We start from the raw sequence: 69,723 nt of genomic DNA on the forward strand, positions 1-69,723 counted from the left end.
CATCATTGCCATGCATTCCCCCTAATTCCATCCATCTTCCACACCTTTCCAACCTAGCCACACCCTTTAATCATCTCCCCTTTAAGTTATGATTTTATTTCCTAACCCTACATGCATTATTTATTAACTCTTCATCATGCATCCACATTCATTCCAACACAAAACACACACATGCACTTATTCTTTCATCATTGCACCACCAATTCACCCACATGCATTTCCAACCATTCACACCTCTTTAATCATTCTCCTAGCTATCATTCACATGCTCTCCCATCCATTCTCTCCCTATATAAACCACACACACTTCATTCATTTGCATCATTCAATTCACTCTACATCTCATTTCACAACACAACACCCCTCAAACACTTCCATTCCTTCCCTTGCCGAGCCTTCCACCTTCTTCCAACCCTCAAACACTCATCCATTTCCATAATTCCCCAATCCATTCAACACACCAACAACATCCCTTAGACCTTGTGCTACAATAAAGAGGAAGAGAAGAGGGCCTAAACGTTCATACAATTCACGTTTGAGTTGTTGGAATGTTTACACGTTTCTTTGATTTCAATGTTTAAATTCAATTCTCTTTGTTTTGTAATATGAGGAATGGAAGAGAAGAGTGCCTAAACGTTCATACAATTCACGTTTGAGTTGTTGGAATGTTTAGGTGTTTCTTTGATTTCAAAGTTATGAGGAACTAAACCCTTTTTGGCTAGGGGTGATTTCAATACCATGATTATTTATGTAATATGAATTGATGAATTCCGGTTATGAACTCTTGATTCGTGAATGCAATTGGCTTAACTATTTGATGATTAACTTATTTGTGTTTGTTGATTGAGGGTCGACACTTAATTAGCATGCATGAATATGTGGCTAAAGTTTAAGAAGGTTTCACATAATCGTTACTAACTTATACTTGAAAGTAGTGAAGGTCGCTTGTCACGATCGCGTTAAGTTTAATTTTTAGCATGAGTAACATGATGTCATAGTTGCAAATGTTTTGTCAATGCTTATGGTTTTCATTATTCTTAATGATCTTCGATTGTATCTCTATTATGATGACATGTAGGGAACTTTTGAGAATGTTTTGGGTTGTCGAATGATGCCATCCAATCCAATAATATAAGGAAAATCTGAGGGTTAACTAGTGATGTCACGGTTAATTTGGGGCATTGTCGTTCATAATTCAATGAAGGAATAACTGGAAATTGATTCATATGCATAAATATCATGTGTGGAGAAAGAACCTCTAGCTAATTCACCAACCATCTTGTTTCACAACACTTGTTTACAATCTGTCCATTTTTGCATTTTGTTTGTTTATTTCAACTTCGACAAAACTAAAACCCTTTTTTTTTTTATTTCCTTGTTCCCAAGTGTCTTAAATCTGTTTTAATTTAGTCTTTATGTTTTTAAGTCAATTTAGAAGGTTTTAGCAAGCCCTCCTAATCCCCGGTCTAGAACGATCCCTCACTTATCCATTCTACTACAATTGTCAAACGAGGGTTTAATTTGAGTGTCAAGTAATTCTCACATCAAAGGATATCTAAAATTACCAAACACAACAGAGAGATTTTTTAGTGTGATCGATACACAGAATGGTACATCACGTCTCACTATATAAATGATGGGATATGTCTGTTAAAATGTTAATAACTTAAAAAATAAATTTTCAACCATTTACATAAAAATACATGATCTATTATCGTATGCCTATCATAATTAAAAATTTCTCTACACAACGTACCTAAAATAAAACACTAGCTCTCTCTCTCTGGCTCCATCTTTCTCTCTCTCTTTCTCGAGCCCCTACTTTCCCTCCTGCTAGGGTTCCGCCTGGCCTTTACTCTCTCTCCGTGCATACATGTTCAGCAACTCGTAAGTTGGTCAAGGTTACCTGGTTAAGGGAAATAGAGGAAATAAAAATCTCTCCTAGAAACCACAAACACCACTCTGTTCAACGGTCCTTTTTAGCAGAAAAATTAAATATTTCCTTCCCAAAACCACAAAAATAAGTATAACAACACACTCTCCTGTCTCCTCTGCTCTGCTGCCCCATCTCCTCTCTCTCTCTCTCTCTCTCTCTCTCCCTCTCTCTGTTTTCTGTGCTAGGAAATGAACTGGACTTCTGCTCTCAGAGAACTGGATTCCTAATGTTCTTACATTTCTCCTAAAGCTACAATTTTTACATAGAAATTCAGAGAAGCACATTGTCATTTTTGTCAAGAACCCACCTCCTTTTTATTTAAAAGAAGCCACATATTCCTCCAAAAAATCACCTTTCTCACTTTTACCCCAATTTTTTACTTCCAAAAGCAGAAGGGCTCAAACTTTAGCAAGAGAGAGATGGGGGGATGTGTTGCCTCCAAGCTGGAGGAAGGAGGTGGAGTTGTGGCAATTTGTAGGGAGAGAAAGCGGCAGCTGAAGCTGGCGGTGGAGAAAAGGTACGCTCTTGCGGAGGCGCATTGTAAGTACAGCCATGCTTTGTTTGCGGTGGCTGCCGCCGTGGACTTCTTTGTTGCAGGCTACTCCTCCCCTCCTAAACCTTACCTCATCACATTTTCACCCCACTCTCCTCCGGCGGCGGAGGCGGAGGTGATGGCTCCGCTTCCGATCACTGAAAATGTAATAACCAACCCAATGTTCCTTCAGCATAGGCCGTCTGAGTCGACCCATGAGTCCATTGCTTGTCACTCATGTGGTTCTTCAACGTCCTCAGACTCCTCTGAGGAGGAGAGAGAAGAAGAGGTGCAGAAAACAGAAGAGAGAGAACATGGATGTGGGTACTTTTATATGCAAATGCCACCAGCAATGCCGTCACCACAGAGAGATTTTGGGTGGGATTTCTTCAACCCGTTTGACGGCCGTGAGGCCGGAGGTTATAAGCGGGTACAGGCGGAGCTCCGACGAGGATCTGAGGGTGGTGAGGGAGGAGGAAGGGATACCCGAGCTAGAAGAGGAAGAAGAGGAGAGTCAGAGAGTTGGAGAGCAGGTAGAAAACAAATCAGTGGTGGTGGAAGATAACGGCGGCATAGAGCAGCATGACGGCGGAGCTGAGGTGGTGAAGGTGGTTGACGAGGGAGATAATGTGAGGGAGGGGGAGCAAAAGGGGCTTGCTGTGATTGATACACCAGCTGAAGGGAGGGAGCTGTTGGAAGCATTGAAGGACATTGTGGACCTTTTTTCTAGGGCTTCTGATTCTGCAAAGGACGTGTCCAGGATGCTTGATGCTAATAAATTGCAAATGCAGTCCGGTTTGGAGGAAATTAAAGGTGGGTTTTTTTTTTTTTTTTTTTTATATATTCAAAACTTGAAATTTTAATATTTATTTCCTTCTGTTGCATAATTAATTTGTTTTTTTATTTTTTATTTTTAGGTTCTTGATCCTTTTGTGATTTCTTTTGTATTCTTGTGTTTGTGTGTGTCCTGCTTCTAACCACAATCTGGTTGCTAATAAGTTAGTTTGAAATGTTGAAAAAAATGTTGTATATTATGTGAAGGGAGCTGTTATGGAGTTCCAAAATAGCCATCCGGCAGTTTTTTGGGCTCTCGTCCGGATGAGTATTGTCTTAAATGTCCAAAACCTTACTCCCAAATTGCTGCAGACTAACCAACGATTTGGGTTATGGACCTCAACATCATTTCTTTTTCTCACAAAGTTGGAATATTCTTGCATACAGGGCGGAGCCAGCATGGGGTCATTGGTTGTCATGGACCCTAATAACTTCAAAAACCCCATCTATATTTGTTTGTATATTGTATTTGACTCCTATAAATAGTTAAGCCAGACTAAATTATAACCTCCTCTTCCTCCTATTTTCTTCTATCATATTGTATTCCTTTTCTCTCTTGATGTATGAAATATTTCTTCTAACATTACTCCATAGTATCTTGTATCCATCCTCGACAAGCCTCTACAAGTAATAGTAGTTGTCGACATATGTTGTCATAAACTTTCGGCATGTGTTGACAAGAATTAGTGGGTACTTACTAAGTGCACGACGAAATGGCCCAATGAAGCTTTTTGGTTTATATTACGACCCAATTATTTTAAAATCCTGACTACGCCACTACTTGCACATGTACTTCTTTGTCATATTAGGGGAGGAAAAAACTTGGTTCTTTAACGATAAGTGTCATTAGTCCTTGTAGACAAATCATAGTTTGACATGTGTGTAAAAGCTTTTCTTTTGTGATTTTGAAGAGTTACATCACGTGCCAAACTGTGATTTACATGTATAGAAGAATGACACTTTCCACGTAAAGGAGTTAAACAATGTTCACCTAATAAACACTCGGTTTATGTGGCAATAATGACTCCATATATGATGTGTTTCCTTAGTCCTTCATGTGCTCTATCTGTTGCTATTCATGAGTCTCTTACTTCGTTTCTATATCCTATTTTAATGCAGAGAACTCAACAAAGCTAATTGAAGCTATAACATGGCATAACTCGACTTCATCGTCTAAGCTTTCGTCATGTAAGAGTCTTGTGGCATCGAGATCTAAGGGTTCGTCAACATGGACGGAATTTAAGAATGATCTTTTCGATGATTATGGTGGAATGGATTCAGGAAGTCATTCACTTACTCTAGAAAGGCTATATGCCTGGGAAAAGAAGCTCTATGAACAAGTTAAGGTAAGCTATTTTCGCACCGTCTCCACGAGTGAACTAGTTCCTTGTTTTACTAATGTGGTCTGATTACTTAACATTTGCTTGCCTCTAGTCCGGAGATATGACACGGAAACTTTATGAGAAAAAATGCTCGCGACTTAAACACCATGACATAGGAGACAACGAGACCATTGACAAAACTCGAGCTGCAGTAAAGGATTTATACGCCAGGATCTTAATAGCAATTCGGAGTGCCGAGTCAATCTCCAAGAGAATCCAGATTCTGAGAGATGAAGAACTGCAGCCTCAAATTGTTGAGTTGTTGAAAGGGTATGAAAGTTTAACAGATTGAACTTAAAGCAGTCGTCCAAATTAGTTTTCGTTGCGGGTTTCATCAGTTTACGTTTTCCTTGTATCTTGTGCAGCTTAATGCGCACCTGGAAAATTATGTTGGAATCTCATGAAACCCAACACAAGATCCTTTTCGAGGTGAAATCTTTTGCTGACTCTGTGTATGGAAAGTTCAGCAACAACTCTCACATACGTGCTACGCTTCAGCTTCTCGTCGAGCTTCAGAATTGGTATGCGTGCTTTAAGGAGTACGTCGCTGCACAAAAGGCATATGTTGAAACTCTCCATGGTTGGCTAATTAAGTTTGTGGTCCCTGAGGAGGAATTATACTCCAGTAGCAGGAGTACAGCTGCTTCGTATGGGGTTAATGGCCCCCCGTTGCTCATGATCTGCCATGATTGGTTATCTTCCATGGAAAAATTACCGGATACTTTGGTGACCATTGCCTTGAGAAGCTTTACAAAGGACGTGAGGGCTCTGTTGAATCAGCAAGGGGAAGAAGCAGAAACAAAAACGGAAAGTTGACAGCCTAGCCAAAGAGCTCGACCGAAGAATTCGTGCATTCCAGAAGACAGAGAGCAGGTTTCTCGAGCCAAAGCTCGCGGAACAGAAATGTGAGACAGATATTGAACATAAGACCGAGTCCTTGACAGAGAGAAAGGAGCAGATAGACATGTTCAGAAGAAAGGTGGACATGGAGAGGGAAAAACACCAAAACTATGTGCAGGAAACTCAAAGGGTCACATTAATCGGAATCCAGAATGGGTTTTGTTCAGTTTTCGAGTCCTTAGCGGAGTTTTCCAGGGCTTCACAAAAACTGTACAGCGATCTCGTGACCTGCAGCGAAAATGCAGATAAAGCTGGGAACCCGGCGTATATAGAAGGCTGACACCAAGGATGATGAAAATGGCAGCAGGTGACATGGGTCGTTTGAGAATTGGGGATTTGTGGAATTGTATTTGTGTACATATATTGTATCAAAGCAGCTCGCTGAGACACAATTATTGTGATGATGTTGTAGCAAGTAGTGACGAATTTCTAGTATGTTGATTCAATTATTAAGTTTATGGGGGTGGTGGTGATGTAGCAACTCTCATGGTAGACGTCTTTCCTTCCAAATGAACAGATTTTTCTCCAAATTTTCATGGTCGTCTGACTTCTCAGAACATAAAAAATGCACAGTTCCTACTCTCGGATAGTTGCAGAGTACAGAAACTTAAGTGCAATCGGATTTTGAGGATCCTACATGCATCAATGATCAGAAATCATCAAGGCGAACGACCATAACACAACTCAAACCATTAAAGATGAAAAGCTTTGTGATCTCTTCATGCTCCTCTTGCCACTCAAAAATCTTCCCGGTCCTATTCATGGATAGGATTTCCAACACATGGTTAACATTTCCACAATTATGCAAACACGAGTCATTTAGGGTGACGATTTTCACACCCATATTTAGCCATCAAATTGAATAAATCAAATGCAAACAACGAACAACATTAAACATGGTGCGTGAAAGTTTAAAAATGTGTGTTTATCATTTCCCTTCACTTATAGAATAACCCAACTCAATAAACAAACTTTCCTACCCCCTAAAAGCCAATAAATCAGAACTTGTCCCACCATCCTACTCCACCATGTTTTTGGTTCAGCCACGACTTTCTCTGCTGGCCAAAGACGTCAAGCTCAAAGATCTAACAACAATCAACACACTTGGCTTCCATCACCGTCCTTTTAATCTCTAACTCACGGCAGCGAATGAATGACTTTGGACGGAGAATTTGAAGTTATAAAGTTATAAACAAACTCCAGAATCCACAGTAGAACAAGGAAAAGACGAAGGTGAAACAGAGGAAGAGAGAGAAAGGGTGAATGAGTGAACGAGAAGTTTCACTACTTTCTATTGTTAGTTTTGTACAACATGCAGTGGTACACATCCTAAGTAGAGCTCGATATGATCTTGCCAATGAATAATTACAGATTTCACCATTCAAGTCATAGATACAATGTTCCTTTACTTTAAATATAAGGAGACCACTAATTGCAAAAAAATTATAAATTCGCTTACTACGGCAGCAGGAGAGTGGATACCAAGAAACGGAACAATGTCTACTTGCAGAAAATTCTCTACTGCTGAACCCACCACAGCACCAGCAACAAGCCCCCCTACTGTTATGATAGTCGCTTTCCCTACAAAGATGAACGGAAAATTACTCCGAAGCTTAATGCCTAATATCAGATTTAGAAAAACAAACCAAGAATCTATGGAACCTGAACTGCATTAAATAAATGCACTTGTCCACATAGCAGATGCGGAAAATTTCAGGTTAGACATACCCTTTTATTAACCAATCAATACTTGTCAACCATTTTCTTATATAGTGGTTAAGGACAAATGGATAAACTGTTATTAAAGGTGGAGGTAGATAACCAATCTAACTAGACAAATCATGACTCTCATTCATGATTGACAAAATTATGCTAAACGTTAAGACAAAAAAACGAACAGAGGATTTATGACATAGAAATTAATACCCTACGAACATCTAATAAGTGACAATAAAGAAATGTTTGTACATAAGAAAACTCCATACCTAACTTAATATTCTTTTTGGTCATGAAGTACAAGGAAGCTCCAAAGCTACCAGCCAGGATCAGTCCAGGAACATCAGCCCCTCCATACGGCCCCGAAGAATAACCGGAAGCTCCATTGACATAAGTTAAGGCCATCAAAGCTCCATAAACACCAACTTGTACGCCCAGATCACTCGTCGAGGGCGTTTCCACTGCAATGGGTGGATTCTTCACAGTAGCCTGCAGCCACTGACGTACTGATGCCAATCCCAGAAGCACTCACTGGCTTTACATCAGCATAACGAACACTGCTATTCACAACTTTCCCCGCCCGTCGCTGAGTTAAGCTTCTCATAAGCAACATGTCGTATGCCGCCTCAACCTAAACTAATAATCATTAGTGATAAGGAAATCATAATCATGATATTACAAAATTCCAAACCAAAAGTAGAAACCACCATAATAAAATTCCAAACCAAAAGTAGAAACCACCATAATAAAGTCTTGTGAATCTACAAACCTATCATACAAAATTACCCAAAAAAAAAAAAAAACACCTATCATTCGTAGCTTGCAAGAAATAAGTTGAGTCTTTTGCAAATTTGTGGTCCTAAAATCAAATAGTTCTTTGACCAATGAGTAAAACAGATGAATTTATTAACTGCACAAATCATAAACAGTCAAAATAATATATTAATTAGAAAATAATTATTTAAATAAACAAATTTACATGAACTAGAGCTAAACTATACAGATTTCAACAGACTCAACATAAAAAAAGGACCCTTAAACATTCAAATCTCTGCTATTTTTCAAAAATTAATTAGTTCAACTTCAACCCACATTTGTTCGTACAAAACCCAGAAAAAATATCAAAACGAGATTGGCATAAATTTCAGAAAGTCGAAAACTTGTACGAATTCGAATGGAAAATGAGGAGATGCAATAACCTGTGCAATCGCCTCCTGGTCATCCTTACAAGCCGCGACAATCGAGTTCTTGGCGCGAAGAATTTCATCGAACGACGCGCCGTCTGAGACGCCGAGAAGCTTGAGGGCGTTCTCGACCGACATCTCGAACGGCGCGTTGTCATCGGCCCTGGAGCCAGCCGTGGCGGCCCAGGTTAATGTGTGGCGGGAGGGGACGATGGAGCCCCTCCAAGGCACAAATTGCATGGGGGGCTTTCCGATTCCGGCCGGGCAGGGGAGGCGGACGGGCGGGCGGGGGAAGGAGGAGCCGGCGCAGAGGCGGTGGGGCCGGACGGAGAGAGTGACTGCCATGTGTTCGAAGAAATGTGAGGCTGGATTTGGTGCGAAAGAAGCGCGCGTGGCGATATGGGGGCAATGTAAAGTAAAAAATCGATTTCGTTTCAGGTTTTGGGGAGTTGTGTAGCAATGGACTGAGTCTTTGCCGTGGAGTGGGTCATCAATAATTGTGGACCGTTGATGGACAAATCATCGTATTAGCACGATCAACAATAACTAAATACTGAAAACAAGCTGAGCCAAATCGACTGTTATTATGCTCATGTTTAGTTAGTTTAATTTTTTTTTCAAGCTCAAGCTAGGCTTATCTTGCTTTTTATATGACCTGAGCTAGGGTGGAGCTTAAAATTTCGAGCTTGATTTCGAGCCCAATATTGGGCTTAAACTTTTTCGAACTATTTCTTATAATGAATTAATTTCATTGTATTTAAACAAAATACATAAAATATAAAAATGCTAGACAAAATTTTCAAACACAATGCCTTATAATAGAAAACATAATTTAGTTTTTTTATAGATGGAATTCAATGAGACTAAGAGCTAGTTTGGTATTATTTTGCTTTTTAAAAAAAAATTGTTTTGGTTGTAGTGTGAAAATTAATAGTTGTGAAATAAAACAGTTGAATGTTCAGTAATATTATTGTTAAATCTTCACACTTGTAGAGTCGTTAATTCCCTCTTGAAGATTTTAAGATACAATGGTCGTATGTGTTACCTTTTTTTGTGCCGCAACTGGAACTCCTATTTTACTATTTGTACTGAAGAAAGAAAAAAACCCTACTAAACTATCCTTTTAATATGGGTAAAAATGTATCCCATTTTGGTTGTTTTTATTTTATTTTATTTTGTTAATTGAATTAGTTGGACTTTGAGCCAGCACATACGTATCGACCAAGAGTTGAGTATATGTATTTCTTTCATACATACTATTGGGTATCGAGCTTGAATGATCGAGCCAAGCTCAAGCCTACCTCGAGTTGTTTTGCAAAAAAAAATTGAGTTGCTCACAAGCTTACAAGCTAAACATAATAGTGTTCAAGCTTAGCTTGTTTCTTAATCGAGTCGAATTAGGCTTGGCTTGGTTTTTTCACGAGCCGAACCCGGTGCAAGCTTGAACATTTTCGAGCCAATTTACAGCCCTAATTATGCTAGAGTGCTGCTAAATCCACCCATTGTCTTATTTCTCTACCCACATTATAATCCTATCTGCTATTAAAAAGTTTAAAAAAATTAAAATTCTATTTCCCCACCCACTATTATTCCTAAAATACCAAAGCACCACACCTCTATTGTCATGTTTCCACTAACAGTCCCTCGAACTTCCTTTAGTAGCAAAATATGTTAATTAGTAGCCATGGGTGCAAGTTAAGATGACAAAGTAGAGAAGAAAGAGTAGTCCGTGAAGAACACCTAACCCTCTTCCTCCTTAAAATGTGATTGTGTAAATCCTAGACTAGATTTGATACTAGTTATTCTTCCCTATTAGGACTTGTATTCCTTGGAGGAGAAGGATTATTCCCTCTCTTATTACTATAAATAAAGGCATTGTGTATGGGAATAACACACCATGTACACAACCCTACAAACACATCTCTCTCCCTACTTTTTCTGCTACCAGGCCTCCCTCTTTCCCTTGTCAGATAAAATAAACCACAACACGTTATCAGCACGCTCCTACAGTTGTGCTTAAGAATCTGATGTGGAAGTTTTCTGAATCAAACCAGTTCATTGATATCATCATGCAATTAGGTTTTTCCAAAACAACGGTTTTTATCTTGATATTTTTGCATATCTAATAGCATGAACATTCACCATAATGCATGACCCAACTTTACGGTTTTTGTATTTTAGATTCTACATAAATTGTGTATGCATTATATTCATAATTATTGAATTATGTGAATTGATATTGCCATGAATCCCATCAAATATATGTTCATGCATTGAATTATATTAAATTATAATCTGGAATTGAATTAAAAATTGAAAATAGGGTTTGGTGAAAACCCAACGTGCAGCGACTCTAAGCCACGCCGCCGAGCTATCCCCGAGCCACGAGACCACAAGTCAGAGTGACGGACTTCAGGTTTGAAACCCAAAAAATCCGACGCCTTCCATGGCATCCCCACTATCACAGGCTGGCCTGCAACCAAGCTTTGCCCATAGGTCACTGTCCTGACGATCTGCAGTTCATCCTTGACGTCGTTTGACCAATATTCGTTCGAATCTCATCAGATTTTTCGAAATTTTGATTTAATTTTTCTAGGGTTGCTAAAATGTTGAGAGATTTTCACTCTCTGTTCACCTTTATGGGTCGCCGTCGAACCCACAGCCTTTCGTCGTGATTTTTGTGCCACGACACAACATCTAGAGTAATGGCGCTAGTCTTCTTCTTCAATGAGATCACCCAACTTGGCTGGGGTGTTTGGTTAGAAACCTAAGCTCACATAGACTTGGCTTGTTCTAAGTGAGCACCAGCCCTTTAGGCTTTGGAGCTCTTATCGGCCCAACACCGGCTTTCTTAGCCACAATGTTCCCGTGTCCCGCCAGTGGAACCCAACCCGCGTGGCTGTTATAGATTCCATGAACCGCATCGCACTAGATCCCAGCCCATGTGCTGGTGCATCCGTGTCCGTGTAGCACCAAATCTGAGCATGTTTGGGATTTTTTTTTGGGCTTGCACCTGCAGCCTATTTTTCTATGATGCTCGACCTACCTACAATTAGGCCCATGCCTACCCCGCCCCAATTTTGGCCCTCGACCTCATGGCACCAGCTCACTCAACCCATTCATGGGCTTTGCCCCACTATTTGGGGCCCCGAATTATAAGCACCTATTTTTTTTAGGTACTTTGGGTTTATAATTTTTCTTCCAACCTTTAATTTTGGCTTAAAGTCCAAATAATTAATTCAATTATAATCATAGGCCACGAAGACCTATTTGCATATTTTTGCGTATATATTTGTGTTTGTCTGCAGTAACATATGAACCTGAAGTTCATAATTCTTTCGAAACCCGAAGTTTTTTGAAACATGCCTTGTTTGAAAACTTGAAGTTTTTCTTAAAACATCACTTTTGAAAACCCGAAGCTTTTTCATGTAACTTTAAACCAATAAATGTCTATTATAACCTGAATATTCTACTGCTATGTGAATGGATTGATTTGTCCCCATGACACTAACCACATTCTTGTCCATTTATTTTGTGATAGGGACATGTCGAATTTGAACATACTCGACTTCACTGCTTTAGAGGTCTCTGGAAGAAACTACCTCAAGTGGGTCCAAGATGTAAAGCTTCACCTCACCACAAAGAATTTGCACCCAGCTATTAAAGTTGCGACGGATAACCCGGTGGCGAAGCTGAGAAAGCCACTGCCATGATCTTCATCCGAAGGCATATTCATAATGCACTGCAAACCAAGTACCTTGCTGAGGAAGATCCACGAACACTTGGGTCGATTTGGCTAATTGTTTCGATCACCAAAAGGACATCTTCTTGCCTAAAGCAAGATATGACTGGCAGCATCTGCCCTTCCAAGACTTTAAGTCTGTGAATGAACATAATTCTAAAGTTTGTTGAATCCGATTACTTCTCAAGTTCTGTAACGAGGACTTGACTGAAGTGGATCCCTTTCTTCTTCTTCTTTATTCCTTGCCATGCTTCTTCGAGAAAATTCGATTCAGAACCCGACCTCAAAGCTCACTCCAATCTAAAACCGAAATCTCGGTGTCAAAAGACCAAAACTTTTTAAGACAAGGGTGACAAGCCAGGTGAGATGTTTTCGATGATGATTCCGAGAAAACCCCGGCACTTGCGGTGGTCGAAGATTATGTGCAGGAGTTACTCGATCGGACGTTTGCTTCGATAAAAGAGCATAACCCAAAAATTGCTAATGACGTTAGCATTGCATCACATGGCTTAAAGGCTGGGCAATGGTTAATTGCTTGGCTGAGGAACGGGCCTCCACCAGACCCCAATAGATTGAGAGGGCTAGAGGTGCCTTTGGGGAAGGGGAGAGTAACAAATCCACTATCCCATAGATGATTTATAGAGATGTGAAAATGCTCTTATAGAAAATTTGAAGTGCAAAATAAAAATTTTTAAATACCAATAACAATTTTCTAAAAGAAAACAATTATCAATTGCAACGTGGTTTATGAAGATATTAATTTATCCATTGTCATTCGTAATTAATTTTCGTAACTATTTCTGTGTCATTGATTATCTAATTTATTTATTTTTTTAGTCAATCAGATATTTAGATCTCACTCTTTTTTATTCGTCTTCCTCCTCTTCCTTTCTGCTCCTCTCTCTTTCTTCCGCTTGGCTCCGGGCGCAACAGATCGAAAAGTAGGTATGCTTTCAGATCCCTACGCAATTCTCAGCCGCTTGATCGCAGTTTCCTTGATTCAATTTGATTTTAACCATCTGATCGTCGACTGCAGAGGGCGCGAACTTCACGTGATTGAAGTCCGCGTCCATCGAATTGTTGTTGCAGATCCAAATTTGGTTAATTTTAACCAAGTATTGGAATCAGCAATTGGATTTGTTTTTTTTTTTTTTTTTATCTTTAGTTTTGATTTGTTTGAATCCAACTTGAGACTTGTTTCGTTGCCGAGGAAATTGAAGGCAATGAAGAAGAGCGGAATGTCAAAGATTATAGTTATCGTTGTTAACTGAACTGTGTTAAGTATTTAGACAAGTTTAATTAATGTAATTCAGTGATTTATTCTGTTTTTCTGCTTTTTTTTTTTTTTCCTATTGTTACATTTATTTTCCCAGTGGCCAAACAGAAAGTAAAAGACTTTGAAAAGTATGATTGTTGGACAATTTATGTTCTCATTAATCTGCGTGCCACTTGATGATAATTAAGCACAATTGTATTGCGATGATCTAAATCTTCACTCATTTGATTGGATTAATTGGAAATTTAGCCTCAAGAAGTGGTATTAGTTGTCATCTTACAGATTGGTTTCAGAATTCGTAGTTGATTTGGATGACTTCTACTGGTTTTTGTCTGTAATTGTGATAATTTCTTTTTTTGCATGAAGCTTGCAAATGGCTGTTTCACAAAACAATCACGACATGGACGAGGGAAACCTAGAGGTTGGAATGGGTAAGTCTTGGACTGGTTCATTTCATATTTTTGTGGTGGACGGTGAAGTAAATTGGTGAGGTAATAGCTATAGTGTGCATGCAGTTTTCTGTCATAACTCATTAGTCGTAATGGAATCAATATGAGAATCAATTAGTCAATGTCAAACTCTTCAAATATGTCCTGCTAGAAAGTGTTAGCATTGCAATGATTGTTTTATGGAGTGTTACATTAATAGTGTCAAGTGACATTTTTCCCCTTACATTGACATTGCAGAGTACAGAACTGTGTCTGGTGTGGCCGGACCTCTGGTTATCCTTGAAAAAGTTAAGGTAGGTTATCTGCTCTCTTTCTCATTTAAAATGTTGTTAAGCTTTCTCAATGAGGATTCTTATCCTCTTCAGAACCCAAAACTAATATATTCTCTTAAACTGCCCCAGGGACCTAAGTTTCAGGAGATTGTTAATATTCGTTTGGGAGATGGAACAACTAGACGCGGTCAAGTCCTGGAAGTTGATGGAGAGAAAGCTATTGTTCAGGTGACTGCTGTGTAGCATTGTTTGTTGGTTTCTTGTGGTTTTGCTGTGTTCTTGCATAGGTGCATAATTTTGAGAATTTGTAGTCTTGGGGCTCTGTGTGCATCTTCTGGGACAGCAGTTGTTATGATTGTCTTAACCTTTCTGAATAATAGCATCATTAAGTTTTCTGGAATGTGCTTATTATTTTTACCGTGTACATAATCGATTTATTTGCTGCCCAGGTTTTCGAAGGAACATCTGGAATTGACAACAAGTACACTACTGTGCAATTTACAGGAGAGGTATTAAACCTTTTAATTATATTCTTCATTCGTTGTATTCCGGAATCAAGAATAACATATATTTTCTGACGTGAACACAAAGAACCAGTTATGCTGTTTTGACTCTTCCCCTTGCATATTTGTCAGGTTTTGAAAACTCCAGTCTCACTGGACATGCTTGGGCGAATCTTTAATGGCTCTGGGAAGCCCATTGATAATGGCCCCCCTATCTTGCCTGAGGCTTACCTAGACATATCTGGTGCGTTATTTGTTTCAATGATAATAAGTTCTGCTCCATGTTTCATTGCATTAGCATGTGTGTCAATCTATTGTATGCCATTTCCAGGGAGTTCTATTAATCCTAGTGAGAGAACATATCCTGAAGAAATGATTCAGACTGGAATTTCTACAATTGATGTCATGAACTCCATTGCTAGAGGACAAAAAATCCCACTTTTCTCTGCTGCTGGTCTTCCTCATAATGAAATAGCTGCTCAGATATGTCGCCAGGCTGGTTTGGTCAAGCGGTTGGAGAAATCTGAAAGTCTTCTTGATGCTGGGGTACACTTTAGACTAAATATTTGTTAACCTGCAGAGCTCACATATATCTACTATTTTCATGTCCGACAGTCTTAAATGCTTGTGCAACATTATTTTGCAAATTGCCAAAATGTTATGGCAAAATCTCTTTGATTTCAAAATGAAATTCATTTACATTTAATCATTTGATAAGATAGTAATCTTGATGATGCTAGCACATGGGAATTCCTAGTTAAATGAGTAAGTACTAGGGAAGAGCCTGCTCAGCTTGCTCGAACTAGTTTGAATCCTTCACTGGAAGTTTTGATTTGGCCTCTTTGTGTTTTTAGGTTTCGTATTTTCATAGAAATTTGTAAAAAGTAATTGCAAACAAAACAAAGCAACAGTGAGAAAATAAGTAAGAGTAATAGGTTCCTTTTGTGTTTGAAGTTAATGGATTATTTGTACATGGATAGGTGCTTGATTTGTCGTGTATTAGTAATGCCTTCTTGATATACTTCTAGCATTCAGGTGACTAACCTATATTGTGAAATTACAGGACATAGAAGACGACAACTTTGCCATTGTGTTTGCAGCTATGGGAGTAAATATGGAGACTGCGCAGTTCTTTAAACGGGATTTTGAGGAAAATGGCTCAATGGAGAGAGTGACCCTTTTTCTGAATCTGGTATATTTTGAAGTGAACATGTGGAGCATTTCATAAATGTTTTGTGGATTTATTTCCTTTTCAAATATCTTGTGAGATTTCTATTTGCCCTAAGTGTGTTTTTTACTATTTCTTCTACAGGCAAATGACCCTACAATTGAACGTATTATTACTCCTCGTATTGCTCTTACTACTGCAGAATATTTGGCATATGAATGTGGGAAGCACGTTCTTGTCATTCTCACAGATATGAGTTCTTATGCTGATGCTCTTCGTGAGGTAATGTGAAAATGTTTCTAATTATGAATTCACAAATTACATGCCTCAATTTCATCTTCTTTCTTATTGTGATTGTTTGCAGATATCTAAGATGTGCAGAAACTTAATAGGACTTCAATGTTATATGAACTTGAAAAACATTGTTGCCTTGTTATACTACTTTTCAGCATAATTTCCATAACAAAAACTACTGTATTGCTACTGCAGGTATCCGCTGCCCGAGAGGAAGTGCCTGGAAGGCGTGGATACCCCGGGTACATGTATACTGATCTGGCACAAATCTATGAGCGTGCTGGACGAATTGAAGGGCGAAAAGGCTCTATTACACAAATTCCGATTCTAACTATGCCAAATGATGGTAATGCTTGTTGTCACACATTGATGGTCTCGCATATCGTGCATCCAAATGATATTTCTTAACACAATCTTCGATTTCTTTGTCTGGCCAGATATTACCCACCCCACTCCTGATCTTACGGGATATATTACCGAGGGACAGATATACATTGACAGGCAGCTCCACAACAGACAGGTAACTAAACTTCTATCATGTGTCATTGGATTATTCAGTGTCATGATCTTAGGATGGGTCTGTTACGGTATTAACTTAATAAACAAGAAGGTCTGAGTATCTGCTTATGGCCATGGTAACATAGACACTACCATGTCCATGCATTCAGCATGCAAAACACAATACAACATGCGGCATGGTTTAATTTAAGGGAAGTTACCATGGTTTTAATTGTTTGTCTTTGTCTCTCCATGGCCTTTGGACTTCTTTCATCAATGTTTAATTTGATGAAATTCTTGGTTGTGGTTGCTGTATCAATCCATTAATAAAAAAACTCCGATTTAACTTGATGCTAAATCAAGGTAGTTAATAATGCGTTTAGAAAGTTGGATCTCTATGTTTGGACAACGTGCAAAGAAGTGGTAACGATCAGATATGTGGAGTTTATAAATGAATTGAAAATAACCATCAAGTTCTTTAACCTGTGCAGATATACCCACCAATCAATGTCCTCCCATCATTGTCTCGTCTGATGAAGGTAACATGATACTTTCAACTCTAAAGATTGAGAGGGGGTTTTCATCCTACTAGAGTGATGGGGGTTTAAGTAAAATTGCTGGCTATAATTGCAGAGTGCTATTGGTGAAGGGATGACTCGCCGGGATCATTCTGATGTATCAAATCAGGTTTGTTTGGGATTCCATTGTAGTATCTTTTGAATCTGTCTTCACGTAACATCATCCAATGTTTCCCACTTGTGCATTGTTTAACTTTCAGTTATATGCAAATTATGCTATTGGGAAAGATGTCCAGGCAATGAAAGCTGTGGTTGGAGAAGAAGCACTTTCTTCAGAGGACCTGGTCTCTTACCTTTCCTTTTTCTTATTAAGAGTGCTTCTGTTTATTAACAAGCAGCCTAATGGAAGAAATTGATGTGATTTTTTCGCTTGATTGAAACACAGCTATACCTGGAGTTTTTGGACAAATTTGAGAAGAAGTTTGTGTCCCAAGGAGCTTATGACACCCGTAACATCTTCCAGTCCCTTGATTTGGCATGGACATTGCTGCGGATCTTCCCTCGTGAGCTTCTCCACCGTATACCTGCAAAGACCCTTGACCTGTTCTACAGCAGAGACGCAGCTAATTGATGGAGTTCATATATCCTCGTTTGTCGAAGTTCTTCAGCCTATTTAGCCATCAATGAGCTCTGCAATTCGTTTATTGATTCTCTGCCTGCCTAGGTTGCATCTCTTCTTTACCGGCATGCGTAATAAAGGTTGCGGTCTGTTCGAGTCCCTAAAAGTTCTCGACTAGTCCATAATTCTTTAAATGAGGACGTTTGGAGATCATGTAGCGCTTTGTATTTTCGCGTCTCATTTGTTAGCTTGTCACCCAGTTGTGGTTTGATTATGCTTCTTCTCTCCCGAAGCGAAAGTTTCAGGGACAGTCTGGGCCATCTAGGATCTAAAGACCCTTACACTTGCAGTAGTATATATTTGCGTTGTTTCGGGACCGTTATTTATTTTGTAATCTGTCATTTTTGGCTTTCTATTTAATATTTTCTTCGGACTTTTATGTCTGTCTTGTGTATTTTGACATGCGAACATGCTCAGGTTTGGTTCAATTATATCTGAAATAAAATGAGAGTTTTTGTATTCATTGCACCTTTGTTAAGATCTCACCAAATCAATACAAGGTTGTTGGTCTTCTTCCCCATTAGAACAAAGTTTCGTCGCATATGTTAGGCTAGTTGGCAGGCGTGTGTATGCCTCCTTAGACCCTAGTTCAAAACCCCGTAAATTAGAGAGTTACGATGTTATTGCCTTACTTAGAGAAAAAGAAAATTCTAGCAAAAGTGCTTGTAAGCAGAAGCCGTTACGCAGAGCAATTATAACAGTACTACAAAAGACGAGAACCTGGGTAGTATGGGAGTTACATTTTCTCCACTGGTGCAAGACTAATGCCTTCCAAGACAAGAAAACAAAGGGAACAAGGCAAAAATTGGTAGATGCTCAGATACGAACTCACTTCAGATACACCATAACGAATCAATCTTGCATTTTTTTTTTAATTTCTCATACAAAATAAAACAATATAAATATACTCCTAATCTGTTTTCTCCTTCCGTTTCTACCATCGGAACTTAAACCAATGGTATCGAATGAGTACACATTGTACTTCCAGTATGAGTCTTAGTGGTACCGAAAAGGTTGCTGCACATTTCCTTGTTAATCATCTCTATACGTTCCAGAAATTTAGAAGACCGACACCGCTATTCTTCTTCCACTTCCTCTGCTTGCTATATACTGTTCGTGTCTCTTCTAGGATGACAGAAAAAATAGAACCAGGAAGAGCTCCTAAAAATAAGTGCACAAGACAAAATGGATCCAATTGACCCCTCAGCCAGCTTTTGATGTTCTTGCTACCGGGGGTAGGACCACTGAATCAAGATTTGCAGGGTAAGGAGTCCACAAGCCTAAGCCTCCCCTACTCTCTACCAAACCATTTTTCGCACTGGCTTGGTCCCAATCTTTACCCTTATTTGAAATAGATCCATTCCCCTTGAGCTGATTCCAACTTGTTACCCACTCTATACGAGAAGAATGCTCCCTTATGTGTGGATGCAACACAAACAGGGAATTGTACTCACAATTCGGAAACATAAAGAACTTAAACAACCCCCCTAACCGGTACACAACATAACCAAAACTCAGTTGGTCTCTTGGTGTGAAGAGGTGGACTTCATTGAACCACAAGCAGCTAAATAAATTACTCATCGCAGTATGTTCCCGTACGATAATGGCACCCTCTGGTACATCTGCATACAATAGTTTCCATCAATATTTTTAACAAATAGTGTTGTACCAATATATATGTCGATAATATTAGGCATTAACTTTGTTGGCATGTGCCTGTAACTTGAAGCAGAGGAGAAACAAATAAACAGAACTAACAAATTACAGAACTCAAAAAATCTATGGTGTTCCTTCTTACCACTAACGGTTTTCTTGGTTGGATCCCATGACTCCAAACCCTCATAACGATAAATTTTCATGTGTAGATCAATAAGAGGTCGAGCATATCGCTTCCTCCGCTTGTTTGCATCAGCCTCCTCGTATATACTGTGGTGGTGCTTGTGCTGAGAAATGGCAAATGTATGCTTCCCACGCCATAAATATCTGCACATCAAATTTAGTTTCCTTGATTATAGCTATATGTGCACAAACAAACGTGTAGAATGAGAAAGATAAAAGTCGATTTATTACCTTTCTAAAATTTGCAATGGATCAACCATGAGCTCCATTTTACCATCGATCCAAATGCTGTACTGGGCATTAGGGAACAAGCGGTGGGTTAATATCTTGGGGACCTTCCCGTTCCTTCTTGGCTCATCGTAAGGCGGATGCTTCAACAAAACAAGACGCCAGATACCAACCCATTTTCCCCCATCATTATCCTCTCTGACTGTCACATTTCCCTTGATAAATTCAAGAGATGTTTCATCAACCACCATGAGAAAGCAGAAGAGCTTCTTAGAACGAGGACTTAAATTTGAAGGTTGATGGGGTACATCATAACCATCAAAAATGCCTGATGCAACCACAAACCTACATTTTTTGGCATATTTGATGTCTGCAGGAGCCATTTCAGCACCACTGTTTCGAATAAAACCACAGTGCAACTGCAGGATATAAACATTAACCAACTCACAATGGAGAATGGAAAAAGTAACACCCCTTAAACAGACAGAATAAGAACAGTTCTATACATAGGAAAGGGAAACACAACATTAAGCGGACAATGTTCTCCATATCCACCACCATTATTTTCAATTATTTTAACATACTCTAAACATGTTGTAAACCATAGTTTATTTATAAGAAGGTGCTAAGGAAGTCGGGCCCCATTACTCCTTTACTTCTGATACGAAAACAAATAATTAAAGAACATGCTTTGACTGAAGATAACAGAGTATTGATGTTTGCCCTTACCTTCATGTCAGATTTTAGTCTAAAACTCTCATCTCTCTGTGCCCAATTTTGATGTCCTCCGAATAGTGGGGACGACTGAGTTCCGTCAGGCAAAATCTCATCATCTAAAACGTAGGTTAAGTTTTTGACAATTTCATTGGGAGTTCTTCCTTTTGGAATTTTTATCTTATCAGGATCACTGACAACAGGAATCGGACAGCCTATTTGAGATGAAAACAAAACAACATTATTAAATAAAACTAAATAAGTTATCGATAATTCAATGAAAATATATTTTAGTGTTCTTACGGTGTTGCAATTGTCCTTTTGGTACAAACCCAAGGGAGTCTAACATGGAGAAGACCTTGCTCTCTTTGTTACACATAGCTGCAATTCAAGTGGATCAAACTACTAAGAACATGTATCTGTTTACCTCAAATTAAATAACAGACACCTTATTTACCAAGCATGCGCTAACAATATTATAAAATTGTATTTAGTACCTATTGCAAGTTGTACTAATAAATATTGACAAGAATTCCATACTACATCAGGAACTATTTGATACTCACAAGTTGACAACTACGACCCCTCATACTGCAGGAAAGTTTAAACCAACAATAACGATACTTTCAGCATTTGTTCGTGTATTTCAAGCCAGACCTTTACAGGCTTACTAAAATATGTTATCCCTGACTCACAAAATTAAGTTTTAATTAAAAAAATCATACTAAAAATGTTTTATCACCTATGGTAGGCAAAGAATACCTAAAATCCACTGTTCGGTATCGATAAGATGTATATGAATACCAAAAACAGTAAATTTAAACACAGGACTTTTCATTTTTTGGAACAAGATGCACCAATCAACTAGCCTACTTCAAAAATGGGGCATCAGGGCTGAGCCAAACAGCAACAAAAAACATGTAAGGCTCTGTAGTTATAAAGCATGAACTCAAACAAAGAACCCAAGGAACTTCATGCATAGTTCCATAACAAAAATTACGATACCTGAGAAGAAAGAGATAGAAGACTGGCAGGACCAAACATGAAATAATGACGCGAGGAGAATTAGTAGCATCCACAAAATGCCACCTACAAGAACCAATCGAATAAAGCCCTTCTTCCAAACAATCTTCATGGGATAATCCTGCGTCACCCTTCCCAGAGGGAATCCCTCTTCAACATCTGCACCACCAAACAACTTATTCACATTTTTCGTGCCAAACAAAATATCTATTTCATCGATACGAAAATCAATGCTACACCAAAAACCCACATCAATATCTTTAGCCTCAATATTTAACATGATACAATTCACAATGAGGCGACAATAGGCTTGGATTACCTTTACTATGCTGGTTTAAATTACTCCTTTCGCCTCTACGATGTGTGCGAAAAGAAACAGACCGCGGACTCTCTTTATCCATAATCAACCACTACAACTTCTCATAACTGCAGCACAATGCATACATTACTACGTTTTATATCCAAAGTAACAACCACAATCAAACACTATCTTCCCAGAAACCCTCAAAACACGAATTAAGATTAACAAACATATTGCAAATAAATTGGTGAACACAAATCGAATCCAAGCGAATTCCAGATCTGGGGTACTCACGAAATTGATCAAGTTTATCGGCTGCAATTCAAGTTTGGTTTGTGAAAAACTGAAAAACGAAATATTGGGTTGTGAAAACTGACTTACAAATTGAGGATGGTGTGGTTGGAGCCTCTCTGCAGTAAAAGAAGCTTCAGGATTTGTAAAAATAAGAAAGAACCGCAATTTGGGTGGTAAATATAAACTTACTCAAACTTTACAGAATCTAAAGGTTAACAAATTACAAGGGATTGGAGCCAAAAGCTTGAAACTTCACAACCCAGATCAAATCTCAGCCGCAGATGCCACCTGAGCGTGAAAGCAAGCTCCTTTTTCTGGTTTTACCGTAAAGAAAGCTCCTTTTTTTCTTCTGGGTATCCTAATCAGGAAAGAGCCGAAATTTAAAAACTCACTTGGATTGAATTCATCCAGAAAAGTGACACTGTTTCGGACCAGGAAATTTATGTTTATTAAGGAATTTACAGAAATAGAAAAAACTCTTTTTTTCTTTCTTTTTCTTTTTTTATAATTTGTGAATTTTCTTATTTGGTTAATCTAAAATAGTATATGCTCACATATAAAGTGTGAAATTTTTCCTTTGGTTGTTAAAATTGAAGGAGAGAGGAAGAGAGTGAGAGAGAACTAGGAACTGAAGAGAGAGGGAGAGAGGTTTTTTTTTTTTTTTTTTAATTAGAGATGATAAACTTACATGTATGTGAGCTTTAAAAAAAAAGCAAAATTTTGTTTATTGAAATTATGTTACTATCCTTACCTTTTTTTATTTTGTGGTAGAAGACAAAAATATCTTTTCATTCTCTTTTAGTTGACAAATAAGGTTTCATTAATGTAATTTTAAATAATAATGAACTTTGAAAACGAAATTTCTTATTTTTAAACTTTGACTAATAAAAATTTAGAAATGATACATATTTACATAGAATATAAATTGGACGTCCCAAATTTCAAGTTTTTTTTTCTATACAAAAATTCTAAACTTCTAGATTTATGAATCCAAACAAGAAAATTGGTCCAGTCAATTTATAAATTTTGATTTTTGTCAAATTTCTTGTTTATTTTTTTCATCCAAACATGGTGTGAGTAGGAGAGGAGAGTAAAATTTTAACTGCACCTAGCAAAATGGCTCAGTACACCAAAAAAAAAAATTTAACCAATTGTATTATAACATTTTATGTATCGACTTGTGTTCCAACACAATGAAAATTTTCTCCTTTACTTGAAGGTGGTTTTTTGAGTAATTAGTTGATTTGGCCTTTTATGAAACTTAGGATTCCATGCACATCTAAGATTAAAAGCAAGAATATAAACCAAAACAACCTCAAACTACGTCGATGACACTCTTTAAGAGCACTTTAACCATTTTTGTTATTATTCACACTGAAAAAGTTTTGGTCTTTGTGCAACTCCACCCATTTTACCATAGGCAATAGCGAAAATTGTAGCAATGACCTCTTAATTTCAACCCAATTGAAGCAATGGTCTCTCAACTAAAAATTCATGACTACTGATCCCTTCACTCATCAAAATGTGCAACTATGGTCTTTTTCATCAACTCCGTCAAAATGAGTGATGGTGAAATGACCATTTCTACAACTGGGTTAAAATTGAGGGATTATTGCTACAATTTTTGTCATTTGATTTTTCATATTTGCCCCTTGATTCAGTCTCACATGCGTAACACATGACTCATTTTGATGAAAGTTCTAACGGAGTTGAAACAAATGACCATAACTGCACGTCTTGATGAGTTAAGAGACCAATTGTCATGGATTTTTAGTTGATGAATCATTGCTCCAATTGAGTTAAAGTTGAGGAACCATATATTTTTTAATTTTTTAATGCCTTGTTGGTCTTATTCTCCACGCACCTAAGATTTTCAAAGAGATCTTAACTACTCTTGGCCTGTCATGTGTCATTGTCCAATAAAATCTCTACTCAAATTCTCGATAAAATTTTCAAACATTCACGTCAGGCCATATGTTCTTATTTGATTTTTTAATTTCATTAGATGTTTCCACAAAAACCCTCTAACCCACCCCATCTACTCACACCAGTCACCTATATCCTCTTTTTTCATCTCAATCCACAGATTTTAAAAAAGAGAGATCAATCACCAATTTTATAACATGATGAGGTTGCTAGAGATCCAAGAGTGACAAAATGAAGAACGAAGAAGAAAACGTGCTCAACGTGGAAGGCATATTAGGCCTAGAATTACAAGGTTGCTTTTCATTTAGAAGAGGAACACATACCCTTTTGAAACGCTTGTGCCTCCTTTTCCATTCTAAACAGTAGTTAGAGGCATTTCTTGGTCCAAACAAACTCTTAATGAAAGCACCAATTTGTTTGTGCAAATTTTCGTAGAGATTGAATTGACAAGAAACCTGCAAGACAAAATCAAAGAGACAAATGAAGTTATGACTAACACCGATATAGTGTTTGCCAAAGCACCACTGATACCTAAGTTAGGAGAGAATTCTAAGTTTGTATAACTGTGGCTAGAAAGAAATTCACTGAAACAAGAATGAGGCTTGGCTATTTATAGGCTCACAAGGAGTAGACCCTGGCATTTAGGTTTGTTGAACCTTGGAGTAGAGTGATATCTTTTCTGCAACATCGATGTGGGAGCATTTTGCAAGGTCGTTGCAAATGATGCTCCCCAACACAAACGTCTCAAGTATAGTTTAGTGGTTTTCGTTAAGCGCAAAAACTAATAGGCAGACTGATTGTATATCAAGGACTACCGTGTTAAGGCCATTTGGCGGCAAGATGGGCTTCAAGGCCTGATGATTGTGGAATTCTTGGGTGCTCTGCGAAATAGAGGTTTGTAAGCCCATTAAGGTATAACTAACACTTGTCTGGTCCGTTGAGGGCATAACGTGTTTAGGGTTGAATCCCCGACAAACCCCTAATGAGAAGATTAGTTCCGCACCAATGAAAATCAATGCTAATCGAGTCTTAAATTTGTTTATTTTTCTTTTACTTCTTTTTATAAACTTAGAACTTTAAATCATTTGAGAGAAATAATTTTTAAGATTCCATTTGCCATCGTATTATTGGACTTGTAAACCCCATATGTGTACCATGTCAGTATACCTAATGGAATCTTAACATAACAACAAATTAATTTCCGAGGAACAATTTCAAGGACGTCAATGATGGATCTTGAAATTGAGAAACCAAAATGAGAATTTAGGTCAATTTCAAAAATCATTGATGATAAAAATTGTTTTTATTTTGTGAGAATTCCATACTAATGACACTTGGATGCTCTACACAATTTCACCCCAAGGTAAAAAACCAAACTTAATAAAATAGTCATTCTCGGTTAAATTTAGTTTAGTCCTATCATTTTTATTTGGTTTGAGTATGTCTCATCATCACTTCAATTCAAGCCTCAAACTCGACCATTGTATGCAAATCCATCAATAAACTCAAAGAGAAAACGATAATTAAAAGTGTTGGTGAAGGGTGTGAGACTATAAAGTTCGTAAGAAAGATTGAGAGTTGAGACGTGTTAGATACGAGAAAAGAAAATAGTTTTATATTTGAAAAGTATATTAGAAGATGCAAAATGTCTTAAAATCACTTTTTTTTTTGGGCGAAAAAGCTCTACAATCACAAATATAAATTATTCATATCCACCGAAAGATAGAAAATTATATACTGCATCTCTCTAATAAAGACGTCGTATAACCCGTCAATTTTCAACTTTCTAGTGGCAAAGCCAAGAACCGGACGAATCAAAATCCCAAATCGATCCGGTTCATTACATAATTCATGGCTCAAATTCATTCCGTCACGCCTTACACAGATACACTCTTGATGGGCGGCTCAGATTAAAAGCAAGAACTTCACACGTTCATTACGCACTCACGAGTCACGACACGCGCAATTGAACTGAGAGGGAAAAGGCAAATTAGGGTTTGGATTTTCTAGCTGAAAGTAAAATTGGGGATTTCAACAATTGAAGGCAAGAGGTTGGAGGAGAGCGATCCGATTTCCAATTCGAAACTGCGTTCGGTAAAGGTAAAGTTCTGAACTAAGTGTTTGAAAGAAATTGCTGCTTCTGAAATTTTCTGTACATTTTCTGTGGTTTTTCATGCCGTCGCTTTTACTTGTTTGACCTCGATTTTTGATCCAATTGCCTTGTGCTGGAAACTGTTCTTCTAGTTCCTTATATATAATATATTAGGGTTTAGTGCAAAAACCCCAATTCCGTCGGTGTAAATTTTTCTAATTTATTTTTTATTTTTATGAATTATAATGACAAATTTACTGATTGCTGTCTTTTCTTACCCTAACAGAATACTGTGATTTTAGGGTTTAGATATGGATGTCGACGTTGATCACTATAAGGTTCTTGGTTTACCTTCCAGCGAGGAAGGCTCCAAGCTTACAGAGAATGATATTAAAAAGGCATATCGAGCGAAGGCTTTGGTGTTGCACCCTGACAAGAGGCCCGATGATCCTGATGCCCCGGCCAACTTCCAGAGTCTCATGTCATCCTATGAGATACTCAAGATGAGAAGGCCAGGAAACTGTTTGATGATTTACTCAGAGTTAAGAGAGACCAGCAGCGCCGCCATTTGGAACGCGATTCCAAGCGACAAAGGATGGTCTCTGATCTTGAAGCAAGAGAACGATCTGCCTTTGCTTTAGATGCGGCTGCCAGAGATAGAGCAGAAGAGGAGAGAATCTCTAGGAAGCTTAAAGAAGAGATTGAGAGAATACGTAAGGAGCATGCAAAGAAAGGGGCGGCAACTGATTCTGCTCCCAAGAAAGAGACTGTTGGAGTTGGCAACGGAAATGTGGGTGGTGCAAAGATGGGGTTGGATGAGGAGAAGATGCTTAAAGTTTCGTGGGAAAATGTTGGTGAAGGCTATACGGCAGAAGAGGTTGAGAGGTTTGTTCTCGGTGTTCGGTGAGGTTGAAGATATTGTCATCAGGGGCAAGAAGAAGAAAGGTTCGGCTCTTGTTGTGATGGACGACTAAAGATGCAGCTGTGAGTATGCTACGATTTTTTTATTTGTCCTTTTTAATTTGAATGTTTATTTTCTTAATGCGCTAGTTACTTATGATGGGTTTACTATTTGTAGGTTGCTGCAACAGGAACTCTGTTAGGTGATCTTTCTAATCCATTGCTGGTTATACCTCTTAAATCAGTTTCAGTGACTGATGCTCCACCAGTTCAGAGGCCTGAGGAACCTGATCGACTTAACCATTTGGTTGGGGCTGGATATCAATCGTTTGAAGATTCTGTTTTGCAGAAACTCAAAAAGGTTTGACTCGGGTCAACTTTTCTTTATACCTAATCTAAAGATTGCTATTATCATGATGAGACTTAATAAAATGTCACTTGCCATGTTAATGTGACATTAAGAACGTGCATCCAAAAGCTTGGATATAACCTCTTTTCTTTACTTGTCGAAAAGAAAAGTTACCTCTCTTATCTTTTGATTGTACTGTCACTGCTGTTGTATTTTTGTTATTAGATGTTTTTGTTATATAATTTTGCATCTATCAATTTGAAGCAGAATATATGTGAATTAACTGGATCATTCACGGGCTGTTATACTGCATGTAGTTGTAGTGTTAAAAGGACAATAAAGTTGCAGATGCTCACTTCTCTGACAGCGGTTTTATATTTGATTTATTATTTCTAAATCGTGACCTGCACTTTCTATTACATCAGTTCTCAGTCTTTGTGTCTTGTTTCTCTAATGTAGGCTGGGCAGAAGCAAAAATAGTATTCATAAGCATGAAAGTGTGATGATCCCAAAAGCACTACAAGGTTCATGATCTTGCAAATGGTAAGAACCACCTATAATTTCCATTAACTCATATATCTTCTAGTTTGAGCCCGGTTTCTATTTTCGTTACTTTATTCTCCGAAAATAAGTTATGCTTTCCAAATACATTTTTTAAGGTGCATGACAAGCAATTTCTAATCATATATATATAGGAGCAATATACTTTTGCCTACGGATCCACGTACCACGTGGCAAGGGAAAGCTTATCATTCCCCCTATGATTGGAGCAAAGGTTGCTCAAGGCATTTGAAACCGGTTGTTTGGGCCTGCATTTCTCTTAACCAAAATCTATTTGTGAAAACTTTCAAATAGGGAACTCTTACATGTCTACAGGCTAATATACTATAATTCTTGGATTTGCGGGGAAGTCGTGGGGAGTCCTCAAGTCTCAAGATTGTGCAAGAGAAGTGTATTAACTGGTGTGCTGCCGTTGTAATAAATCACATTAGTTACTGAGAGCTTGGGACTAGCGTTGAAGTTTGTGCTTGTATACTAACATTCTACATTCTCAAGGTTAGGACGGAATTATTTCTGTCGCCATTGTGAATTGGGTGTGGGGTTAATAATCGGAGATATGACCTTTTGACTCACTTCAACAGAGTTTGAGGTTTCATGTTGTGCCATTTCACAAATCATTGTACACTTTGTATTGTATCAATTCATGGTTCACTTTGGTTTCCATTTGTTTCACTGTTTTTCATTTATATTCAACACTATGAGATTTGCATTCAGAACCTCCTCAAATAACGTGAAGATTAAGTGTCGTTAGACCAAATGATTGGCAGTTGTACTTTTCACTGTTAATCCTCCGCCACTATATATTCCTTGTTCGTTAAGCAGAGTTGAATGCTTTATATTTTGTGGGAAAAGTCATTGCTTAATACGATTACATTTATGTCCTGATGATTGAAGGACAGGTGTCTGAGAGTTGGTGGTGCTTGGCATGTAACTATGTGGATTCTACTCTCTTTAGGTTTAACACCTCCACAAAAACATTGGAACTTCATTCATTCATAATTGTTGCAAAATCAAAAAGTCATATTAGAGAATTACGATAATTTAAAAAGCATGATTCTGAAAATTCTAACCCTTCTCAAGGAAAAAGATTTGGACCTTTCTATTTTCTTATTATGTTTATCAAAACGATAGTGATATGTGGGAGGACAAATAGAACTCAAAAACTCTGCTGTAAGGGTCAATGCTCTTAATCAGTTGAATTACGAGCTCTTTACTCGTTTTTTCATGCATCTTTAACTACGGAATCATTGATTGTGCTTATTGTCGCAAATTGTAATTTTACGGGAGGAGCACAAGTAGTATTACTACTAGGCCTAAGTGGACTGGATTTGGTACTACTATTCTGATAGAATGTTTTTCTCTTAAAAGTAAGCATTTGACATTGTGTTTCTCAAGCAAGCTAGCATATAACTCCTTTCAAGAGATTTCTTTCAAACACGTTGTCATGGAAGCGAACCATTTACCAGCTTTTCGAGCGAAGATGTTTGACGACTCACGATAATTTTTTTTTTACAAAGGATGAAATAATTTACACTAAATTTTGATAAATTATGGGAGGGAGATTCAAACACAAGACCTCGAGTGCATGAGTGGTGGTCTTAAATTACTGAGTTACTTACAAGCCACTTGTGAAGACTCAAGAATTAGATGGTATATTTTCTTCAAGAATAATTCACAAGTGAAAAAATGCATTGAGATGTGAGCAATCACAGCTTGCTATTTAATTTAAATTTTCTCGGAACAAGATGAGTAATAAAAATATAATTTTTACGCACTATTTTTAACTTTTTACATACTTATTTTTATTTATAACCATTAAATTAAACAAATTAAACGAAAACAATAAAATGTGTGCAAGTGAAAAGTTAAAAACGACGTAGAAAAGAACGTTTCTTCATAAGAAAGGAAGAAAACAGGGAACTCAAAAGAAAATGATTAAATAATTATATGATAATTTAATGTATTATTACTTGAACAGAGATCATCGTCCTTTGCCTCGCCTCCGCCCACCAAAACCCCTCCAAGCTGTCCTAAAATCCCATTTTCTTCTTCTCTCTGCTCAAACCCCCAGAGCCTGCGTGCGCTTCGAAATTCCAGGTTGCAGAAAACCAAAGCCTTCTCTCTTTATTTAAATGGCGGCGACCGCCCCGTGGCATCCCAAGGAAGAAGGATTCGCGGCGATCTGCGGGCTGCTGGAGCAGCAGATTTCGCATTCGGCTTCCTCCGCTGACAAGTCTCAGATTTGGCAGCAGCTCCAACACTACTCTCAGTTCCCCGATTTCAATAACTACCTTGCGTTCATTCTCACACGTGCGGATGTATGCTCCCCCTCCCTCCACTTCCCCGCAATTATGTATTCATTTCCAATTTGAATCAGTAGGGTTTGTGTTAGTATGTTTTCAATTTTAATTTGGTTTGATTTGATTTGGATGGATATTGTGTCTGATTGGATTGCATACTTAGAAATCGATAGTCGTTTTTCGAGATTATCGGGGAATTGCGGGTTTTGGTCAGATGGAAGTTATGGGTGCTGAACATTAGGGTTAGAATGTTTGCTTCGCAATTCGGATTGTTCTGATTGCATTTGGTTTCTGTTCTCTTGGTTTCGACAGTGGTTTTAAGCTGGCAAGACCAGAAAAGTCTTGGAAACTTCAGATGTTTGTCCACAAATCCTTGTTTATGTAGAAACTGTTTGCTGTGATCAAATAGTCAGATAGTTTACAATCCTGTTGCGTGGTAACATGTGTTGTGAAGAAAATGTGATTTCATGTTTATGGTTGTTGGTTAACATAGCAAGACAGTTTTCAGTTTCTATGTGCTGACGGAACTTTAAATTTGGTAAATTATGGACAGGGTAAATCAGTGGAGGTTAGACAGGCGGCGGGATTGCTTTTGAAGAATAATCTTAAAAATGCTTATACTTCCATGGCTCCTGCATACCAGCAATATATAAAATTGGAATTATTGCCTTGCTTAGGAGTAGCAGACCGACACATCAGGTCTACAGTTGGGACCATAATAAGCGTTGTTGTTCAGCTAGGGGGAATTTTGGGGTGGCCTGAACTATTGCAAGCTCTTGTAAGTTGTTTAGACAGTAATGACCTAAATCACATGGAAGGTGCTATGGACACATTATCCAAGGTAAACGCGATGATTACATTCATTTCCCATGCATATTTCCCCACAGTTCCTTTATTGTGGAGATACATTAGTGTTTTTTTCTCATTGTTCTGCTGTGATCAACTATACCTATGGGTTCATGATTGATCAAGAATTTTGGGTGAAGGATAAGCAAATGTTTTCCAGCTAGTTGCTTGTATGCATATCTTGATACATTTGTAGCTTTCTGTTTGAGGAAAAAAAGATTCTGCCAGGTGCAGCTTTTTGTTTGTCAATTGGCCTTTCTTGCAAGAAGTGCTATTAACTTAAACAAAGTCATGCAGTAATTTAAGTGCTGTAATGCTATTATCTTTTCCCTATAAAGAGGTTCTATTATCTTGAATCATCTCATGCTGGGAGAATAGGTTTCAATAGGACCCTGCTCTAAGTCTACAAAGGGCTAATTGTTTCTGGTATGAAAGAGTATCCTTTCTTATTGTCAGTGGTTTGAAAAGACTCTGTGCTCTAGCTTTTGTGTGCATCAAACCCTCTGTTTTTTATCTTCACCCCTTATCAGATTAAATTCAATGAAGTTCTTTATAGAGACCATTTATGTTATTTTGGTATCACCTTCTGATAGCGTCTAACAAGAACGGATATTGTAACAACTATAGTAGCTCCTAACTGCAGCTCTTAATAGTGATGGCACAATCAGAACCTATTTATGTTTATGACATCGATGTTGTGATGTATTACAGATATGTGAGGATATACCTCAAGTGCTTGATTCAGATGTACCTGGATTGCCTGAACGTCCCATCAACGTATTCCTTCCGAGATTACTTAAGGTAAAATTAAGATTGCTATATTGTGTTAGAACTTTGTGGTTTTTATTCCTTATAAATGAATTTTCTAGCATTTGACCGCATACCACTGAAAGGTTTGGTCGCAAAGGACTTTAAAGTTAATACTTTCTGCCTCCCCTCCCACTTTCTCACTGAACTTATATTATAGATGAACTTTTACTGATAATCTTTTTTTTTTCTTTTGGTCTGGTTGGCTCAACCTGCCTTCCCTTTACACAGTTTTTCCAATCACCACATGCATCGCTTAGAAAGCTTTCCTTGGGTTCTGTAAATCAATACATTATGTTGTTGCCAGCTGTAAGTATATCTCAAATCTCTTGGTACCTTTTCAACCTTTTTCTGATGATTGGGGGTGGTAGAAGCTATGTGTTCTTTTTGATTTCAGGCTTTGCATGCATCCATGGATCAGTATCTTCAAGGTTTGTTTATCCTTGCTAATGACCCGTCTTCAGAAGTGAGGAAATTGGTGAGTGCATAAGCATCGATTTATCTTATTTGGGTTAATTCTGAAGCTAAAGGTACTGCATGGAAGTTGAATTAGCAGTTCCACATTTCAGATCAAAAAATTTTCCTTCAAAGTTAACTTCCATTTACGATTTAATTTGCTTGCTATTCAGTCTTACAATCAAATAACGCTACTATAATGGCTTTACAATGTTGCTTTCATAATTTGTCTTTGTTCTCATCTGCTTTCGTTTTCTCTGTTCAACAGGTTAGTGCAGCATTTGTGCAGCTAATTGAAGTACGTCCGGCATTCTTGGAGGTGACATATTGCTCTGTCATTATAGTCTTGCCCTAGTTTGTGTTATTTCCATTATGTCTGTGCTACATGCATATGTTGTGTATAATATGGAACAAAATTGTATTAATCCGGTATGCATTCTATCAGGCATCTTACTTTATACTTCTATCTGTAATATTTTGGGTTGGTGTATATGTATATACATGTGTGTGTGCATATATATGTGTGTGTAAATATGCACACAAACACATCACAACACATACACACATATATAACCTTACTTTTGATCTTTTTCTCATATTTCTCTGATCATGGTTTTCTTATTGTCATCCATTGTCCTTATCATACTTTGAAGTGACTCTTACCTGGTACTGCAGCCACATTTGAGGAATGTAATTGAATACATGCTGCAAGTCAACAACGACACTGAGGAAGAAGTCGCTCTTGAAGCCTGTGAATTTTGGTACTCTCTCTTAATTGAATATTTTCAGCATTAGCTTATGATTCATTGGTTTTCATAAATTGAGTGAAAAAGTTGGTTTGGTTACGAGGGTCAGTTCATTAGGTTTTGTTTAGTCTTGATGTACGTTTCATAGCCTTTTCACTTCTCTTATAATTCTACTTTCTATTTAGTCTTAATGTATGTGTCAGCCTTTTGCTGTCTCTAATATTCTGCTCCCAAGAAATAAGAGTTACTTTTAGAATTGACAACATTTCGATCATTTGCATGACATTGATGTCATTACCATACCAATATACACTAGGTTTCAAGCATCAACTTAGTAATTAGTATCTATTCATTCACACACCAAGTTATATGCCTCTATACTCCCTCTATCTAAGCTTCTTCCGCATAACTTGCTAATTGTTAATATCAATACTAGGCTGAGGTAGTGGTGAGAAATAGTATGGGTGGTGGAGAATCGAATGTGGTGGGCTATTGTGGTTGGTGAGCTAAGGAGGTAGTTTTTTGACAAGGAACAAGAGTGACGTTTGATGTTTGTAAAAATACCACATTTCAGATCGGAGATGAAATTCCATGAGTGATGATGAGTGATGATGGAAGAGCATGATATGACTACCTTATATGTAAAATAGCGTTTTTTGGATTCCATAGCTTTATCTGTTTCTCGTTTTTCGTGAATCCTGGAGATACTTTTCTTGCTTATATATTGTTATTATTACTTGAAAGATCTCTTCTTGTGGTTGGCATGTACTCAACCTATGTTATTGTATATTATTTTCATTTGACATTCAGTGGTTTGACACAGGTCTGCATATTGTGAAGCTCAGTTACCGTCTGAGAACTTAAGAGAGTTTTTGCCACGCCTAATTCCGGTAGAGCTAATAGTTTGTTGAACTTTATCAAATTTTGATAAACCATACTTACTATGGAGTCTTTGGAATGATTTTTTAACACACCTGGTACAACTTCTGCAGATTTTGTTATCAAACATGGTTTATTCTGATGATGATGAGTCCCTTGCTGATGCTGAGGTTATTTCTGGGTTAATTTATGTTTTTGGGTGATTTTGGATTGGCATTTGTTGTAGTTTGATATTTATTTGGCAATACTTCATTGTTGCAGGAAGATGGATCTGTCCCAGACCGTGATCAGGTTCATACAGACGTATTTTGATTGTTTTATGATTTTTTTGTATCTTAAGTTGCACCCTTGATTTATGGAGCTGATATTTGCACTGCAGGATATCAAACCTCGGTTTCATTCGTCACGCCTTCATGGATCTGAGAACGGGGAAGATGATGTAATTTTACACACCAGTATTTGCTGTTTCTTATTAAAATTGTTTGTTAGATTACTTGGACTCCATTAAATAGTACTCAAAATTTTCTACTTGATGTTGGGTTTAAGTATGAGGGCAGCATGTAGAAAATCTTTTAAATGACATGATTTTGGATAATGACAGGATGATAATATTGTTGGTATATGGAATTTACGCAAATGCAGTGCAGCAGCTCTCGATATCCTGTCAAATGTGTTTGGCGATGAGATTCTCCCAACGCTGATGCCCTTTGTTCAGGTTAGTGATTTGTTTGGCGTTAAAGTAAAATAATTACTTGTGAAGATTTTATTCTATTTTTCCTATAAAAAGAATTTTATTTTTTCAACCTCCCATTTTTTTCTTAAAGAATTGGATGATTTAGAAAATAACTTGGATGGTTCTCTTCATTAGAGGATTACACAAATCTTTAAATTGGAAAGTTACTCAGTTCCCCTCCGAAAAATGCAGGTTCCAGTAATCTTTTGGTTTTCTTAGCTCATACATGCATGTTCATGTTTATTTTTCTCCGTAATCTCTTCGTGAAGTAATTTGAAAATTATGCTTCAAGTTTCTGTTATGTGAAATGCACTGGCAGGACTTGTGTTGTATTTGGGCAGGTGATGATTAAGTAAGTTGAAGAAGATATTCAAATAGATTGCCAACTTGCAACAAGAATGAATTGTAGTTGTACAGCTTCTCTATTGCTGTATGGGTTGGCCTTGCCTTATAATATTGGAAAATAGACATGTATAGAATAGGGCTATCTGGACCTGCTTTTCATCAAATGGAAATGAAGTAGATTTAGTTAGTTAGTAGAATCTTACGATTGGATAAAGGTCAATATAATAGTAAGATTAATTGCCTTGTAAGGTTTTGAACAAGGGGTAGCTAAAATTGTTCTCACTTTTCTAATGAATACTACTGTTTAAATACATGTTGTAACATCTCAAACATTTGCAGGCCAAGTTGGCCACCAGTGATGATGAAACCTGGAAAGGAAGGGAAGCTGCTGTTTTGGCTCTTGGCGCCATAGCTGAAGGTTGCATCAGTGGTCTTTATCCTCATTTGAATGAGGTAATATCATCTGGCCTGATTTTTTTTCCTTATTTAGAAGAGAATTAAATGTTTATTACCATAAGCTTCAATCAACACGAGAATTTCACTTATAAATACACCCAATAAAAACAAAAGTTTTATTTAAAGATTTGAAGCGGATTGTCCTATTCTTTTGTCATTGCTTTTGAGATTTTCTTCATTTGTGTGCTTGCTGTCCATTGGCTTCCTTTTACCACTTTTCCTGGAGAAGATTAGTTTCAAGTCACACCTGCTTATCTGTTTTCCATGCTTAAAGCATTTTAAAATTTCAAAAGAGTTGTCATCTTTATTTTTTATATATGTAGATGTAGATCAATGCTCTCTTTCTAGATATGCCTACTATATTGCATTCTCGGTGCCGCACTGAATTTGGACTACATTTTTAAATAATAATCTCCCCTATCAATTGTTCAGGTTGACAATTTGAAAACTGTCTAGTATGAGAAAACATTTCCACAAATATGCAAGCTGTACGTTTACCCAAATAAGAAGAAACTAAAGCTGTATGTTCTATTATATTGCTCTGTGTACACGTTCTTGATTACTGAACTGCTCAAGTGCAAATTGATTTCCATTGCAGATTGTTGCATTTTTAATCCCCCTTTTAGACGATAAGTTTCCACTTATAAGGAGTATTTCTTGTTGGACACTTTCTCGTTTCAGCAAGTTCATTGTTCAGGTATGTAAATATACCTATGCTTTAACTTTCTTGTTCTGGTATATCACTCAGTTTTGCTATTTCTAGTAATTTGAAAAAGGAAATCTGGAGAGCACATGTTTTCCTTTGCAGATTTTCATGCATTGAAATTTATTCCACTAATTCGTACTTGAATTTTTTATGTTTAAAATTCTCTCTTTTTCTGAATATATATCAGTTTTTTAAAAAAACTAGTTTTAAGACTAACCTAGGCGGTTATGGGGCGGGGCTATGAAGAAAACGACTTTGCCCAGTGGGAATGGGCTATAGACTAGCCCAAATGCATAGGCTATCGCCTTAGGTGCCTAGGTGACCTGGGCATCAAAATTTCTTTTTTTTAAAAACAGCCCAAACGCAAAACAATGCCGTTTTGGGCAGGTTTTCTATTTTTTTCATTATTTTTATTATAAAATTCATGCTAATTTTATGTTTCTAACTTAGTTTCTATTAGTTTACTATGATTTTATGACGTGAATTCAAGAAGTAGTAATAAAGGTCAAATATTTGATTGCTTGGCATTGATTGCTTGATGGTTTTACAAAGTCTATATATATATATCTATATAGACTTTGTAAAACCATCAAGCAATCAATGCCAAGCAATCAAATATTTGACCTTTACTACTACTTCTTGAATTCACATCATAAAATCATAGTAAACTAATATTTGGCTTATATATATATATAGTGTATTAAAATAATTTTAGGTACCGTGAAACTATCGCCTTGAGGCTTTCGCCTAGGTGAGGGTATCCATGAAACGCCTTGGCTTTGCCTTTGCCTTTTGAAACATTGATATTTATGAATCATATGGTTTTTGCTTAATTATAGATATTGTACTTGCAATTTGGCATTTACCCATTTTTTCCTGTCTCAGAGTGCTGGACATCAAAAAGGTTATGAGCAATTTGACAAAGTTCTTGTGGGTCTATTAAGAAGAATACTAGATAATAACAAGCGGGTGCAAGAGGCCGCATGCTCTGCTTTTGCAACTCTAGAAGAGGTTCTTATATAAATGTAGTCCAGTTCTTCCAATAATGTTGTTTAGCTATTACTTATCTGGTTTTAAGTAATGATTATTTATAACCTGCAGGAGGCAGCAGAAGAGTTGGCACCGCGTTTGGAAATGATTTTACAACACCTTATGTGTGCTTTTGGGAAATATCAGGTTTCTTCCTGACCTGTACCATAGAGTTTCTACAATTTGGATGTTTAGAGATTAAACACTGATTTTTCCCATTCTTTAGTTGATTATATATAACATTTCCATATTGTCATTCAGAGGAGGAACCTCAGAATTGTATACGATGCTATTGGAACTCTAGCAGATGCTGTTGGTGGAGAGTTGAATCAGGTATTTTTGAATGATGAGTTATTAAGTTTATCAAATGCGAATGATTGTGCCAATTGACCGTAGTATTGCTTTGCAGCCCACTTATCTTGAAATTCTGATGCCACCATTAATTGCAAAGTGGCAACAACTTTCAAATTCAGATAAGGATCTGTTTCCATTGCTAGAGTGCTTTACTTCTATATCACAGGTACATATCGTTGTTTCTCAGTTGTCTTTTGATTGTTTGCTTTTTTTATTCCGTTCTTTCTTTAGGTGTAATTTAACCCACTACATGTGTATATATGTAAGGCACAATGAAAGAAAAGTAATTTGTATTACTCTTTATTAGTGGTTACTGATTAGTAGATGGAATCACGAAGTTTGGATAGAGAATATGATTAGGGACGACTTGTTTAAAATGTCATTGCCATGAATAATAACTTTTTAGGAACATTATCTGCCTGGGAAGTAACTGAAGTGCATTTTATTGTTACTCTTGTTATTGTCTTTTGTACATGTGACATGTAAGTCCAATAGATATTAATTTTTCTCATTTTAATAATGAGTACTCTATGAGCTAACAGCCTGAAGTAACATTGATTTGAAAAATAATATTAAGTGTTATATCTAGTGGGTACAAAGCTTGATTTGTTTACTTATTTACAGGCATTGGGTGCCGGGTTCTCTCAGTTTGCTGAACCTGTATTTCAGAGATGCATAAGCATCATCCAGTCCCAACAACTTGCAAAGGTTCATTCCTGATCTTTTGATTGTACGTGAATTACGTGATAAGAATGAGCCTTTCACTAATTAAATATCTGGCTGTTTTCTTATGTAGATAACTTCTGTTTCTTTTACTAGGCTGACAATATATCTGTTTAGTTCTACCATGTGCTTTCTACAAGTGACTTCTAGGCCATCTAAGTATTGTCATCCATCTTAATGTGTTCCTTTCCTAGTTTGAAAAAGATGGCTATGTGGAATGTCTCATATATTGTAGGGTTACATATACACACCATAATACGATGTTCTATTAAAAATTTTATCTTGACTGCCTCTTAATGTTTTCAAAGGGGGGAGTAATAGCGTTCTTGCTTTCAAGTCATAGCTTAATTTGTATCTCTTGAAATTGGAGAAATCAACATTCCTAAACAGCTCGTCATGCATATGTGACATCAAAAGGCATAATATTTATCCTGTGATTCATAACTTTATTTGAGCATTCAGAGAAATCAATTTATACACGATTACCTCAATATGTCTGTCTGGAAACTGTGGAAGCCCCAAATGTTCCCAAGTCTCACTACATTCTGTATGCGCCACCTTTGGTATCTCTATTTTAAGTGGTTTTTTATTTTCTTTTCCTTTAGGTGGTGGTAGGAAACATAAACTTTTAAAAATGAGAAAGGCTCGAAGCAAAACCTTTATCAAACCCTAGTAAGTATCAGGTTATGCTAACTCAAAACACTTGCTACACTAAAGGTCCTTAGATAGATGTCTTTGATGCTTGTAAATGTCTCACTATTTTTTAAAGTTTGTATGTAGTCCCTCAGGTGCCTTTAATATATTTCTACACGAAATGCTTGATTCATGAAAAATATGTACATTGGTGGTTCAGCTTGCAAGTTCACATGAGAAAATGTTTTGGACTTCTTTTGCAGGTCAATCCTGTACCCTCCGGGGTCCTGTATGATAAAGAATTTATTGTTTGCTCTCTTGATCTGCTTTCTGGACTTGCGGAAGGTCTTGGCAGTGGGATAGAGAGTTTGGTATTCTTCTTTCTCCAAGTTTCTTTATCAAGAATAAATATGGGATAATGGTATTTTTCATTATTAAGGTTCTCTGCCTGAATTCTTTCTTTTCAGAATTTTATATATTCGGTTCCTAGAAAGGAATTTGCCGAATGTATTCCCAGGGTTTGTGCATCGACCTCTCTATAGTGTTTCAAAACTAGTGCAGCATCTCCTTTGAAAATTACATGGATCCACTCTTATTCAATAGTCCATATTGCTTCCCCTTTTAATGTTTTAGCCTGTTCCATTGTTCAATTACAATATAGCTTGCATATAGAAATGGATTTTCATGTTTTCTCATTTGCTCTGCTCCAGGTTTCACAAAGCAATTTGAGGGACCTGCTTTTGCAATGTTGCACGGATGAGGCTTCAGATGTCCGACAGAGTGGATTTGCACTACTTGGGGATCTTGCAAGAGTAAGTTGAGAATATATCTACCCAATGATTTTTAATTTCTTCAGGTTGGGTTTCTGCCGCATCGGTGTGCATAATTTGAGAACTTAGGTCTAGTAACTTCCCCAAGGAGGAAACTACTAAATAATGTAAGGCTGCAAGGCTACTGTAGTGGAAGATACGAATAGCTGTTAATTTATCTGTGAATGTATTTTTTAATGCCTAACCATGCTGTCTATGATTTGAGTAGGTATGCCCAGTTCATTTGCAACCTCGTTTGCCAGAATTTCTTGATATCGCAGCCAAGCAACTGGTATATAAAAATTATCCGATGATTATTACTATTGCTCATGGTAGTCATGACTCATGATTAATTGATATATTGTGGTACAGAATACTCCTAAGCTGCAAGAAACTGTTTCAGTTGCAAACAATGCATGTTGGGCCATTGGAGAGTTAGCAGTTAAGGTAAACATTTCCATTCATACTGGAGTATTCCCAATACCACATTAAAATCTGGTTGTATGGTCATGCCATGATGTTGGGTAGATATTAGATTTAGATTGTAAAGCTTCAGCTGAGATTTTTTGCAATTTAATGACTTGAAAATTTGTGGTTGATTGCACTCTTTTTAGATGATCATTATAAGTGCATAATGTTATCTCATCTATGGGAGGTCATGGCGTCTGCCATCATATTCCCATGCTTTGGTAAACTGGCACAGAACTTTTTCAGCTTTGTGTATATATCTACTTTAGACAAGCAGAGAGAGCTCTACGTAATAGTGCTGTATGTTAACTCACGCTGGTAGTTAATTTTTCTAGATGTAATGATAGACGGTGGGGATTTTATTAAATTCTGTATTCTTTTCTAAATATAAGCAAGCTGATTCTGTGCACAAACACCATGGTTTGAAGTTCTTAGCAAACTTTTGTTATCAACACACACACACATACACATGCATTTGTCTGTTCGTATAGTCGGGTTGGTTTCTTATGTTTCTTTGAATTTCAGGTTCGTCAAGAAATTTCTCCAATTGTTATGACAGTTATTTCTTGCTTAGTTCAAATCCTTCAGCACGCAGAGGTGATTTCTTTTCCATTATAATTGCAATATGTACCATGGAGGATGTGCCATCTTATAATTGAATCTCTTGATGCTGAGCAGGAGCTGAACAAGTCACTAATTGAAAACAGTGCTATCACCCTTGGGAGGATTGCGTGGGTCTGTCCAGAGCTTGTGGCTCCCCATATGGAGCATTTCATGCAACGATGGTGCATTGCTTTGTCAATGTAAGTTCTATATATCTACATCTGGCATATTAATCACAGCACTCAAGTAGCGCAGCACCAGTTGTAGTAATACAGTATTATAAGTAATGTGTATTGTCCAGTTTGACGATTGGGCAATGGACAATATACTTTCTCATATTGAAGTTAAGAGACAAGATGAATGCTTGAGAAACTATATTGTCCACTTTTCTTTGAAAATGTGGCAGTGACTCAAGTATTATGTCATAACAATGGTCTGCTTCTGACATGCAAAAGTGTTTGTAACAGGATACGTGATGATATAGAAAAGGAGGATGCCTTCCGAGGTCTTTGTGCTTTGGTATGCATCTGCTTTTCTCGATTTTTCTTTTCCATGTATGCGCCACATGAATTTCTATTTACACTTTAGCTTGGATTTCGTTAATTTTTCAGGTTAGAACCAATCCATCCGGAGCATTGAATTCACTCATTTATCTTTGCAATGCTATTGCAAGTTGGCATGTAAGAATCTTACTATTCTCATCTTAGATGTATAAGTGTTTGTGTTTTTGCACAAGCTCAAAGTTGTGATTTGTTATGTTGTATAGGAAATAAAGAGCGAGGAGCTTCATAATGAAGTTCACCAGGTGTTGCATGGTTATAAGCAGGTTAGTGTTGCTTTTTGAGATTATGAAATTGAATTGTTATTTACTTATTTTTTATTTTTCGTGGAAATTTAATAAACACAAACAATATGAAACCTCGCCAAAAATATTTTAGTTTCATAGTGGGAGTGAAAATTTTCATTTTGAGATAGATGATGCAGAATAAGCCCAACACATTTTGATTATTTGTTTCAAATATATAATCCATCAGATGCTTGTGAATGGCGGAGCATGGGACCAGTGTATGTCTGCCTGGAGCCACCAGTGAGGGAAAAGCTTTCAAAAATATACCAAGTGTAGTACTGTACGCATAGCTGATGTATTGTACCGCCTGGCTCTCTCCTCTTATCAGATCTCACAAGAGCTCTGTATTGCGTCCAAACTGTTGATTTTGTGCATCACCATTGCATTGTGGTCAGGATTTTTACAAGCCAGGTCCAAATTTTCAGTCCCATAATTTTTGGGAAAGTTTTGTTGTTGACTCAAATGAAAGCTTGAAGTTAGCCTGGAATTGGTCTGTACAGCGCATGGCTGGACAAATGAATCTGCATAGGCTTCGGACAATATGGTGTACAGTGCTGAAGGTGTGTTTGTTCTTGTTGTCTTGTATTTAAAGAGAGGCAAGAAGTATCTTGTTCCCGTCTTGGATCAATAGATTTTACGTGTTAGATTTAGAGTTTTGCACAATTCTGGAGGTTAGGGTTTGTGTCGGTGATTCCCGCAGATTTGGTACCGCCCGCGGGGGGTAGGCGGCTACCATTTAGCTATTAGAATTTTGCATTAAAGTTTTCCATTGTTTCGTATATTGTTCAGAAAGCTGTAAACTTTATATTTGAGGACGGAACGCAGTTTATTCTTGCTGTGTTAAGCAGCTGTGATATTTGAAACGGCCGAACGCTAAAATGTTCTGTAACAGGTTTGCCTTGCGAATTGATTTGAGTGTGTTATTTGTTTCATCTAAATTTTACGTCTTGTAATAGCAGCAAGGTTTTTGGATGGAGATTCCTCGTTTGAGTTGCAAGGTAAAATGCATCGACTGGCAAGAGTCTAGGTTATGGTTTTTATGCAAATTTTGGCGAAGCGCATACTAGAACTCGTGTGGAAATTGCTTTTATAACACTGTCTATGGTCACAATTTCAGGGTCAGGTAAAGCACTGTCTTGAGAAGCACCTTTTGGATCATGAAAGAGATCTATTTCACAACTTCAAAACATCTAGGTCAAAAACACTTTAATTTGTAATAAAAATTCAACTTGTTTCTAATGAAAGCACCTATGGCGTAAGTGCTCATGAAAGCATTGGAAGCAAGGAACAAGCAATTTAGGTTGGACCTGTTTGGAAGTGCCATATCTAAACTAAAAGCATTAAAAGTGTTTTTGACGATGTTTAGTCAAGAAATTTAAGACGAACGTGGATTACAAAAGCACTTTATCATTAAGGACTTCATAAAGTCTTTTGATTTTCATTTTTTCTTTTCTTTTTGAGGAAGACTAATCCATGGTCCATTATGCGACTAGTAGCTCCAAAAATATAGACGATGAATGCAATAACTGGAAAGTAGAGAACATGTAAATCTATCAATACTTGTCGCCCAAGTAAAAACCTAGCTAACTCTGGAGGGAGCTCCAATTCAAAACCAATAAAGAACATAAATTGTGAGGATAGATGATGATCCCTGAAACAAAAGAAGAGAAAAAAAGAGAAATAAACCACTAAACCAAATAGGTCATCGGCTGGTTGAAATTGCTCGTTCGGGTTTTCACCAACAAAATTAGCTTATAATGATTCAATTACCAGCATTTTGACCCTCATTGCCTACTAGACGCAAGCATAAATAAAACAATAGTGAAGGTCTATCTTGTTTGATAGGTATCTCTAATTGTGAAAAGAACAGGGTACACTATGATAATGTGCAGATTATGCTAAAACGGCACTCACATAATTTGGTGTGTTGTTTCGATAGCAACACACCAAAGGGGCGATGTTCCATGGAATGTGCAATGTAGCATCTCCAACAGATGAGCTCAGTCATAATTCTGGTATTGATAATTGGTCGTACTTCTGGTGATCAGGGGGTTCGCCTGAGAATTAAAGCCAACAAATAGCTGAGGGCCGAGTCTGTTGATGAAAGTGCCACGATGAGTAGCGCCACAAGAACTAGTGTAAGTGTAGCAGTCTTAAGCTGCACAAAATGAATAAAACAACCTCAGATTTGAACTACCAGGAATTGTTATCACTTTTGAATTCGATGAAAGATGGAGAAATAAGTATGCACTGGTTGACTTTAAAACATTGCAAAGTCACAACGTAGGATTCAAAATTCTACACCTTTCAAGTGTAGTTTTGTTTTGTGCATACCGTGCTACGGAAGCCTGGCCATTCGATGTACTTCAGCTGACTAGGCTGCTCAACCAGAAAGACGAATAACAATCTCAACCCCCTAAAGGAAGTAGAAAAACATCCCCAATCAATTAACGATAATTGCAATGTTTTGTTTATCACATATGATAATAGTACATATGCAAGACCACCAATTTGTGGTCCTAGTTATCAAAGGCAATTGACAAATCTATGATCTAACAGGGGAAGGAAGTACCACACTGCTTCTTTGACAAGACTTAAAAAGTAGGGCTCCTGAGGTGAATCGTCATCAATTCTCAATCGACTATGGTCCCCTCCCACAGATGCAGCGCATATGGTGCCTACACGACGTGCAGGCAAATACTGAATCCCTCTTCCTCCTCTAACAATCTGCGATAACAAAGCTCTATCCTCAATATGCAAGCATCCGCAAGATAATTGGACAGAGAGCATAAATTCCATAACAAAAAGAAGAAAAAAGTACCCTTCTGGAAGTTACTGAAACATAATTGCAGTTATTGATTTTGACCCCATTACACTGTCTGATTCCAAACGGTAGTTTAGCGTGACTGGAACGACGAACCAAACCTGTAATGTGGCAGATAAAGAACGGAAAATGTAGATTCAGTAGAATTTCCAACCATGTACCACCCAAAAGAAACAATAAGAGTCCAGGGATAGTAACCTGAACAGAAGCTTGCCACCGACTGCGAAACAGCCGCCATCCTAGGTCAAATTTGAAACAAATTATGAGAAACAAAACACAAACTCACATCCATATACCAATGGCAGCAGTGCTTGCTTACACACACAATCACGCAATTTGAGTCCTAAAATCTACCATCAACAACACATGAAAAACCCACAACCCAAAATAATTAAAAACAAAACAACCCCCAAACAAATTTTCAATTGGGATTCTTCTTTATCTATTCAAATTTAATCTTATAGCAAATTCTTAGCCACCCCATCCCCAAATACTCAATTTTCTTTCAAATGTAGAATTTTTAGGTAAAGAAAAACAGGAAGCTACTGTACCTAACAAAATCTAAAATGTCACCAAATCTTCAATCAAAAATTGGTTTCTGGCAATTAAAATTTGAATTTCACAATAAATTCGCGAAGTACACAGAAAGCCTCCTACTGAGAGAACCCTAGTAAGATAGCACCCGAAACGCACCGTTTTGCTCTACCTAAGTGAGAGAGAAGAGGTGGTGCTTACCTGCTCGACCCGGTCGCTCTGGTTCGCGCGCGCGCGCGCACACTGTCGTTAGTTGTATAGATAGAGAAGGACGATATCAGAAAATGACGGACAATCGGACTGCCACCGTTTTGTTTCTCCTTCTGCCAATGCGCGGCGTTGTAACTAGTTGATGAGTAAATAGGACATCAAATTTAGGACTCGTTAATAAGTGCTTTTAAATAATGAAAAGCATTTTTAGATAAAATATTTTTAGAACTAAACGTTAGTAAAACTGCAAGTTAATTTAAAAAAAATATTGAAGTGTTTCAAAAAAAAATACATAACTAATACTTTTAGCACGAAACACTTCAAGTACTTTTGGAACCTAAAATTATTTTCTCTAAAAACCATTTTAGTCATTTCAAATCACTTGCAAACAAACCATTAGTGAATAGTTTGGTTTGAAATTTTTGATAAATAGCATTAGTGGGTGAAATTTCGTGTACAATTTAATTTGAAATTAAGTTTGCTAAAAACTAACTTTGGGGGAATGTTGCTTTGGTAGATACGAGAATATAGATGGCGCATGCGCTGATACACAGCTACAAACACTGCTAGAAAAGCATACCGCTGAAAATAAACTTAATTACAACAATTAAATAGAGAGAACCCCAGACTTAAAACAAATATTTAGTTTTTTATGCCTACTTTTGAAATTCACATGTAATAACAATATATTTCGCGGTCAATCATACCCAAATAAATCGGAAGTCAAAGATCAACAATATGTTTGCGTACCCGTATCATAGCCAAATAAATAAATAATCGGAAGTCGAAAATTCACATGTAATTTTTCACTTTTCACCCATGGAGACCCAGTGTCACATTCTGATCTGGACGGGACCACTTTCCGGGTCTGACTTCACCGTGGCACGATATTGTCCGTTTTGAGTCCCCAGCACACCCTCACGGTTTTGTTTCTGGGAACTCATATGAGAGCATACTCGCTTAACTTCGGAGTTCCAATGGAACGCGATGTCAGTGAACTCCCAAAAGGTCTCGAGCTAGGTAGAGATGTGAATATACATATAAGGATCACACCTATGGATGATGTGGGATGTCACAATCCACCCCCTTTAGGGGCCCGACGTCCTCGTCGGCACACCACGGTCAGGGTTAGGCTCTGATACCAAATTGTCACATCTCGACCCAGGCGGGACCACTTTCCGGACCTGACTCCATCGTAGCACGATATTGTCCGTTTTGGGTCCCCAACACACTCTCACAGTTTTGTTTTTAGGAACTCACACAAGAACTTCCCAGTGGGTCACCCATCCTAGGAATGCTTTTGCGTGAGTTTCCAAAAACAAAACCGTGAGGGTGTGCTGGGGGCTCAAAGCGGACAATATCATGCTACGGTGGAGTTGAACCCGGAAAGTAGTCCCGCTCGGGCCGGGATGTGATACCCAGATCTCATAAAAATGTCCAGTTTTTTTATGCCTTCTTTATTTATATATATATATATATATATATATATATATATGTATGTGTATATATATATATATATATATATATATATATATATCTGAACTCAAAGAAAATATAGAACGAACATAAAAAAGGAAAATTATGAACGTTTAGAAGCTAATTTCATTAGCAATTAAAGCAACCAAGCTCTCTCAACATCACGATTCAAAACCCCCCAGGAACCCAGAAATTTAATGAAAATTTTTCTAATCATTCAATTGGATTAGACAAAATCATGAATTTTTCTAAAGCCCAATTATATTAAATCACAAATTTGAAGCAAATTTTGACATGTAATAAGTCAATAGGATAGGAATCGCTTTAGACTAACTTCGATGGCAAGGCCTCCGGAATCGCCCGATCTGAACCAAGCTCCTAAGTTATAGGGAGATGCCGTCGATGTGAAATTCAACACGCAAACTTTGTCGCAGCTGTGGTGCTTGGTGGTGGTGGGGGTTCCACACTGGGAGAGACTCGAGAAGAGGAATCTAGTTTTCTGGTTCAGAGAAAAGGGAATGAAGGAAAATAGTGGAGAAGAGGGAAAACGCTATTGAAATCTTGCAGGAACAATCCTAGGTAGAGCTTTCGAAACCAACCCCTTTCTCTCCCTCGAATCATACACCCCCTGTGACTTTGTCTGCCTGCAAGCCGCATGCCTTCCTCTCACCACCAAATCCCTATCTCTCTCCCGACGACATGCTCTCATTGGGTCCCACTGCAGCTCACAAAGAAAGGAAATGAAGGTCTCTAACCAACCCAACCCGTTCGAAACCCTACAGACTAAAATGACCATCGCACCCCTGCCTTTCCACGATCGTCAACACGTGGCATGATGATCAGCGGCAAAGAGAGTCAGTGGTAGCCTCATAAATAAAGTGAAATTTGTCTCCAAAGACTATTCAGTTGTACAGTGCAATTGAAAAGCCTTCTTTAGACTAGGTAATTAGGACTGTTTTAGGTTTGATTGTGAGCTAGTCTGGTATTGTTGTGATTTTCAAAAAGAAATTGTTCTTGTTGTTTTGTAAGAGTAAGCAGCTGTAAAATAAAGTAATTAAATGTTTGGCAAACTTTTTTTTTTTTTTTTTTTTTTTGTAAAAGTGCTTTTAAAAAGTGTTTGAGTGTTTGATAAACTTTTATATAAATGTTGTGATATGTTAAATGACTAAAAATGATATTGTATTTATGGAATTGTTATTGACTACTCCAAAAATCTCATTCTACACTCCAAACTTTCTATATTTGGAAAGAAAAATACACTTGTGAGGAGTGTAGAATGAGATTTTTGGAGTACCAATAACACTTCCTTGTATTTAATGTAATATAATTATTGTCAAGAAAATAATGTAGGGGTTGAGATTGTAATTTTGTAAAATATGTGGTTGTATACTTGCCATTTGAAAATTTCATTAAACAGGCACTGATCACTATGCTTTGAAAAAAAAAACACTTGTTTTAGAAGCATGGTAGATCCTGCTTTTGATTTTCTATACTTTTCTACCGTCATTGACAAGAGTTTTTTAAAAAGCAATTTTTTGTTTGTTTTACCAAACATATTTGATGTTCCAAATTTTTTAATAAGCTTTTTATTTTTTATTTTTTTAAAGCACCGCAATCCCAAATCAACTATATGTATTAGTTAAAATAGAGGGAATGCGATTTTTGTGAATATTAAGTTGATTATGTATTATTAAAATTCAAGTTGTGCATGCATTTACTTAATATATTCATCATCCAACTATCATATATAATATTATCTTATTTTAGTTGCAAATATGATCGATAGATGATGAATGTATGAAATAAATGCACATGTACCGTGATTAATCTCAAATTTTTATTTGAATATGTGATCTCAATTGAAAATTGTCAAATAATAATGATAATAATAATAATGTTTCGTTGAAAGTCCCGACTTCAATTCATCTTTTTCCTTATGTATACAATGCTTACGAATAACCAGTTATGTACTTCTTACATAAAGCACTTCAAGTGCTTTTCGAAGATTAACTTGCAATTCTACTAAGGTTTGATTTTAAAATATTTTCTCTAAAAGGACTTCCTAAACGATGAGAAAGAGCGAGCAAGAATGGAAAAATTGTTATTAATATAGGGGGTGCTATCCACATACCCCTTTTTACTTCCCTTACACTTTTTTAATTTTCGGCCATCGGATCGAATAATTGAAGAATATCAAATGACAGAAATTAATAAAAGATGTGTGAGAAGTAAAAAGGTATGTGTGGATATCACACACATTAATATAATCATGTGTAACATCCTAATGTAACCTTCACTTATTTATTCAGGAGAGATCTTCAAAACCAAAACCTAAAGAGCATGAGCAAATTTTAGGCATGTTTCAAAGGCTTAGCAAAGTGTAACATGACTATATATGCTCAGAATTAGGTCAAAATTATGAATTTTTTAGTAACTAGAGGAGAGTCGAACTTGAAACCTCTTCTATCAAAAGAAACATATATATATATATATATATATATTACTTGATTGAAAGTTTGTTGATAAGTTTAATCTCTTTTGAAGCCGCAGAGCACAAATATATAAATCCTTATAAAATTATAGACAAATAGAAGCAGAGCAGTGAGCAATGACACAAAATGCACGCTGTGGTGGAAAAATATGGGTACACATATTTTCAGACAAGCTTGTTACAATAAGACCTACAAAAACACGTATAGGTTCGGAGACAGGATCTTCCAAATATATTATAAAAAGAAAAAAAAAAAGAAGATAAAACGTGTTACGTTGTATGTTCATCTACCCAAACCTTCAAAGTCTGCCGCCCTGCCTGCGTTGTTTCCAACTTCCTTGTAATCCTCACAACAGGAAAATACATCCTTGGCCAGTCTGAGCAGTCTCCATATATTGCACTTAATTAACAAACAAAGAATTAGGTAATAACTTTAATATAATTTGACCTGTCTTCGTCTTTCAATTTCAATTTTTCACCACCTTCTCATCCACCATCTTGAAATCATGTAAAGTGACATGTTTACGCATTAATATAAGTCTTATGTGTTTTATTTTATGATACTATACTTTCAAGTTTTAATCTGTTGCCAATTCAGATTATAATACGTGAAGTGATAATATCATGCGATTGCATTGCGATACACACAGTAATTAGCTTGGTTTCATGTGGGGAATAGAATAGTTGTATCTTGTTTCTAAAGCCCTCATTAACCACAAAATATAAAGTTTCTCCACACGTCGTAATTTGATTGGTCTGCAAGGGGGAATAACTATTTACATGTAAGGAGCTGAGTTTATAATAAACCTTCTTCAATGGGTATGAAACCAAACCCAAAAAAGCCAGTAGAGACTACTTGTTGCATACACACAAGAAATGTTGTGGTTGGAGGAACTGAAGCTTGGCTGCTGCTGCCATTTCTATTCTGTCCCATTTCTCCTTCCTCTTGATTTCTGCTTGCTTGGCCTTGGATTCTCTTAGCTCAATTTCTTCAAGGCATTTGGAGTACAAAACTGGATCCATTTCTTCAAGCATCACCTTCACGTTTTCGGTCAGTTGCCGGACGCTTTTGCTCCAATGCCACTTCAAGTTCTTCTCCATGCCTTCAACCACGACCGGAAACACTTCCTCCATTGCCACATATATCATCTTCACAAAGTGCTCATTGTTCCAAACATAGAGGGCTCTCTCTGCTACCTATGAGTACAAAACAATATAGCACCTTTTTAGACCATAGTTAAAGACATGACATTTAAACTTAAAGGAATAATGTAGTTTCTATGATTGGCAGATAAAGAGGAACAACTCAACTGTAAAGAGCCAAGCGGCGTCGTTCTGCATTTAAGGAGGAATGTCTCCTTAATTTCGGAGATTATAATACTTACCAAGGGAATTCAAATAGGGCGTTCAAAGCATAGTAGAATTCCAAGATTTCTTTTCTCTAGTACATGGAGGGAATCGAGCAATTGACATAGCCTAATCATAACTCATTTGCCAACCAACGCCTTCACCACTTAGGCTAACCGCAAAGGCTTGATTTCAAGAGGGTTTTACAGGGGCACAGTTTCATACTTAAAAAGGACTCAAGAAAGTAGCATTCAGCACATGCAGTCTTTACTATTTCGATTTAAATTTCAAGCATTGGAAAGAAGAGAGTACTAATTTTTTTAGGATTTGTTAATTATTTAATGTTAGCATAGGAAAGAAGACAGATATTAGAATTTTGATATGTGATTGAAAACTTGGCAATTCCAATCCAAGATAGCTATAACGTCTTGATGTTCTTCAAGTTCCTTAAAAACTAATGGATGTAACCAAATCGTCAGCACGAAAACTAAACCTTCCTTAGTCAAGCATTTAAAAAAAAAGAGTACTAAACTATTATGACTTAGCATTGATTTTCTGTTTGTTTGCAAAGGAAAAGAACGCTGAATTTGTGAATCGTGCTATTCAAAAAACCATCAAGCCAGAAGCAAAATTAAAACTTTGTACCTGTGAGTTCCAACTGTTCAAGCATCTTGTTATCCTTAGGCATAAAGGCAGAGCCAACTTCCTATACTGATCAGGGTCAATATTCTCCACCAGCTCCTCCAGCTCCCCAACCAGCAAAACCTCCTTCTGGCAATTCGTCACGGGCCAATACCTCAAAATCCCTCTCACCACAATCCCGCCAAGCACGGGCTCCTTCTGCACAAACTGCGACACGCAATAAGCCAGCTGCCTGTGGTAGCTCTGCATCCCTTTAGCCTTGTGGAAAGGAATAAGCACTCTCATGAAAAACAGCTTGTGCTCTTCCTTCAGCGGCACAGTGAAGCCATTGATTATGCTTCCCCATATCTCAAGCAACTCTCTGATCCCACAATGCCGCTCTGTCTCAAACACATAGTGCAAGAACACATCGTTCATAGATTTCCTCATGAAGGAACGGTAGAATGTGAATCGAGAATATATTTTATGGTACACATTCTTCAAGCTGTCACGCTCCCTCGGGTCTTCTGATTGGAAGAGGACAAGGAGGTTGACAACAAACTGGTGGTCAATGTATCCTCTGAGTAACTTAGGATCGTTGTTGATCACGATGCGGATGAGGATGTCGTAGACTAACTGCAGGTGCGACCACACAGGGGAAAAGGAGGATATGGGGTCCTCATCATCGGGAAAGTCCGTAGCGATTGTGGGATTGGAAGGAGGAGGGAGAGGCCGGAAAAGGTTTAACGATATCATGGAAATGAGAGACGACATGACATGATCATGCAGAGGCTTTTTCGAGGTTTTGACAATTGAGAGGAGCTGCAAAAGCTTTTGCCCTTTGAGTTCTTGTTGCGTTGGGCATTCGCTTGGATCGGTGAAGGTGAAGATAAAATGGCAGACGGAGACTGCTGATAGGATTTCTTCATTTTCCACACTGGAAGAAGATTGACTGCCAATAGTACTATTGGAGTTGGCAATCTTTTTTCCGCAGTCAGAAGCGCTTTTGGCATCGAGATCAAATAGGTGTTGAAGGGTTGCGGATTTTCCTCTTGGGGAAGCCCTTGGCGAAGCCCTTGGTGACGCTCTTGGAGTGTTGTTTTGAACTCCCATTTTTTTTTTCTTCTCTTCCTCTAAAGCTTTTTCTCTATCCAGAAAAGTACCTCATCCCAAACTGCTTATAAAAGTGCTTCTTTGGTTAGTTTTTTTTTTTCACTAGCTGATGAAACAAGGGCCAAAACGACAGCGGTGTTATATAGACAAAAGTGTTGTAAAATCCGATGGTTAATAAAAGACCGTAATTTGTTGATAAAAAACAAAACCCAAAAGACTGCAATTTTGACATAAACCTAGTTAGCTGGTAAGGTAAGGTTATTAGGTTAAGCCAACACATGTTAAGGGATTTTTCACAATAAGCCTCGGAATACTCTCTTTAATGATTAGATTACTGAACATAAGCTCAAAAAGTTGACAGAGGATTTTACAATGTGATCGTCAAAGTGTTTCTCACTAATATTAACAGTTGTTAGGAGCTAACTAACAATTTGTTTAAGGACTAATTGAGTTTACCGATCTTTCTTCGCTCTTGAGTGTGTGCCATGTGGAATGATGTTACTGCTAAGCAACAAGACAACATGTCATAAACATTGGATGAGGATCCTCTTCGAGACTTCTTTGTGAGGATCTTAGGAAACAATTTATCTTAGTCATTTATCGTACGTGCAGCTAACTTTTGTTAGGTATTATTTATGTTCAATTTAAGTAAAAATTTCAAAATAATTTCTTGTCGCATGATAATATAATGAACGAATAGGATAAATTGATCATCTTGATAAATTGATCATCTTCACAAAGAGGATCCAAATAGGATCCTATTCCATAAATATTAGAGAAAATTAGAATCCCCTACGGTTTTTCTATATCATTTAGACTAAACATTTGTACCTTTTTAAAATTTGATTAAAGTGCTTTGACCATTAGCCACCACACGCTAATTTACATGTCATTATTATATTTTTTTTAAGTAAAATAATTTTTGAATTTATTCTTTTATCTGCATGATGCACTTTGCCTTATTTAGTGGAGATGAACATTTTATGTTATTTCTTTTTCCAAATGGTTTTTTATTTTCAAATAGTTGGTGATCAACATAAAAGCTCCGTGTAATTTTTTCAATTTTTTGTGAAATTATATTTTTTTGCTGTTTTTTTAAGTATAGTTGTTGACGAATTATTATTAGTTACAATACATTACGTATATATTATCTGCGGGTACGTTTGAATTTACAAAAGTCATTAATTGGTATGTTTATTTGCAATTTTGGTATGTTTGATTTGATACATATTGTTAATATTGGTACATTATTTTTATTTTGGTACGTTTTATTTTGTACACATTATGTATTGGTACGTTTATATTTTTCTCAATCCTATTTTCTCTTAACATACTAAAAGAAAAACTTATTTCGGTATGTTCGATTTTGTGGGATTTAAAAATATTTTAAACTATTTTGGAAAGAAAATATCTTAAATCTTAGATAATTATTGCTAAATTGTAGTATTAATGTGAAAATAAATTGAATCTAACCAACCTTTTTTTTTTTTTTTTTTTTTTTTTTTTTTTTTACAATTATCTCTAATGGAGAATAGTGTAATAAAAAAGCTAGATTATAGGAAATTTGTTACAATATAATGTGCATATAGCACCAAAATTATGATAAAAAAAAATTTAATCAAATCACTAAAAGACATAGGATATTTGATCTAAAAAATTCAAAACTAAAGCGCCCATATCCAAAGGAGTAGGATTCGCTCCCCTCCTATTCTCATCATCTTCCCTCCCTCCTCTCACACATTGTTTTTTGTTTTATTGTCTTTATAAAAAAAAAATTAATATAAGATATTGACGTAATTTAATCGTAACCGTTCAAGTAGGAGGGAGAGAATCCTCCATATCAATTCGCATGTGCCTCACTAACCTGTCTTCGACATTTTTGTGTGGGGTCCACAGTGTAGGAACAAAATACAAGCAGACTTTCCGTACAAGGGACTGTTTGGTAAGCAAAGCAGATCAGAGTGTGGTAGTTTTAGTACAAAAGTATTTTTATTGTACCACTTTTCAAGTGCTTTTTGAAAAACGCTTGGAAGTGCTTCATAAACTAACATCTATCAAGTGCTTCTTTTCAAAACACCTTCTATGAATTAAATGCTCTTCTAAACTTTTTGTCAAAGTCAGAGACAACCAATTATTTCAAACACCAAATGGTTACATTTATTGATGGAATCATGCTACAACACTATACTGATCATATGCATTGTGGATGTCTGGAAGGTCAGAATTCGTGGAGAAATTAAGCCACCTCTTTTGTTTCGTGTACTCGATGCAAGGCTGCAGAAGCAGCCCAATGATCACCGCAGCGATGCTAACAGCCATTACCTTTGGAGTAGCAAGAGCTAAAACTACAAAGATTAACACCGCCGGAGGAATGCAGATCAAAATTGCTCCCACTGTACCCACCGGTATCTTAAAAGGCCGCGATGCAGCTGGGTGTTTCATCCTCAACTTCACAAACGCGATGAATTCCATTATCATTCCAAAGCAATACAAGTAGTTCTCAGCAGCTACAATCTCTTGGAAGCTCAACCAGGAAAGCAAGATCACACCGGACGCAGAGAATAAGATTCCGGTAAGCGGTGTGCCGTAACGAGATCTTTTGGCAAAGATTGAAGGAAGCATCCCACGTTCTGCCATACCCAAAAGTTGAAACGAGTCGCTGCTCATTTCAGCCACAAACATACCCATGTTTGACAAAGCAGAAGCTGCTAGGACCCAGGTTCTTAACCATACACCTCCAAGCATTTTAGCAATATCTGCAAAATACCCATCTGACCATAGTTCGCGTTCAACTGGAACAGCTCCGGTACCAATCAGAAGAGGGAAAATGTATCCAACGACAACCAAGATAAGGGCATAAAAGAGAGATTTCGGAAGAGTTGTACCAGGGTTTTCCACCTCCCCTGCAAGAGTACTAATTGAATCCCAGTAATTAAGATTCCAAAACAGCGTGTTCAAGTACAAAGTCCAATTCACAGTCTCCAGGTTTACCACAAACCAATTTGAAGGATTTAGTTTGGGGATTGCTATAAATCCCATGAATATGAAAGGAAGAAGTGAAAACACCCCCAGTAAGATAGCTGCCCAACCCACTATTGTCAAACCCCTGTAGTTCATGTAAGTGAGCATTGCTGTCAAAACCAACACGGCAACTGTCCTTGGGAGACCGCTTTCTAAAGCCGGAATTGCTGATTTGAGATAGTCAAGAAACAGAACAGGGTATAGAGCGTTATCAATCACCCCACTAAGCCATTTTACCCATCCTTGCTGAAAGCCCCAGTACGGTCCCAAAGCCGATGAGACCCAAACGACATATCCCCCATTCTCAGGGAACATAGTACCCATTTCTGCAGTTATCAAGGCCTCTGGAACACTCCATATGATTGCAAAAACTAGAAAACCAAGAAGGGCTAAAAGGGGACCAGCTGCCTGGACACTATCTTCGACACCAAATGGACCTCCTGAGACCTCGTAGAAGATCAAGAACACAAGAGGTATGATTGAAACCTTTTGATACTTATGTAAGTCGTGAGAGGATCCTTCCCCCAAACCAGAATACTCAGCAATATTGTTGTCCAACATTTGCCTAATAGGTGAGTTTCTATGTTTCTGCGCATAATGTAGTAAACATACTCTTACGAAGTGCCATGGATTACTAGATTTCGACTGTTAAAGTGAAAAAGGAACCGAATACTGCAGAAGCTAACATTGTTCCTAGTTATTATATCTAAAGCCATCACTTGCCAAGCCATAACCTTCAAGCAAAGACAATTACTTTCACAGTTTAAAAAAAAAAAAAAAAACATAAATTTAACTGAATTCACAACAGGATTAAGAAAAACTATACAAAAAGAGTATAATTTTCTACAATTCCAGAATTCCATTAATTGGGAAGAAGATAAATTCCTTGTTAAGTCTTTGTCATGCAAGAAATACAAAATTGTTTACTCAAATCACAAACGCTCATTCCATCAAGCAATGAATTTCAGCCACAAAATACAGGCAAACCGGCAAAAGAATCACAAAATACAAACACCCACCAAAACTATCACTTCAAATTGATAAAAACTAAACAAAATAACAATGTGGGTTCTCTCAAAGCAGCCATATAAAGCAAAAATCTCACATCCCAATTGGGCAAATTCCAAATTAATACAGCATCAATGAATCAATTAAGAAAACCCAATGGGGAAATGTACCTCTCTTTCTGGCTTAACAATCCGCGACCGATTTCAAGAACAAATCAGTGAAGAAACAAAAAAGGCCAAAAGGGGGGCGGGGGCGTTGAGAAAAGAAGAAGAAGGAGGAGCTAACCATGAAAAGGAGGCAAGAGAGAGAAGTGGCCCAATCGGATTTGCGGTGCTTTATCGATGCGTCATGATGTCAGAGAAGCGAGCATCTGCGTCTCCACCACGCGTCGGTCTGAGTGGACACACACGAATCTGATTCAGCTGCGGAGTGAGAGCGCTGCATCGCCGACACAGTTGGACACGGCTGAAGGTAACACAGATTTTGAAGGAGAAATTTTATTTGAACATTTAACTTTTTTCTGAACTTAACTTACTTTTCACATTCATATTATTTTTTATTAAAGAATTAATATCTTTTTAAATTTAAATTTATTACTTAAATTACCTTCTTAAACTCAGTTCAAAATGTAAAGTTATCTTTACTATTACTACTGTTTTTTTCTGCTACAAAACCAAGATATTTGCTCTCTTTACCAAACCAAGACACATGCGCGTTGCTATCAACACCTAACCCCCATCACCTTCTCTTATCAAACCAACTTTCCTCTCCGCAAATTTTTGTTCTTTCGGAAAAAAAAAAAAAAAAAAAAACAACTCTACTGTTAATGTAAGTTATCATTGTTTGCCTGATCAATTGTTTTCTCAAAAATTTGAAGCACTCCTAGCTCTGGAACTAATTATCTGGGATTAGGCAATTCATCTTTTCCTTACTTTCTGATCAATTTGTTTCTACAATTTGTTGGATTATAATAAACGAGTTAATTGATCGTTTAAATGGATGAAGAAGTTAATTGTAAATTCTAATGAGAAGCTGCAACCATTAGAAGCTGCAAAAACCAAGTGCTTACAGATGCAAGTATAAGAAGAGCCATAAGACCACCAAACCAGCACGACAACAAATTGTCAAACAAGCACGGTAACAAATTGACAAACAAGCTTGGCAACAAATTGAGTCATACTTTAGTTGAAGAAATCAAAACTTCAAAATCACCGTCCATCGATAAAAAAACTTATTTTTCTCTATAAGAACTATTAGGATTTTAGCTAAAATGAACGTAGAATAACAAGGAGTGATGTATGGTTTAATCATAGTGGGTGGGTTTATTGATAAATTTTAATTTTATTTTTAATTCATCTTGTACTTGATGATAATTATACAATAAGGTAAAAATGATAATTAACATTTAAAATTTAAATTAAATATAGAAAAAGATTACATGAATTTAAATAAAATTTCTCATTTTTAAGCGTTGCGTTTTATTACAAGGACCGTTAGCAGATGGAATGTCAGATACGCAAAAGCATGTTTATCGTTTTTGATTGAAATGGAAAAAGGAGTTTTACTGAAGATCGGGTTACCAACGAGACGTGGTTGATTTTGGACCGTTAGTAACTACGAGTCTTATTATGATCGATGGTTGATAATCCCCCACCTGCTTAACATGCATAATAGTTTGTTAAATAATGCTCATGCTTAGACATTAGTATGATGAGTTAGTGTTTTTTAAGAAGATGTAATTTTAAATCTCGTGAATGACGGATTTAATGTTAATTTATTCTTTTTATTATTTAGCATAGAGCATCTTCAGTAAAAATATATAAAATGCCTTGAAACTAGTATTCCTTTAAATTTTTAGTTGGCTGTAAAACATTCCAATGGCGGAATGTAAAATCTATTATCGTGTCTTTGTCACTGCATTATAAGCTCACCTAATTCATGCAGGATATTCCGAAGATGGTGTTTTGGCGCCCTTTAGGATTCATTGGGTCACATAAGTACATTTCATTGAATTTTTAAGCTGGAAAATAGAAATCAATAAAATATTGAATACTGATCGCAGTTTGATCTTGAAATTGGACCTTCCAATCAAAATGGACCCTTAAATAAAATATCAATTAATTTGATTCCTGAAAATGGATCCTACATATCAATTTGGTCATTCATTCCATTAGCTTTTCATCCAATTTTATGTTAGTGTGTTAATATGGCACATAAATGAGTTCTATTTATTCACTCATATGTTCACTTTAGTAAAATCTGCTTGTTTTTATTTTTTGTTTCTTTTTATTTGTTTTATCAAAAACTTGCTTGTTTAACCACGAACTGGTGGTTCAATGGTAAACGACGGATTGCCAGGTTTTCTTCAAACTAAAAATTAGAGGTCTTGAGTTCAAAATCTAATGCTGGTGTGGAAGTCAAACTTGTGGCCAGGGGGAGGCTGAAATGCCTCTGTGAGTCTTCTTGGCCTCCGGAAGGAGTGGATAACCATAATTTGCCACTAGTTGTCTCTTTGTTAAAAAAAAAAGAAAAAGAAAAAAAAACTTGCTTGTTTGTTAGATATCTCTTTCAAGCTTTGCTCTCATTTTTAATGCCACTTAATATACCTGTTTGTTTATTAGCTCCCTTATATTTGTATTTATTGAATTAAGTAGAATGAGCAACAGACCAAATACATAAAATACATGTTTTGGTACCTGTTGACTCTAAAAACTACCAAGCCTACATGGCGCGTATGTCGAGTAATTAATAAGCTAACTGCATCCTTTGGTTGTGTCCAGGGCATGCCAACTCGATGGCCGAGCTTGGCCGGGGAGTAAAATATGCTAATGTCGCAGTTAAGCGCACTGCTGACTTCTTAATCTTGCCATTGCGGCCGAGCAAGGAACACGTCTCGACCTTCGGGTTCTAGAGCTTGAAGACAAGGCTGCTAGTTCTGCAAAGTTCACAAATCGTCAGCGTCGAGTTCGGTCACGGTGATTATATCCGTGAGAGTATAAGCACGTCGAACTAGCACCAGACTATATGGACACAAATACTCGAAAGAGATGTATGTCTTGATGGTAAATGTGGTTCGGCCGTCGGAATGCCGAACTCTAAAGTGTACTTGCAAATATCCAATCATAAAACAACTCGGCATTCAATGTGTCGAGCCTAGTAACCTGTAACACCTCACTTCACCGAGAAGACTGATAAGATGACCTCTACCAACAAGGACTTGAAAATCCTTGTCGATTGAGACTTAGATAAATAACCAGTCGGTCTCGAACCAGTGTTGTTTATCCAAATTGAAGGTGCTCCTTGATTGGTTGATTTTACGACTCCAGTATTGTTTATCCAAACTGAAGATGTTGCCAGTTGCCTTCACAGTACTATTTATCCAAACTGAAAATATGTTGATGAGAAGAAAAGGAAAGAGGATAAAATCTCAAAGATTGTTGAGAAGCTTTGCATAAGACAATTTATGTGTTGAATTGGAAGGACCTCAATATTGCCTACGACTCTGTATTTATAGCATCCATACTTTTTTCTTGGCAAGGCCTAATAATTTCGTAGAAACCAATCGAAACTCAAACTCGTAGAATTAAGGCTGATCTGTGGCATAGGTTAAAGCCTATCTTCAGATGGTTGACTTTTCAAACAAAATAAAAACCTGTCCCATCACCCATCCAAAAGCCTATCCGTGGCAGACTTATCCCATAATAACCAAAAGCTTAGCCTACCTAGGCTTCTTACCTTATCATAATTCCATCAAATCATGTCACCAATTGAATTCATAATGCACATTTCCTCTGATGAAGACCATGTACATACATGATAGATCCTTCACCTAAATTAAACTCTGAAAAGTGATTCTAATTGATGAAATATAATACCATATCTCATGATAAAGTCACGTGCTATAACCCCATTCACTCCAACACGCCCATGAATTCCAAGCCAATTTGAATTGTACCACCCACTTCAATATCAAAGATTGGACTTGGTTTTGATAATAATTAGCCACGTAGGAGATTGCATGCACCTGGGGCTTTGATATGATGAGCTTATTCGAATGTCTTCGTGCAATCCTTTGACAATGGATCAGATCATCTCTTTTCAAAAAAAAACCAGCTGGATATACCTAATATTAGGTGTAGATATCCTAATATATATTAAGAGATAATATCATAATTAAAATCACAATATTAATTGAAAATCATTTCAACCGTTTTGTCATTCAACAGTCTAAAATTCTACTCATTCAACGACATCGATTACTCAGATTGATGATGTAATTTTGAGTCCAAACAGTGACACAAACTATGAAATCTTGAGGTAAGAGACAATACTTCATAGAAAACAACCAAGGGAGCCCATATCCACACACCATTAGAATTTTAAAGCTGAAAATAACAGACAAAGCAACCATTTTGCATATTAATCAAACTGAAAAGAACAAAAAAGTAAAGACTTGCCGTATCTTGGAGATTGGACGATGCCCACCGTCTTTTACCACGATACCCATTGTTATGAGCTTCAAAGCTCAAGATACCTTCGAATTTTCTACTAATTTGTTGATTACGCCACCGATTCTTCATATTCTCTCTTAGATTCTAACCCTAGAATGCCCACCGCCAACCCCATATACGTTCTCTGTGGCGCCCATGCCTTCCTCTTCTATCTAGCAACGATTAGGTTTTGTTGTGGTATAAAATTACATTTTTGTCTTCAGATAATTGTCATATGACGTGCACGTGACTAAGATAGATGAAAAATTTTGAAACCTCATGTCAGATCGAGAAATTAACAAATTATAAAAATTTAGAGGTAATCGTTTAAAATTAAAATTTAAAGAAAGAATTGGCGAATACCAATCACGTGTTTAGAAAAGAGTTCCATTTATTACATGGTGTTAGGAATGTTCAACATTAATTTTAACAAAAATGCCACGAAAGGTGGTATTCATAGATTTTACAAAACCTATTAATTTATGTGAGAAATGTGCAGCATACTATTGAGTTTCACATGATCTTTTGCATGTCATAATTAAAGGGAAGAGATCCCTTCCAGATTTCTCTCACCAAGTTTTAGGAATTCGAAGATCCGAACTATTGAAATTTGATCAAACGGTTACAAATAGGGGGCGCCCCCTCTAAAAATTATAATAACTATAGCCGTTGAACCAAATTTCAAGGATTCGGATCTCTAGATCCTTGGGACTTTGTGGGAGAGATCTGAAGGGGATCTCCTCCCATAATTAAAATGTATAAGCCATTTGGACAATTAAGGTCAGAAAAAATTACTGATGGAGCTCAAAATGTAGCCAAATGGAGTTTTGTTATCTATATGTCCAGGGATGTCCTGCATTAATCTTAGGGCAACGAAAATAAGTTTTATGAGCAACATTTTGTGATGACGAATGAAATTATTAAACTTTCACATAGATATTTTATGAGTCGAGCAATTTCTTGTGTTTAAAAACAATTTCACGGTTGCTTATTGTTTGGGGGATGGGCAACCCAATCAACTTTTTCCTCCCCAAATCACTCTAGCTCACTCAAGCAATTGGGCTTAAGGCGAGCCATATGGAGAAGTCAGGCAATTATCGCCTGGCCTAGCACCTTGCATATGTGACGCAAGGCTCAGCCACAATTTAAATTATTAGAAAATTGTAAAAATTATAAAAAACTAATTAAAAATATAAAAGTATATATATATATATATATATATATATTTTTTTTTGGTTTATAAATTCCTCAGCCACGTCATCTCTTACTTAACGGATTTTCTAACGGATGTATGAAATTGAAATAAAATGATAAGTAAATGTATGAAATTGAAATGTTTTAAAGATGTTGTATGAGGTTGTGATCGACCCCAAACCTGATAGGTAAAATGTAATTTATCCATAAAAAAAAAAAAAAGTGGGAGAAATGTGGGCCAGTATACATGTGGCAACCAAGAAACAGTTACATCAAGATGGTGCAGTTAAAGGATTTGGATCCTCTCCTGAGCAGGGGGTTTGAATTCTCTTGACCCAATAACATGAGTTGTTGGATTTTGATCTAATGACTACAATTATTATAACTTTTAGAGGGTTTGTAACTGCTGAATCAAAATTCAACTGCTTGTGTTATTGAATCAGGAGGATTCAGACCCCTTGCTTAGAAGAGGATCCAAATCCGCGGTTAAACTGGCCGAAACACCCCACTACGTAAGCTACTTGACGGTCCTGGATAGAATTAACGGCAACAGGGTAAAAAGCTAAAGGCACCTGTTTTGACTGAAAATACGGGGCCTAAAAGCTTACTTCCGAAGCCGACAATTTAAGATGGTTTTGGTCATTTTTGGATGGTGGCCTTAAATGGCTTAAGGATAACTAAGGGCAAACTTGTCTTTTAATTTTTGGTTTAATTTTTTTTAAACAAACGATCTTATTACATTAAGAGAGGAGTGATGGACTTAGCCTCACTATGAGTTATTAATAATGTAGTTTAAATTCGTTTTTAGCTAAAATTAAACCTAAGATTTTTCACTTACAAGTAAAAAAGAATATCACTAAATTATAGTACTAAATGATAAGGGAAACTTGTCTTTGGGTAGTGAAATTTCATGTGGCATAGAGGTATCCTTGATTGTAGACCACAAATGAAGACGTTTTGGTGGGGATGATGAATGCTAGGGTGTGTCACGAAATACTTTACATAGAAGAGTAAGAGAAATAAAAAGAGACACTCAAACAATCAATCCAACAACAATTCTCAAAAACTAATGGAGACAACTTCTTCATTAAACCTTTATCAAATTAAGCTAAAGATTTTTTAGTGTGTCGAGAACACGGCTCAGTAGATCAAGTGTCAAAATACAAGTGGTTGAATGCTTAAAAAAAAATTTCAACCACTTATATTATGACACTTAGTGAATCAAGTCGTGTTTCCAGCACACTATAACATTCTCCAATCTAGCAAGCTCTCTCATCTTTTCAATGTTAAAGCCCTCATTCATTTCATCATAGTTTTTTTTTTTTTGGTCAATTATTCCTCTTTATGAATGTCCATCTTGTATTAGCTTTTGTTATATTAGTGCGACTCTCTCTGAATCAACTATTATCAATTCAATACAAGAACTAAAGCAATTTTTTTTTTTTTTTTTTTTACCTCTTTGAATCAAAACTTGAGCTCCTAGTTTTAAAGCCTTAGTTCACCATTTACATATTGTGATTTAATCATCTACAAAAGTAAAGTCCTTAATAGAAAAGATAAAGAAAGAATCTAAAGTTGAGTCACTCTTAGTAAATGGCACTATCTTTTGGTTAGAGATCAGACAAATGTAGTTTCTATCACATACACGCTATCTACTGCGACAACTAATGGTGACACACAAGAGCCATGAAAAATTAGGGGCAAACAACACTTGTTTTAGTTCCATATGTTAAGTGACGATTTTTCAAATTTAAAAAGCAAAATGAGACTCAAATTCTATCTTAAACGGCGATAAATATCTAGCGGACCATAATGTGAGTTTGTGAGAATTTGGGCTTCACTTCACTATTTTCACGGGGTCGACACCTTTGAGTTTATGCAAAAATAGGTCTGATATATTGTATTCTTTTTTAAATTTTATATTGCATTGAACAACTGTCACATCCCGGTCCGGGGCGGAACCACTTCCTGGGCCCGATTCTACCGTAGCACGATATTGTTCGTTTTGGGCCCCAGCGCACCCTCACGGTTTTGTTTCTGAGAAAACACACGAGAACTTCCCAATGGATCACCCATCCTGGGAATGCTCTTGCGCGCTATTCGCTTAACTTCGGAGTTCCCATGGAATCCGAAGCCAGTGAGCTCCCAAAAAGCCTCGTGCTAGGTAGGGATAAGAATATACATATAAGGATCACTTTCCTGAACGATGTGGGATGTCACAACAACCTTGTGTAACCTAAAGTTACACTTTATACTTTCTCATGACTTTATACAACAAAAATGCAAAAGATGATTCATTCATCTAAATCCAACCATTAAAAAAAGAGCCTATCAATTCAACGGCTAATAAAATATTTTTTTATTAAATATAAATTCATATGATAAAATTTTCGGTGAAGAAATAATTTTTCTTCTGCTTGGAAAAAAAAATCGGTGGCAACTGTCAATCATTGTATGGAGTCTGAAGTGAGAATTGTTGACCTAAAAATATAAATCTAATTCGTCTTTTTCTATTTTTTTAACAAACGTAATTATTTTCAAAAAGAAAATAAGCTTAGTCGTATAATAAACTATTAATAATATGATTTAAGTTCTTCTTTAATGAAATTAAAAAGAAGAATTTATAGTGGACTGTTCATGAATCTAATTGAATATACAACCCAAAAACAGCAAAGCAAAAAGAAATTTCATTCGCAAGTGATCCTTTACCACATGAATAAAAAGGAGTTGAGATTTTGTATGATGACGGCGTAGATTCGAATCTTGTAGATGACTAATCTAACAAAATCAAAAAATTTCATTGACTCAATCCGATAATAACTAGACACGTGCGGTCCCCACATGGATCCACCCCTCAAAAAGCGCGTGCACCATCTCCTACTCCCGCTTCACACAAGCTCCCGACGCAACACAAGAACCTTCCCGATTCAGTCTTCTACTCCGTCTCTGAAAAATCCCAATTTTTTATTTTTTCATGTTTTTCTAGTCGGAATTGTCGATGGAATCCCCTTCCATGGAGATCTCCGCCGTTAAAAACCCTAAGCCCAATTCGCATTCCCATTCCACTCCCATTCCCCGACGTTTCTCCTCCACAACGGCTTCAGCGACGAGGTCGATGTGTCTGACATCGAGATGATCACGATCCAGACCGTCACCTACACCAGCCTCAGGGACCTCCTCCCGGCGTCGACGCAGCCATCGATCATGTCACCGATTCACAATTCCAGCTGGCACGACGAGATTCCGATCAAGAACCCGCTCGTCAAGCACGCCGCACTGGCGTACCTCCAGCCGATGTCCTCGCCGCCAGAGGTTGGCGATAAGGGATTATTCCGGATGATCCGGGAGAAGTGCAACTGTGAGTTCGGGTGTCTCGGTTGGTTCGGCGACGTCGTTTTCAAGACAGTTAGGGACGTGTTTGGTGGCGTTTGTGGTTGTACGAATAGTTTTGGCGAGATTGGGGATGAGGACGACGAGGAGGAGGACGACGAGGAGTGCTTGAAAGTTGACTGACGAGAGTGAAGGATAGGGGTATTTTTGGAATGTTAGGGGTTGACTGGTAGATGATGGTAAAGAGAGAAGTGAGTGAGACCTTCCTTTTGTATATAGAATTTATTTAATCTTTTCTTTTTTGTAATTGAGTTTTGGTGGGTGGCTTTGTAAATAGATATACATTGTGTTCGGTTTATTAATCACCGAACACATGATTGGTGGGAGAGAATTTGATTTTTCTTCTTCAAGAAAAAGTTATTGAGATTTATTTTCTTGGTGCTGTATATATTTTTTGGTCAAATGTAATATATCGATCTGTCGGTTAAGATTTTGTGGAATTCTTTGCTTCTAGATCGATTAGTGACCACGTTTTGTGCTTTGTTTTTTAAACATTTTGATTATGACTTTCTACTTATCTTATGGTGTATGATTGCCGTGAGTAAAGTTTCGTGTTGAGTACTTAGTAGCTTTAGCGAAGGAGTTTTTGGAGATGGATCTGTGATATCGAATGAAAAAGAATACAGAGTATGAAGGTTTTCGACTTTGAAGACTAAATTTGTAATCTAAATCCTATAGTATTTTGGTGATAATGTTATTAACCGGAGTAAGATGATTCTATTGCATAGTGACAACACCGATTTATCTTTGTATATCTAAATACAAACACAAAAGAAGTGCATATTCACATTTTTAGAGGTTTAATAACAAAGGAAAACTAATGAAAATAGTTTGAAAATTTTAAGTTTTAATAATAAGAACAAAATAATGGGTAAAGTGAATAGTACCAGGTTTGACTTTTTGGTGTAAAAATGTGGTTTTACGTTAAAGTGAACAGTACCGTAGACTTTTTGTTAAAACTCCCTAATAACAAATCTCTTAAATTACAAATATTATTTTATTTAAACTTTTTCTCCGGCAAATATTCAAACTTATTAAATTGAGCAAGTATTCAAACTTCCATGACTATTTTAAGAACATAGAACCACATTCATTACTAACTATACATGAGCGTTCACACATAATTAAAAGATTTTATTGCCACTCATGAAATTCACCAGTATTTTTACTCCTCTAGAAGAAAATAAAATAAAAATTACACTGTCACAGTGCAACCTACTAAGGTTCGAATGCCAAACAAACTTGAAATAATTTTGTGGTAGCGAATTTTGAGTATCAAATATGGAAAATTTTCCAACATGAAGTATGCATACTAATTGTATTGGGACCATGACGACTATGACATTTTTGGGAGCTTAGTCACAAGTATATAATAACATCATGACTGACTTGTCGGAGGTGATCACTTATAAATGCTAACCGTCTCATGAGGGATGCACATACGTCACCTAAGAAAAGACGTTTGGTTTTTGTAAGAGTAATACCAGGTAGGCTAATTTTTCAAACAAAAATTTATACAACATGTGATATGTTATCAATAAAAAATAAGCAATCATCAATGAAAAAATAAGTATGTTGCTTAACACCTAAATAATCATTCAATCATCAACAATTACATTATATAATTTACAAAATATAATTTAAATAAATGATCTCGCTAACATTATCCGTTTTATAATCCAATATTTTTTTAAATAACCCTATTACCAGATACCTTTTAAGGGAGACAGTTGTTCCAATTAGGCACGCTAGCCCGGCACATTTTACATAAGGGGGCTAATAAGGACATTCCAAAAAAATCATTGTACATTTGTTCCAATTGTATTTTCTTTTTATACTTCTGTGTGTTTTGAGTGCACAATTACTCATTAAACATTTCCCTTTATATAATTTTGCTTTAGAAATTATGCACCACTTCAATGCACGGGTGTGCCATTTATAGATTTTGGGGATCATAAGGTCATTTTCAGCCTTTTATACACTCATGTTTAATTTTGTTATTTATTTTTGTTTGATTTATTCAATTTGATGATGACCATAAATAAAGAGAAATGTGTGAGAAGTTAAAAACGATCTATAAAAATCACCTAGATAGATCATTTTAGCATCTTACAAATTATGCGGGTTGTATGATATCAAGTTTTTTACAATTAGGTGACCACATGTCCGTTGTTGCACCACCATACAAATTGATATGATGAGCGGAAACCCTTGTCTAATGGCATAGCTGTTGATTGATTCACCCTCCAATAGGGTTCCTCATTGTTTGCACCTTTAAACACTTAACTGACTCTTATTTTCCATTCATATAGAAAGCAGTGGAGCGTTTTAATTTTGCTTCTTCAATGTCTTTTTCTTCAAAGATTGATGGAGCACTTGCTACTCTCATAATTCTTAGCTGTGCATCAGCTCCATACATGTATCTACCAAGATCAAAGTAACTGAGAATTAGACGTTCTTGTCGACTCATAACCCAAAAAAAAAAAAAAAAAAAAAAAAAAAAATCTTTCAATTCATGCTCGTTATATACGCTTTTTTTCTTTCATTTCTTGAAGTTGTCTCTACCAAAATCCTCGATGCCCAATTGAATCAATCGATCATATCCATAATTGGGTTGACAATCAGGCACATAACTTCCGCTTACGATCAAATTTTAATTTCTCAGCATCTTGGGCATACAATAGGCAGATCCCAAGAAATCTGTACCATACCAATCTAGAGGAAGCTTGACAGTTATAGAACATTTGTTGTTTTGGTGGCTGAACCAATTTGGAATTTCATTCCCCTCATAGACAATGCTAACTGAAGTCCCACCAGTGATATCCTGCGACAGTGATGCACATCAAAATCTTAAGCTTAAGCTCATCCGATTGTGTAACCATCGCTGGAATTGCAGAAACCATATTGTTGAATTCAGAAATCACATCAGCAAATTTATGCACTGCAGAAAAGAGTTGAGAATAACTAGCCTCCCTCAACTTGACTTTAGTTTCTATATTGTCAGCAAGAAATATACAATATTCACGAGACGGAAACTGGTCAAGAGATTGAAATCCACCCTCACACATCAGTCGTAAGGAAACTATCAAACTCAATGGGGATGCTTCTTTTATTTTCTTGAGAGATACAATATCAATGTCTTGATTGCAGTCTGTGTTGGCCAAATATGCAGCAACTTATGCGGCAGCCATTGCATCACTGGCAGATTTTGAAGCTGCTTTAGCAGCTGATGTTGAGTCTACAAACTGCGTACGTCCTCCTTCACAACACAGCATGCAATTCGCACCATATCAGGGACGTACATCAATAGCTGCAGTTACAAATCTTTACCATACTTTTCCTCAAAAATAGGTCCTTAGTGAAATCAGTTCCGAAATCTCAGAACACCTAGAAGAGGCAAATATAGAACTAGCAATTCGCCCTTTGAGATGAGGCAGACACTCTTTGCTTTGTGATGATAGAAAGTCTGGATACTACTAATTCACAGAAGAGCTCAATGAACTCATTGGCGGCCAAAATTTTCTATTCTCGGAAGACAAGTTCAACCCAGGATTTGAGCAGTGGCATTGTGACCAGATTGTAGGAGCAAGGCAATGTCACGCCTCATTTGCTTCACCACCGCCTGCCACTTGTTCCACAACATCTTTATTTGAGCCACCGCCATCTTCAATAGCATTTTGTGGAATTTAGAGCCTCCACCCTTATCCCGAATGCCATTGTAGTAGCACATGTCACGATCGAGAACAACATAGCAACTTGAGTCTGGAAGTTCATCAAACAATTTCCATGCCCAAAAATACTTCCTCACAAATTTACCCACAAGATACCAATTAACCCATCCAAATTTATCTTTCAGGTATGCACCATAGTTATTAGTCAAAAGAGAAAGGAATTTAGCCTCCGAAGTTACCGAAATGATACTCAATTTAAGAACTACCTTAGGTCCAGAATTCGTAGTATCGGAGAAACAACGGTTAAAGAGCTCATTCATTGATAGGAATGCTAATTGGGCTTCAAAGTTTAATTCTCGATAGGTGCGAAAACCTTGAGTTTGTCCCAGATAGCGTATACAGTTTAAAACATCTTAAGACGTTGAGCTTTGCTGGCTGCCTGAGTCTCAACAATTTAAATCTCTTACTCAGTTTGTGCTCTTT

At 37.0% G+C, this 69,723-nt stretch overlaps 9 protein-coding genes and 1 pseudogene across 17 annotated transcripts; 5 read left to right on the forward strand and 5 right to left on the reverse strand.

Moving 5' to 3' along the window:
- The first annotated feature begins 1,785 nt into the window (after nt 1-1,785).
- LOC108865971 lies at nt 1,786-6,029 on the forward strand (annotated as a pseudogene).
- Nucleotides 6,030-6,848: 819 nt separating this feature from the next.
- LOC103932580 (protein CHAPERONE-LIKE PROTEIN OF POR1, chloroplastic) lies at nt 6,849-8,969 on the reverse strand. The gene is given in 4 exon segments (XM_009342208.2): nt 6,849-7,165; nt 7,570-7,810; nt 7,812-7,931; nt 8,500-8,969. Coding segments are annotated over 4 exon segments (867 nt in total). The 5' UTR covers nt 8,830-8,969; the 3' UTR covers nt 6,849-6,989.
- Nucleotides 8,970-13,026: 4,057 nt separating this feature from the next.
- LOC103932581 (V-type proton ATPase subunit B2) lies at nt 13,027-18,346 on the forward strand. Of its 2 annotated transcripts, none has more exons than XM_009342209.3 (15): nt 13,027-13,171; nt 13,869-13,933; nt 14,189-14,244; nt 14,353-14,451; nt 14,673-14,732; nt 14,859-14,970; nt 15,058-15,272; nt 15,790-15,918; nt 16,039-16,176; nt 16,384-16,534; nt 16,626-16,708; nt 17,178-17,225; nt 17,320-17,373; nt 17,465-17,548; nt 17,650-18,346. In XM_009342209.3, exons 2-15 carry the CDS (start codon nt 13,876-13,878, stop codon nt 17,833-17,835), a joined length of 1,473 nt encoding a protein of 490 aa, XP_009340484.1. In that variant the 5' UTR covers nt 13,027-13,171; nt 13,869-13,875; the 3' UTR covers nt 17,836-18,346. The 2 variants fall into 2 exon arrangements, with proteins under 2 accessions (XP_009340484.1, XP_009340485.1); XM_009342210.3 differs by having other exon boundaries at nt 13,086-13,167.
- A 375-nt stretch (nt 18,347-18,721) lies between these two features.
- LOC103932582 (probable hexosyltransferase MUCI70) lies at nt 18,722-22,700 on the reverse strand. Of its 5 annotated transcripts, none has more exons than XM_009342211.3 (9): nt 22,507-22,700; nt 22,370-22,398; nt 22,007-22,113; nt 21,670-21,846; nt 20,968-21,045; nt 20,680-20,879; nt 19,954-20,369; nt 19,682-19,866; nt 18,722-19,505 (listed from the first exon to the last, which is right to left on the reverse strand). In XM_009342211.3, exons 3-9 carry the CDS (start codon nt 22,086-22,088, stop codon nt 19,087-19,089), a joined length of 1,557 nt encoding a protein of 518 aa, XP_009340486.2. In that variant the 5' UTR covers nt 22,089-22,113; nt 22,370-22,398; nt 22,507-22,700; the 3' UTR covers nt 18,722-19,086. The 5 variants fall into 5 exon arrangements, with proteins under 5 accessions (XP_009340486.2, XP_018499335.2, XP_048430126.1 ...); XM_018643819.2 differs by having other exon boundaries at nt 22,366-22,398; XM_048574169.1 differs by having other exon boundaries at nt 22,283-22,398.
- A 3,911-nt stretch (nt 22,701-26,611) lies between these two features.
- LOC103932584 (dnaJ homolog subfamily C member 17-like) lies at nt 26,612-28,029 on the forward strand. Its single transcript, XM_048573821.1, is given in 6 exon segments — nt 26,612-26,798; nt 26,801-27,174; nt 27,176-27,265; nt 27,267-27,284; nt 27,379-27,561; nt 28,009-28,029. Coding segments are annotated over 6 exon segments (873 nt in total).
- A 2,048-nt stretch (nt 28,030-30,077) lies between these two features.
- LOC103932585 (transportin-1-like) lies at nt 30,078-42,782 on the forward strand. The gene is made up of 29 exons (XM_009342215.3): nt 30,078-30,428; nt 30,964-31,251; nt 31,968-32,057; nt 32,295-32,372; nt 32,461-32,541; nt 32,788-32,838; nt 33,195-33,280; nt 34,089-34,155; nt 34,258-34,314; nt 34,406-34,435; nt 34,524-34,583; nt 34,746-34,859; nt 35,562-35,675; nt 36,277-36,375; nt 37,270-37,395; nt 37,486-37,560; nt 37,675-37,746; nt 37,823-37,933; nt 38,392-38,475; nt 39,387-39,494; nt 39,834-39,935; nt 40,162-40,224; nt 40,305-40,379; nt 40,926-40,997; nt 41,079-41,203; nt 41,471-41,522; nt 41,615-41,683; nt 41,770-41,829; nt 42,038-42,782. The coding sequence occupies exons 1-29, from the start codon at nt 30,243-30,245 to the stop codon at nt 42,092-42,094; spliced, it is 2,652 nt and encodes an 883-aa protein (XP_009340490.2). The 5' UTR covers nt 30,078-30,242; the 3' UTR covers nt 42,095-42,782.
- A 757-nt stretch (nt 42,783-43,539) lies between these two features.
- LOC103932586 lies at nt 43,540-45,572 on the reverse strand. Its single transcript, XM_009342218.3, has 6 exons — nt 45,410-45,572; nt 44,873-44,913; nt 44,672-44,775; nt 44,423-44,577; nt 44,185-44,266; nt 43,540-44,008 (listed from the first exon to the last, which is right to left on the reverse strand). The coding sequence occupies exons 2-6, from the start codon at nt 44,910-44,912 to the stop codon at nt 43,895-43,897; spliced, it is 495 nt and encodes a 164-aa protein (XP_009340493.1). The 5' UTR covers nt 44,913; nt 45,410-45,572; the 3' UTR covers nt 43,540-43,894.
- A 4,435-nt stretch (nt 45,573-50,007) lies between these two features.
- Nucleotides 50,008-52,641, reverse strand: LOC103932588 (serine/threonine protein phosphatase 2A 57 kDa regulatory subunit B' beta isoform-like). Its single transcript, XM_009342219.3, has 2 exons — nt 51,378-52,641; nt 50,008-50,582 (listed from the first exon to the last, which is right to left on the reverse strand). Exons 1-2 carry the CDS (start codon nt 52,464-52,466, stop codon nt 50,238-50,240), a joined length of 1,434 nt encoding a protein of 477 aa, XP_009340494.2. The 5' UTR covers nt 52,467-52,641; the 3' UTR covers nt 50,008-50,237.
- A 1,865-nt stretch (nt 52,642-54,506) lies between these two features.
- LOC103932589 (probable polyamine transporter At1g31830) lies at nt 54,507-56,964 on the reverse strand. Of its 4 annotated transcripts, none has more exons than XM_048574001.1 (2): nt 56,781-56,964; nt 54,507-56,075 (listed from the first exon to the last, which is right to left on the reverse strand). In XM_048574001.1, the coding sequence occupies exons 1-2, from the start codon at nt 56,781-56,783 to the stop codon at nt 54,636-54,638; spliced, it is 1,443 nt and encodes a 480-aa protein (XP_048429958.1). In that variant the 5' UTR covers nt 56,784-56,964; the 3' UTR covers nt 54,507-54,635. The 4 variants fall into 4 exon arrangements, with proteins under 4 accessions (XP_048429958.1, XP_048429961.1, XP_048429959.1 ...); XM_048574004.1 differs by having other exon boundaries at nt 54,507-56,221; XM_048574002.1 differs by having other exon boundaries at nt 56,666-56,964.
- An 8,031-nt stretch (nt 56,965-64,995) lies between these two features.
- LOC108865972 lies at nt 64,996-66,009 on the forward strand. The gene has a single exon (XM_018643817.2). It carries the CDS (start codon nt 65,312-65,314, stop codon nt 65,690-65,692), a length of 381 nt encoding a protein of 126 aa, XP_018499333.2. The 5' UTR covers nt 64,996-65,311; the 3' UTR covers nt 65,693-66,009.
- The last annotated feature ends 3,714 nt before the right edge of the window (nt 66,010-69,723 follow it).

This window comes from the organism of the source record quoted next, unplaced genomic scaffold (genome assembly GCF_019419815.1).
Source record: "Pyrus x bretschneideri cultivar Hongxiangsu unplaced genomic scaffold, Pyrus_bretschneideri_v1 Contig7, whole genome shotgun sequence".
Lineage (NCBI taxonomy): Eukaryota > Viridiplantae > Streptophyta > Magnoliopsida > Rosales > Rosaceae > Pyrus > Pyrus x bretschneideri.

Bases quoted from the DNA above. Each gene is read 5' to 3' on its own strand.
- LOC108865972 (XM_018643817.2), top strand. From the start codon at position 65,312: ATGATCACGATCCAGACCGTCACCTACACCAGCCTCAGGGACCTCCTC.
- LOC103932586 (XM_009342218.3), bottom strand. From the start codon at position 44,912: ATGGCGGCTGTTTCGCAGTCGGTGGCAAGCTTCTGTTCAG. The intron at 44,776-44,872 runs GTTACTATCCCT...GCCACATTACAG, and splicing joins GGTGGCAAGCTTCTGTTCAG to GTTTGGTTCGTCGTTCCAGT. The intron at 44,267-44,422 runs GTACTTCCTTCC...TACTTCCTTTAG, and splicing joins CTTGTCAAAGAAGCAGTGTG to GGGGTTGAGATTGTTATTCG.
- LOC103932585 (XM_009342215.3), top strand. From the start codon at position 30,243: ATGGCGGCGACCGCCCCGTGGCATCCCAAGGAAGAAGGATTCGCGGCG. The intron at 37,747-37,822 runs GTATTTTTGAAT...ATTGCTTTGCAG, and splicing joins TTGGTGGAGAGTTGAATCAG to CCCACTTATCTTGAAATTCT. The intron at 37,934-38,391 runs GTACATATCGTT...ACTTATTTACAG, and splicing joins GCTTTACTTCTATATCACAG to GCATTGGGTGCCGGGTTCTC.
- LOC103932588 (XM_009342219.3), bottom strand. From the start codon at position 52,466: ATGGGAGTTCAAAACAACACTCCAAGAGCGTCACCAAGGGCTTCGCCA. The intron at 50,583-51,377 runs GTACAAAGTTTT...TTGTACTCATAG, and splicing joins TGAACAGTTGGAACTCACAG to GTAGCAGAGAGAGCCCTCTA.
- LOC103932582 (XM_009342212.3), bottom strand. From the start codon at position 22,088: ATGGATAAAGAGAGTCCGCGGTCTGTTTCTTTTCGCACACATCGTAGA. The intron at 20,370-20,679 runs GTAAGGGCAAAC...TATATCCTGCAG, and splicing joins GACTAAAATCTGACATGAAG to TTGCACTGTGGTTTTATTCG. The intron at 19,506-19,681 runs GTAAGAAGGAAC...TATTGTATGCAG, and splicing joins AACCAAGAAAACCGTTAGTG to ATGTACCAGAGGGTGCCATT.
- LOC103932581 (XM_009342209.3), top strand. From the start codon at position 13,876: ATGGCTGTTTCACAAAACAATCACGACATGGACGAGGGAAACCTAGAG. The intron at 14,733-14,858 runs GTATTAAACCTT...CATATTTGTCAG, and splicing joins CTGTGCAATTTACAGGAGAG to GTTTTGAAAACTCCAGTCTC. The intron at 17,549-17,649 runs GTCTCTTACCTT...ATTGAAACACAG, and splicing joins CACTTTCTTCAGAGGACCTG to CTATACCTGGAGTTTTTGGA.